Raw genomic sequence first — 72089 nt, 5'->3', positions numbered from 1 at the left:
TGAAGAATCGACATTGCTTTGGAGTTCTTTTCGGCAATTTAAAGTCATTCTCATTGTAATTTCTTTCCTCTTTCGTTTTGGTGAAACCGTTTAAGATATCGGTTTCCTCAATAACAAGAGGTCCATTTTGGATGATGTTCCAACATTGATAGTCTATGCTTTTAATGTAATGTTCCATTTTGAGTTTCCACCATCCAAAATTCGAACCGGTAAAGACCGGGATCTTGGAGTGTTTCTCGGAATCCATTACCCACGAATCAAACTCTAAGGCGATTAGCCTCGATCAAGAACACGAGGCTCTGATACCAATTGAAGAGTTTATGGATTCAAGTACCTAAGAGGGGGAGGGGGTGAATTAGGTACTATTTTTAAAAAAAATATAACTTCAACTTTATAGATTTAAAGTGAGTTATATGAACAAAAGAGATGAGAGAATACTTCGAATAATATTGCGAGATTAAACGAGTATTAAAATGAATGTTTGCTTAAGTATTAAAGTAACAATCGTTCTGACTGTAGCTATTTGTCTCAGTTTAAGGAGTACAGACTGCAGACCAAATGTGACAGTATATGGATGTGTTACTTCGAAAGTTAAGCAAAACAAAGCAAACAAAAGTAAAGAGCAGCGGAATAAAGTAAAGAGGATCAAACACGAGATTTTTGAATTGGTTCGGAAAGAAACTCAAGTGCCTACGTCCAATCTACTTTTTATTGATTTATTTTAGTGATCTACTCCGACTACTAAAAACCCGTACAATAAAAAGACAACAACCTACTCTGGTTGTGACACAAGTTCAAGAACTACTCCGTTCTAGAACAAGCCAACTCGCAACCTACTCCAGTTGCCAAAGAGTTAAAGACTACTCCGTCCTAAACTCTACACACACACACACTAAGAATGTTATAAGGATCAAGTTTCCACTAACTTATTCTTAAAAAGAATTGAGGTGGACAACTTTACAAGATCAACAATTCATAATTGAGAGAGTTTAGTATGTTAAAGTAACAGTAGCCTGATTGTAACAACTTGAAGACTTTTAAAAGTTTTGCAAAATAAACACTCGGTTTTTAAGCTTTGAAAAAACGATTTGCAAACTTAAGATAAATCTCAGAAAAGCCTTAGGATTTTTGAGAGGAAATGGCACGCCTTTTATAGAGTGGATGAGTAAGGGAGTTGCTAGGGTTTTGAGGGTCAAACACCTCACATGTGGTGAGTCTCAACAACTTCCCAAACTTACACCAAAGAAGGTTCTTATTCAAAGGCAAAAGAGAGAAAGAGTGTTTGAAAATTATCCATAAGAGCTCATGCAAATTCAGAAAACAAAGAAGGAAAAACAAGTCACATGATGACAAGTTTACACAAAAATGGCAAAAAGCATTTTTTGTTTTATGAAAGACCAAAGGGTCAAATTTGCACAAAGAGGAAACATTTTGAAAATGATAATTATTCAAACCACTTTTTCTAGAGAGCCAAATCCTTATAAAAAACATAAGGTTTATCTTTCAAAAATAAGAGACTAAAAAGGCTTTTGAAAGATAAGAAAGAATTCAAGTTGTTACGAATTGAGGCAACAGTCCAGGCTGCTGTTACTTGTGAAAGTAACAGTCGTCTTGACTGTTTCTATTACTCTAAAATACTTTACTTTCTAACTTGTACATTAGATGACACCTAAGACTCAATACAATGGGATGATCAACAACTCAACACTTCTTAATCCAAGCTTGATTTAGCCATAAATCTTGAAAAGGTAAACTAAGATAACACACATAAAATGGGCATGTTATCATCAATCAAAGGAACCCAATATTTACCCTGACTGATGTACCCAAGTTCAAAGGAGTGGAAGACCCGCTCAATCATATCCGTGCCTTCAAAGACTACATGGCCATAAAAGGGGTCGAACATGAACTTTTCATCCGGATCTTTCCATCATCCTTGGAATCGATCCCTCGCCAATGGTACTACTCCCTTGATCCGAAGAACCTTACTACTTGGGATGAGGTCGCATTTGAATTTGCCAAGCAATATGCCGACAATGTTGAAATCCAAGCAAATACCCGTACTCTTGAGGTCCTAACCCAGAACGACAAGGAGGGATTCACCGAGTTCTTAACCCGTTGGAGGAGGGTAAGTACTCAGCTGGTCAGCAAGCCGAGCGAGTCGACCTTGGTGGAAAAGTTTGTCAACAATCTCCGCCTAGTGTATGCCAATCTACTGAGGTACCAGAACATTAAGGCCTTCCAGGATCTAAAAATCCTGGGGACACGCATTGATGACCTCCGAAAGGGTGTCCTAGCCAAGACCACAGGTAGAGGCTACTAGGGATCCACCTCAACCGGTTCTCGCCCTTTTGGCCAGACGAACAAGATCGATGAGGTCAACCTCGTTGACCAATCCCTAAGAGAGTTGAGCGCCCCTAGAGAGTGTCACCAATATAGGGTCAACTTATGCAAGCGCCCTGAAGAGGCTCATGGATCAAGAGAAGTTACAACCAATCGAACCCACCCCGGATCCGGCCGGTGCTAAGAAATCCCGCTTCTGGAACCCTAATACCTACTGTCAGTACCACCAAGGGAAAGGGCATGACACAGAAACCTGCTTCAAACTCAAACACATCATCCAAGACATGATTGAGAAAAGGGAATTGCCTTTACCCCCGCCAACTAAGCCGAACAACAAAACCAACCCTTTGGGAATCCACGCCATCTCTGACGATGAGCCAACTCTAGACTGCTCACACCTCATCCTGCCAGTTGATGACGAGGTGAATGCCTTGGAAAAAGATCCCTCGGACGAAGTATTTGTTTTCAGTGCCGCCACTATGCTCACCATGTTCCAACAGGTTGAGGAAGCCATAGTCAGTCTCTCCGAAAGGATCACCCGACTTGACGATGCCTACCGTCGACTTATCTTCAATCCTCCACCACCACGCTTGAGGGAGAGTCCCCCAAGCGCCCAAAATTACCCTCACCAGGATGGATTGCTCCTGCGACCATTCTGGCATGCACCTCACAATAACTACCCTCACAAGAATCACCCTCACAAAAATATCCCTCACAAAAACTGTCCACCGAGGAATACCCCTCCAAGGTACCCTCGAAATTCAGAAATTAATGGCATCTGGAGAGATGATGTTGAGGATGTCTATATCGTCCCAGGGAAGCAGGCGAAAGAGATCGGCCACCTTACCCGATCCGGACACCCCTATCAGAACCCGAACAATCCAACGGTCGCTCCAACAACGAATGACCAAATTGTCCCGGACATGGACACTCAACCAAGGGCCCCCGAGAATTCAATCCTCAAACAGCTTCAGAAGGCAAAAGCCGAATTCTCAATTTGGCAACTGATCGCGACATCCTTTGAGCATCGGCAGGCTTTGTTACAAGCCTTGGGAAAACTAACTGTGCCATCTACATCCTCCCCGGAAGAAATAGTGGCACATATGACAAGGGACGCCCCTGACTTGAACAACCCGGTCGTCTTCTCTGACGAAGATATCCCTCCCTTCAGAGTCGATCATAATCTTGCCTTGTACATTACCGTACAATGTCTCAAGAAGAATGTGCCCATGGTCCTTGTGGATGACGGATCCGCAGTGAATGTCATTCCCCTCAAGACGGCTCACAAACTGGGCATTAAGGAAGCCGATTTGGTCCCGAAAAATCAAGGTGTAGGCGCCTACGACGACACTTGTCGCAAGGTCGCAGGGCTTATCACTCTAACCGTCGCAACCGGACCACTGGAAAGGCAAACCATTTTTCAGGTGGTCGACATCGACAACTCCTTCAACATGATCCTGGGACGTCTCTGGATTCACGCCGTCAAGGCAGTTACCTCAACTCTCCACCAGAAGATCATGGTCCCCTTCAACGGGAAAACAGTCACAATTCCTGCTTCCCCGATCAAAGCTATCATGAGAAAGGGAATAGCCTCCCAAGCCATTGAGGAGGACAATAATGAAATGTGGGGATTTCAAGCCGTGAACGCCATAACTGACGAGTCAACACCCTCTGATTGTGATCCGTTTACTAACCTCACAGTCAACCGCATTCTGATGCGCCAGGGTTACTTCCTGGGTTTACCCCTCAATCCACTGAAAAGCACCGTGCCTCCTTTGAAACAGGCTAAGGTCCCCAACATCCCCTTCGGACTAGGATATGAGCCTACCGATGAAGATATCCAGGAAATGAACCTCCTAGTTCGAAAGCGCAAGAAGCACGGGGTTATCCTCCGTCCCTATCATCTGACCCTCAATGGATACTTTGTCCCCGAGGGAGAGTCCGAGCTCTACCGTGGCTTTCCGGAGATGATCTATGACTCTATGACCAAGGTCAAGTACCCGGGTGTGGAAGTCTTCCAGGACTGCTACTTTATCCCTAACAATACCGAAGCTACATCAACTGAGTCTAAGCCGTCCTCATGCCTCGACGGACAAGCTGTCACTCTCCTCTTTGGAGAGGACAACATCAAGCGTCTCGACTATAAGGACATTATCAACATCGCTGTGAAGGACAATCAATTTGACCCAACCGCCTTGATCTCCGACACTGACCCGGAGAAAGCTACACAGGGCTGGAGGAAGACCGTCAAGTGGACCGATCGCCAAGGCCACGTTCTCAAGATCACAACTGGAGAAGGCCAAATGTTCAAAGAGGGAAGTGAAGAAAAATCTGAATCTGAGCCTGAGTCGGAGTAAGAGTCTGTCATAGCTCCTAACACTCCTTGTGTCCCAGTCAAGGTCCCCTTCCCACTGTTTTATAACAAACTCGTGGCTGATTTAGAGGCTGAGTCTACTAGGGTCATCCCCACTCCCGTGAAAGGTGACAACTTGGAGCCTGTTCCAGGGGCCACCTCCTCTGCTGTGTCACCTCTGACTGACCATGAGATGTCTGTCCTCTCCGAGCTTTTCGCTTGTGTTAACTTAATAAACGCTAAGTTTGCTTATGACTCGTCTCAATTTAACTGCAATGCAATTCTGAATGACTATGAGGAATTTGACTTGAGTGACTACCCACCTCACTAGCCAAAGAACTTGACAAACGGGAAACCAGAACCCCCGTCATTGAGGAGACTTAACCTATTAACGTAGGAACCGACAACACACCTCAAGAACTTAGGATAGGGACAACCCTTGATCCCTCGGAAAGACAACAATTCATTGACCTCCTCCATGAATACAAGGACGTGTTCGCATGGTCCTACAAAGATATGACTAGGATTGACAGGGAAATTGCTGAGCATCGGATACCCATTAAGCCCGGAGCTAAACCCGTGAAGCAAAAGCTGCGCCGGATGCGTCCTGAATGGGCCCTGAAAATCAAGTAAGAAGTAGACAAACAGTTCAAGGCTGGTTTCATCAAGGTGTCTGAGTACTCTGACTGGGTAGCCAACATTGTTCCTGTACCGAAGAAACACGGGAGAATTTGGGTTTGCGTCGACTACAGGGATCTGAACAAGGCGAGTCCAAAGGACGACTTGCCTTTGTCACATAGTGACATTCTGGTGGACAATACTGCCGAACACGCCCTCCTATCATTCATGGACGGTTATGCTGGGTACAACCAGATTAAAATGGCTGAGGAAGACATGCATAAGACCACGTTCACTACACAGTGGGGTACATATTGCTACACGGTCATGCCTTTCGGCCTCATCAATGCCGGAGCAACTTATCAAAGAACCGCTACCACTCTTCTACATGATATGATGCACAAGGAGGTAGAGGTATATGTCGATGACATTATTGTCAAATCAAGAGAACGGGACGGCCAAATCAACTCCCTCCGGAAATTCTTTGCTCGTCTGCGGAAATATAACATGAGACTAAATCCTCAGAAGCGTGCATTCGAGGTTACCTCCGGAAAACTCTTGGGACATGTCGTCAGCAAAAGAGGCATTGAGATTGATCCAACCAAAATCAAAGCCCTCCAACAAGTGCCACGGCCTAAGAACGAGAAGGAGATTCGAGGATTTCTCGGTCACGTTCAATACATCAGCCGCTTCATTGCCAAGCTCACCATGATTTGTGAACCAATATTCAAGAAACTTCGCGCCTCTGATCACACCGATTGGGACGACGACTGCCAAAAGGCCTTCGATAGGATAATGGAAATCCTATCCAAACCTCCTGTCCTCATCGCACCTCAACCGGGGATCCCTTTATCCCTATACCTGACTGTTACCGACACAGCCATGGGAGCAATGCTAGCACAAACGGTCGACGACGAAGAACGAGCCATCTACTACATCAGCAAAAAGTTCATTGAGTACGAGCCAAGGTACACCCAACTGGAGAAGACGTGCCTTGCCCTAGTATGGTCAATAAAGAAGCTGCAGCATTACATGCTCAGCTACATGGTCCACATCTACTCACAGATGGACCCAGTCAAATATATCTTCGAAAAACCCGTACTAAACGGAAGGCTGTCTAGGTGGACACTCATGCTGTCCGAGTTCGACCTCAAGTTTGTACCCCTCAAGGTTATCAAGGGAAGAGCAGTCGCCGATTTCCTAGCAGAGAATCTCATCAACGAGGATCCAACGACCGACACATGGTCACTTCCTGACGAGGACATCCTTTGTGCTGACTCTGATGCATGGGACCTATACTTCGATGGTGCATCTAACCGGAGAGGCTTCGAGGTAGGAATCCTTTTAATATCACCAGAGGGAGAACATGTTCCGATCTCGGTCAAACTAGACTGCGCCGTCACCAACAATGCCGTTGAATATGAAGCGTGCCTCATCGGCCTACAAGCAGCCATCACACCTGGCATCAAGAGACTGAGGGTCCACGGCGATTCCTCACTCATCATCAATCAGGTGTCCGGATCATCGAAAATCCGAAGTGACAGCTTTGCTCCCTATCGAGCGAAGATCAATCAAGAGGCCGAGTTCTTCGACCAAATTGACTACTTCCACTTTCCATGAGAGGAAAATCAATTTGCTGATGCCCTGGCAAAACTTGCCGCACTCGTCAATATACCTGACGACATGACATCGATGCCCCTATGTGTCGAGAGAAGGAGCGAGCCAGCTCACATTTGTGCCATCAACGACGACGAGGAAAGCCATGATGAACCTTGGTACCAATCCATCCTCAACTACAAAACCAAAATCGAATTCCCTCCCAACTCTGATCAAAGAGGACAAAGAGCCATCTGTTTGCTTGCATCATAATTCGTGATAAACCAAGACCAATTATACAAAAGAACACCCCAAGGAATTCTTCTCCTTTGCATTGACCATCACAAAGCCAAAAAAGTCATGGGAGAGGTCCACGACGGAGAATGTGGCCTCACCTGAGCGCCATGATGCTTACCCGGAAGATCATGCGGCTAGGTTACCACTGGACCACCATGGAAGCCGATTGCCGTAACTACGTCAAACATTGCCACAATTGCCAAATCTTCGCCAACATACAACACGTACCACTATCCCTTTTATACACCATGACGTCACCCTGGCCTTTCTCAACCTGGGGCATCGGCATCATCGGGAAAGTCAACCCGATAGGCACTAAGGGGCGTTGCTTCGTCCTCGTCGCCATCGACTACTTCACCAAATGGGTGGAAGCACAGTCATATACAATCTTGACCGCCAAACAAGTGGCCAAGTTCATCCAAAACAACATCATCTGCCGGTATGGGGTACCTCATGAAATCTTCAGCGATCAAGGCTCTCACTTCCGGGCGGAAACTCAAGCCTTGCTGGGCAAATACAAGATCAAATGACATCGATCATCCCCCTACCGTCCCCAAACCAACGGAGCGGTGGATGCAGCCAACAAAACTCTTTTCACCATTATCAAGAAAATGCAAGACAACTACCGCGATTGGTCGGGCAAACTCCCATTCGCACTTTGGGGATACCGAACCTCCATTCGAACACAGACACGCGCCACACCCTTCTACATAGCATACGGTATGGAGGCGGTTCAACCGGTAGAGTTAGAGGTCCCTTCTCTACGCATCCTACTGGAGAGTCAAGTCCCTGAGGTGGAATGGACCCGTCGAAGGTACGAGCAACTCACTTTTCTAGACGAGCGGCGACTCAACGCCTTGCACAACGTCCATCTATACCAACGACGTATACAACGGGCATTCAACAAGAAAGTCAAACCCAGGAACATCAAGGAGGGCAACTTGGTCCTCAAGTCGGTCCGAGCACCATTACCCGTCGATCCGAGGGGAAAATTCAAACCCAACTGGGCCAGGCCATACCTGGTCAAGAAAATACTTTCGGGGGGCACAGTGAGACTGAGTGACCTAGATGGGAAGGATTTTACAAACCCGACCAACCTAGACCAACTCAAGAAATACTACCCTTGAATCATAGCAACCAACGACCTGAGCCTAGTTCTACAACTAGCAACCACCTCAACCCTTCTCAAGTCAAGTTCCTCAACGCGTTCTGATTTGAAAGTGCATGTTTTATCGAGTCTAAGTTGCGGAACCTTGCCCGTTTCGAATGTCCTTTGATCTATCAAAAGCAACATCCATTTGCACTAAAACAAAAAAAACCCCTGAACTACGAGCATGGTTTGATTTCACCTCTTCAGGTGGATACGTACGCAGTCCTTCTTATACATGAGGGATACAACCACAAAACCCAATCAAATTCACGAAACCCCTGAACTACGAGCATGGTTTGATTTCACCTCTTCAGGTGGATACATAGGCAGTCCCTCTTATACCTGAGGGATACAACCAAAAAACCCAAATTTATAAAACATTTCGAACTACGATCATGGTTTGATTTCACCTCTTCAGGTGGATACGTAGGTAGTCCTTTCTTACGCAAGAAGGATACAACCATCCCCATAATCAAAACAAAAAACCCACATAAAAATAAACATCACCATCATAAAAAGGGAAAAACATTTCCTTTTCCACAAAATACAAAAGAAGCCTTTCTCCCTTCCCACAAAAATCCCACTTTCCCAAGTGCAAATGTTTAGGACGATGCAAACCGAGTTGCCTTTACAAAATGGATGGAAGAAATAAGCGTTCACAATTTTCGACACGAGCAATCCTCTTATTTAATTAATAATGGGAGGGATTACAATTTCAACAACAATTAAAGCTCGACGAGTCTACAACTTGTCCAAGCTAAGGTGTCGACTAAAACACCACACATAATAAAACTAGCACAAAACACACAAAACATAGCTAGTACAACATAATAAAAACTCACAACACTAATACAACATAATAATAAAGTGGGTAATGGAGGTCTTCAATCTTCCATTCTACCCTTGCCTTTTCCTTCGGGGTACATCTTCCCCTTGTTCTTCTTGTTGGCCCGCCTAGCATGGATTTCCACCTCGGAAAGGATACTCAACGGATCTACAACGGCAACGGCCTCCGGTCTAGTACAAGACCCCAATGTTCGGCCCAAAACGATCCAATGCACGGCCCACCATAATCTTGGGATTCGAGTTTCTCCTCTTTGGTGGCCTCATCACATCGGGGCTAACCCCATCAACGTAATCCTCAAAGAAGGCACGATTGGCCTTGCCAACCTCTCGATACTTCAACTCGACAACCTCGTCCGTACGGAATTTGGACCTCTCTTCCAAAGACGGAGCTCTTGACCACTTGACATAAGCGGGAGTCGCCCATGTCGTGGCAACGGGGTCTGGTACTTCCCAAAGCAGCCAAGTGACCCACCATATTTCAAAGACCTCCACAAGCTCGGAGTTCCGGAAAACATTCTCTTGGACAAGGGTATCTCAAGCGGGCACCTTTTGTTGACGCCCCATTTGCCTCATGAACCTTTTGGGATAAATGAAGGAAGCAACCTTCAAACCCACCACCATCAAAGAACAAGGACTAGAACCCGAAGCGGACAACCCCGTGAAGGACATCAAGTGCCACCACTGCACCACCCAACGGATGTGAGGACCGCCCTCCTCCGATAATCTCACGACCCAATAAGCCTCTGTGGAAGCAAAGCTATCCGAGTATAATTTCTTCCTCATGGTAAGGCGACGGAAGGAATAAGAAGAAGAATCAACCGGAGGCTATACATACCTTAGCCTCTCCAATAGCCACACTTGGAGGATCCTTGGGGATCCGAATAAAGGAGCTTCTCCACAAGAGCCTTCCTTGTCCAAAGCTTGGATGATCTCGCCAAGCACCAACCATGATGGGTCTCTACCATGCTCCATTTGCTCAACCACATGTACAAAGGTCATGCTACCATAGCATTTCGATCCCTCCTTATTCAAAGCATCAACAAAGAGGTATACATGGACAACGCAAAAGGCAAGAGCCCTTCTCCTAGCCACCTCCGAAATATTGGCATCTAATCGGTTTGAAAAGATGTTGATAAAAGCCACCATATCCACACCATGTGGAGCAAGAAGGAAGTTGACTTGACTTGTCGACAAACTCAACATTGAAAGGAATTTCTCCTTGTAGCATAACCGAGTCGGAGGAAGCACCGGAACACAACCCGGCCACCCACCAATGGCTCCAACTTATTCGGCTAGTGGACAAATTTCACCTTTCGGGAAAACGAAAACATGGTGTTTCGAATCCCAAAACCGAGAGCATGCTTCGAGGAATGAAGATTGCAGCTTGACTTGACGAAGCATCAACAATTGGCCAACTCCCATGCAAATGAGTTGATACTTTTCGGGAGGCGACAAATCCCGGCACCATTGTCGCAACGCATTCTCAAAAGCATCCATGAAATATTTTTATGGAAGAAGAAGAGGTTTTGTAGAGATGTTTTTGTGTTTCGGAGGATGAAACAATGAAGCACAAACATCACTATTTATACAAAACAATCAGCGCGTTTTTCAGAAAAAAGGGAGAGTCGGCTTCTATCTCCCATTAGCTCGCGCCTCTTTATGCCCCTTCCCAGGATTCTCGCCTTGAACTGTACCTTTCAAGTTGTGTTTTCTCCTGACACCTCAAATCTCCCGCCGGAAAGCCCGCGCCTCTTCGAGATGGTCCAAGACCCTTTGTGTTTCCTCACACTCACATTTCCTTGCTTTCGCATTTTACGAAATCCGACACGGTTTCCATGACGCAGCTTTAAACATACGGATTTTTCTTTCTTTTTTAAAAGGGGGAAGGGCTAGTCGCCCCGATCCGCGATGGATCGTTTTCATGTCAACCGAAATTACGAATTTTTTTCGCTTTTTCGCAGTTTTCCCAGCAAAAATAAAAATCGAAAATTGATAACACGACATCTGTTTTCCTCAAAAATTCAAGCACTCACAAATTCGAGTCTTGACCCCACAAAAATCGAATCAAATATACTCGTAAAATTGTTTTCTAAAAATTCATCCCTGACGGTTTGAGTTTGAATTTTTTTATCTAGTCACAAATCAATTTCAATAATTTCGATGCAATTTAATTCAAGATACGAGTTAATTGCTCAATTTTCAAATCAATTCCTTTTGAGAAGTCCAAACGTGACGACTTGTCGCGGAATTTTCAAAATTTCAAATTCCAAAATTCAATTTTAACTTCAAGTCATCTTGGTTAATTTTGTTTTCGATCAAATGCTTTTACGTGTTTACGTTTATGCATACGTGCTACCTGTTGCCCGTTTTCTACACTAACGATGCAGGAACTATTGCGAAGCAAAAAGGAGAATTGACAACCGACAGCGCTTCTCCGAAACACAACACAAAAAAGCCAAAATCATAAAATGAACCACAATCCAAAAACACATATATACAAACCGCTTCACGCAAAATACATCGACACACGTTTGATACAAACGACTGACCATACAAACAGGATCCAGTACAGACATTTATCATACAGACATTGACCTAAGACAACAAACTGGGGGCTACCCGCCACCTACCGAACTAAGCACTCCCTATCCTTTCGCTCGGAAAAGAAAAGGAGCAACACGGAAAACAGAGGAGCTACAACGGAAGCAGAGGTGGTTACCATGACGCTAATACCTCGTTCCTGCTCCATGACAAAAAAGAAGACAATGTCTGGCAGACTTTGGATGATAAGGAGGCCAAGGACCATGATGCGACGCACCACCCTGGTGTTGACCTCCAATCATCAACTGCCCTGTCTATGAGCCACAACGAAAAGGACAAGCCGGCTGCGACAACCGCCTCCCCTCCTCTACGGAAGCATCCTCTACCACCACCTCGGCTCTAGCAGCCTCCCCGGTCACTTCTGCTCCTCCTGGATCATCCTCCTCTTCCAAGGCCTCAACAACGGACCCCACAGGTCGCAAATGGTACCCTGCAATCAAAAGAACAAACAAAGAACGTCAGCCGAAATTTCGGCATTACGACGGCGTAAATTGGACAAATCCAAAAAAGAAACCTGCAAAGCAGAACAAGGGCAATCCCGCCCAAACCCAACCAAACAAAATATTTACAAAAACGCCCAAAAAAAACGACTCGCCCTTCTTTTCAAGCAAAAGACGAGTCAATAAAACCACAAATTAAACGGCACCTCAAAACTCACACAAGGTCCGCCAACAAATCAAAATACGTTCCCGATACAATGGGGTATTTTTCTACGGCTCGAAAAGGCAATTCCTACGCCAACTTGAGCGCAAACCGGTCAAAAATTCAAAAACGACCACAACAAGGCAACATGATTTTATCACGCCTCAAAACGACCTAAACTACCAATGGGGTCCATTTCAAAGCAAACTGACTCAATTCAAGCTCAAACAGACGCTTATTTTGTCGGACATAAGACCGCCACAAAAGGCAAAAATTCCAATATTGCCCACAATACCCAACAAAGGTACACAATGGCAAATACAGTCTTTCTCAACTACAATGCAACCTAGTGGGACCCACTACCCAAGCAAATAAACTTGGCTTTGTGAGATGAGATGGTTCCTCCACCTCACTCACGTTTTTCGAGCATAGGGAGCGGGAACGGGGACCAAAATGCAAACTAAAAGCACCCCTATACTCCTAAACAGGTTTCTAACCTAATGCAATCATCAATTTCACTCGAAATGGGCTCGATCAAAAATGCCCAAATCAATTTTTCTAGGGTAAAAATTTCGCCCTAATTCAATCCATACAAAAAGACCAACAAATTGAAATGGATTCAAAAGGAAATACATACCTTGAGATGACATTGCTGATGATTGCACGAATGGAAGCAAGCTAGAGACCAACAATGGCGGTTTTTTGGTTTGTTTTGTCGAAATGTTGAAGACGAAGTGAGAATGGTATGCAAAACATTCTCGCGTCAATTACAGAAAAATAAGGAAGCTCCCTTAACTCGCCAGGTTGCTCGCGCCTCAATAGGGTGCCCCCTGCTCTTTCAGCGAAATTTTGGGCTTTGGCTCAATTTCCCATAACAAACTTCAAATTTTCAACGACAGCAATTAAAACCGTCATTTTCAAAATAATAGTGAAAATTCAAAATTCACTATTTCTTCAAATTTCAACGACGGCAATTAAAACCGTCAATTTCAGGAATAATAGTGAAAATTCAAAATTCACTATATCTTCAAATTTCAACGACGGCGATTAAAACCGTCATTTTCAAAATAATAGTGAAAACTCAAAATTCACTATTTCTTCGAATTTCAAACGACGGCAATTGAAACCGTCATTTTCAAAATAATAGTTGAAATTAAATTTCACTATTTTCACCACACATGTCAATGGCGGCAACATAAACCGTCACTTCAAAAAGTAATAGTGAAGATTCGAAATTCACTATTTCCTTCACACGTCAACGGCGGCACATAAACCGTCACTTCAGACGTAATAACGAAATTTAAAACTCACTATTTCCTTCAAAATTCAAACAAACGGCGACTAAAACCGCCACTTTAAATTCAAAAACGAGTAGTGGAAATACAAAATTCACCATCCCTTCAAAATATCAACAGGGGGCTTCCTTGCGGAACCCGCTTATTTAAAAAACAACAGTAGTGAAAATTCAAATTCACTATTTCCACGGCGGCATCATGAGTCCGCTACTTTCAAAACAAGCCCGTCCGACGCGGCTATTCTCACGGTCGATCAACCGACCGCACCATGGCTGGCGAGCCTTACTACACATCGCGGCTGGCGAGCCCTCCTCATATACGCACCATGACTGGCAAGCCTTACTATGCATCACGGCTGGCGAGCCCTCCTCATATAGGCCCCATGGCTGGCGAGCCTTACTACGCATCGCGGCTGGGAAGCCCTCCTCATATACGCACCATGGCTGGCGAGCCTTACAATGCATCGCGGCTGGCGAGCCCTCCTCATATACGCACCATGGCTGGCGAGCCTTACTACGCATCGCGGCTGGCAAGCCCTTCTGATATACGCACCATGGCTGGCGAGCCTTACTATACATCGCGGCTGGCGAGCCCTCCTCAAGTACACCCCATGGCTGGAGAGCCTTACGATGAATCGCGGCTGGCGAGCCCTCCTCATATACGCACCGCAACTGGCGAGCCTTTGTCCGCAAACGTGCGAGGACATATCCGAAGATGCCTCAGCTATGACTCTTTCTTATGGCTGGTGAGCCTTTGTATGTAGTCTAACGGACTTTAAACGACCTGCACGGATAGTCGAAAGACTCTAAACTGTTCCCGACGACAGGTCCTTGGCTCGTACCCTCGAGTCGCCTTGGCGTCGCCTTTCCCGACGGCAGGTGCTTGGCCTGAATCCTGATTATCAGACTATAACATGCTTTGGAATCGCGGCGTTTGATCGACAGTTCGTGTACAACTTTACGTCGGAAAACTTAAAATGATTTCAAAAATAAAACATTTCAAAACTTTTCAAAAGTACCTGGAATGTTTAATGCATGACGACGGGGTCACAATGACACTAACTAGAGTCAAAACCCACACCGGACCCAAAACCGACTCAAAAACTCAAATCCCGACTCCAACAACGAGTCAAACCGAGTCAACCACCAAAAACAAATCATTCAAAGCCTTCTATACTAAGATTTCCCGGATTCATGAATGGTCATGTACCAAACATGTGACTATAAATCCTAGGATAGAACAAATCATGATTGCATTTGTGTGAAAGTGACAGGACAACTCGAAGACCCGCGACGTGGCTCGCGCCTCTTTGAGCAGCTGATACGTGCATTTTATATAGTCTTTTTAGCCTATTTTATGCACGTATTTCTGTGTTTTTATCGTAGTTTTATGCTACGAAATGCCCCGAATATGCTACTTTGGTGTATTTTGTCTTAATTGCAGGAATGAGCCATAAAGTAGCGAAATCAAGTCATTTACCGTCCGTTTTGCATGCATTTGGAGGAAGAGATAATTTGGAGCGGGAAATATTGCTGTCTTGGGATGCGTGAAGCTATTTCGGGAGCTAAAAGGCCAAGTCAAAGACCAAATTACAAGACCAACACGAGCTGGAACCAGGAACCACTCGATCGAGCAGTCTCTTTTGGTCGATCGAGTAAACAGACGAAGGAACTATTCGATCGAGTGGCCAACTGTTCGATCGAGCAGTCTCTTTTGGTCGATCGAGTAAACAGACGCAGGAACTGTTCGATCGAGTGACTTAACTGTTCGATCGAGCAGTTACAAGCTATTGGGCCTCTATTCACGTGAAGTTTAGATTAGGTTTTATGTTTTGAGGCTATAAAAGAAATCTAACAAGAGGACTACGGGGCTCTCTCCTCCTTCTCCTCTTTTATCATTTTCACATACATTGTTACTGACTGCCGCTTTTGTTCTTAATTTCGGGACTTAATTCAGTAATTCTTTCCCTTCCTTTTCTTCTTTAATTATTGTTTACTTATGTTTATTGTTCTTCCCTTATTTCTCGTTTCCCCTTTAATCATGCGTAGCTAATTCCCCTAGTATGTTAGGATTAGGGAAGCCGTGGTAGCATGTTTTAACTGACTTGAATAGGTTAGACTTGCGATAGGAATTTTATTAGGCAATTTAACTGTTATCCGGTCGAATGAATGCATGCAGGAGACCATAAATTTAGTTAACCCCGACCTAGATCGAAAGATTGGAAGGAAAGGCTTGCTTAATTACAATAGGGTATTGCAGTGCGGGCGAAAGTTAAGCTGTTTACGCTCTAGGGCGGTTTAAGGACCGAAAGGTGACGACCATAGCTCTTCTTATCAATAGTTTAATCATCTCAGTATTCCCGATAGTATAAGATCTGATAGCTGCCACGGTGGACCGACTCTTAGCATACTACCCTTCTCCTTTTGTTAATTTCTTTCATTCATTTCCCTCGTTTTAGTCTCTAGTTAGTTCACAATCAATTCAACCCCCATCGTGACATTAGACAGATAAATAGACAAATAGATAGTACACCGCCTCCCTGTGGAGATCGACCCTACTTACCGCTGACTTCTGTTAGTAGTACTTAGGTATTTATTTTTGGTACGAAACGACAAAGTATCAAATTTTGCTCGTTTCGGGGAGGCAATCTATTTATTTATTTGTTTAATTTTATCTGTTTTTAGCCGCAGGGGATTTTTTCCCTTGAGGCCGTTTTAATCTTTTTCCTTTAAGTGCTGTTTTGATAGGCCTCACAGGTACTACCTAGACAGTTCTAGGTGAAAGACAGTCAAAGGGAAGGCTTGAGTACCTTTGACCCATCACCGATGTCCCATTATATGGAAGCAGTAGGTGATCTCTGTGGGAGATGTGGTTCTGCGAGCACAATGCATTTTGTAGTTGTGCCGCCACATCCACCCTATCAATGGCCACCGCAACAAGATCCTCCCGATATACAAGAAGAAGAAATTGCGGAGCTGAAATACTTATCGCAGAGATACTTGCATCTCAATTGCAAGATCGTGACCGAGAGAGGCAAGATCATGATAGACACACTTCTTCGCGACTTGAAAAGCTCGAAACTTACATTGCTCAGTTAGCAGCTGAGATACAAGAAGAAGAGGTTGCAGAGCTGAGGTCTTTAATGGAGATACTTGCATCTCAAGTACAGAATTATGATCGAGTGAGGCAAGAGAGTGATAGACGTGCGGATGCTCAAATCATTGAGCTGGAGTCTAAAATTGCTCAGTTAGCAGCTGAGATGGAAGAAGAAGAGATATACCTTCCGAGAGTGGTTTCTCCCCGAGAAAACCGTGTTACCCAATGCGGAGCATGACCTCTATGACTCGGATGACGAGTTTCTATCATATTTCACTGCCCCACACGAGGATTTCACACAGACAGAGAGGAATCACTCGATCGAGTGACAATTATTGGTCGATCGAGAGATTTTCCAGGAGAAAGTGCTCGATCGAGTGAACATTCTACTCGATCGAGTGGAAATCGTGGAGGAAACCGCTCGATCGAATGAAGATTCTACTCGATCGAGTAGTTTGGCCATTGGGAGCTTTGGTTCGTCATTTGGGTTTGATTTTGATGACGATTTCGATGACGATAATGGATACGGTGAATCTTCCCTATTCAAAGCCGAGTTGGATGCACTTGAGGCTGCGATTTACGGGACGAATTCCACTAAGAAGGGTGTCAAAGAGGCAGCTGAGTCGGTAATTGCTCCTAGCACGGAAGAGGTAATATCTTCCTTTGTCGGATATTCCGTCATTGAGAGTGACCGACACGAGGTAGTAAACGATAATTTATTTATTGTTTGTTTTAATAGTAAATTGCCTCGATTGACTTTTTCTGCGCATCCCAATGCTTTACCCCTTCCCGAGGGTCGTATAATTTGACGATTTTTCACCGTCCTTATCATTTTAATTTCGTTAATCTGAAATGGAGCCCTACTTTATTGACAATTGCTCCTGCGCTCTTATATTTTGTGGATAAATTTAGGAGCGCCCATAGGAAATTTGTTAGACTTAAATGTTTACACATTTTTATTTCCTACTTTGCTATTCCACTTTGGTGCTACTTACTTTTTTGTGTAGCACATGCGCAGCCTATTTGACAAAGTTGTTGCGCGCTTTGAAAGCTGTTTTGATTGTATTTGATTAGAGAGGCTTGAAGAAAAAGAAGGTCGAGCTGGGACTGATGAAGCTAGCGCTACCCGGGAGGCAACCCGGAGATTTTATTTGTTTTTATTTAATTTCAGTTGTAATAAATGGTTTTATACCATAAACTTTCTCAAATATGCTTGTCTTGTTAGTCTCATGGGCTGTTTTTATTGCGTTTTGCAGGTACTAGCTGAGAATCACTCGATCGAGTAGTCATTCTACTCGATCGAGCACTTTTGCCGGCAATTCCCTTCGATCGAGCAGACCTTCCTCTCGATCGACCACCTGCAGGATGAGAAACCACTCGATCGACCTATATTCCATTCGATCGAGCAGTTTTAGACGCCCATGCTACTCGATCAGCTACTGTTCGACTGATATCGAGTATTCTTGACTTGGATTAGCTTCCTGAGACGGTTTTCCGGGCCTTAGCAACCTCCCATTTCATGGTCGGTTTGGGGAGGTCCCTTTATTCGCGCTATCTTGTGAGTTTTCCGCATTTTACTCTCTCTTTCTCTTTCAGTTTGCATTCCCTTTCCATGTTTTGGTACAATGGGGGCATTGTACGGTTTGGTTTGGGGAGGTTATGCATCCATATCTGTGTCTTCATATTGTTTTTACTGCATTTCAGTTATCACATTTAATTTATGTTTGCATTGTTGTTTATTTTCGTTAAAATTCAAAAAAATTCAATAAAAATTGAAAAATTGTTAAAATTCAAAAAAATTTCACGTTTATATTAGCATGTAGGTTGAGTCAGAACGGTAGATTTCCGTGATGAAATTGCACTTTAACTTGTCTTTCTTACTTGAGCCTTGCACTTTATTGTGATTATTATTGAGTCTTGCGCATATCTACGAGTTTTTGTTCAAATATAGTTGACCGTGTAGACTTGACCTGATAAATTGGCAAACTACTTAAAAAATTCTGAGATTTAGAGCCCATAACTGGTGACATTCATGACCAGTTCATTAGGAATTTTGAGTAGTACTCCTTGCATAGCATGTTCGTCTCTTTTGCACATTTATGACATTCAATTTCTCGTCAAAATGCACATATTCGGGTTCGTGGTTGGTGTCACATGCAGGGAGGGCCTTGCAAATTTCCCTCTCCTTATATTTTCGCCCATTTAGCTCCAAAATTAGCCAAATTTGCCTTTTTGACCCATTAGCTACATTCCAAATTAAGCCTGCCTAGTCAAGCTAGTTAGTATGTTCTTTTGTGGTATGAGTTTTTGTCTCAGTTTGGCGTATCTCTTTTGTATGGAGTTGTTGGAAAATAAAGGAAGGAGGAAAGAAAAAAAGTATTGAGAAAAAAAAAGGGAAACGTGAAAGAAGAAAAAAAAATGAAAAATTGAAAAAATAGAAAAAGAAAAGAAAAATCACGTGAAAAGCCAGGAAGAAGAAAGAAAGTAGTAAAAATTTTAAGCTGGTTGATTTTGAGTCCGTCTGTTTTCATTTCTATCTTGTGACGGTCTCACTCCTCCGTTTTATCCCATATTTTTGAGGAGATTGTGTATTGGGTAGTGAGTTTTGTGCCAAATGAAGGGCACTTATACTTTATTTTTCAGTCGGTTGAGAATTGAATGGTCTTATATGGTCCTGTTAGGAACTAGCTTGACGCTTTTACCTCCACATTACCATAACTTGTTTTGCCTTTTCTCACCTGACCCTCACTATTCCCATATCATTTGTAAGCCCTCGGCTGTGACGGACATTATTGGTTGGAGTGTGTGCATTAGTACTTGAATTGTCTTTCATTTTTGTTGCATGCATGCTATGTAGGTCGCAGTTAGGTGAGTGACTGTCCTTTCTTCTCTCTTTTACATATAAACATTCACCCTTTGCTTCATGAGAGAAGAGTGACCACGAGAGAGTCTGATTTTGTTGGTCTTGCAAGGTCGATAGGTTGGCTATATTTTCAATGACTTATAATTCGTTTGCGTATTGACCGCTTAGCTTAAACTGTTAATCTTTGTTGCATTAAATTGGTTCAAGTAGACAAGTTAAGCTAGCTCTGAGTTAATTTTCCGTTCCATTAGCGTATAGTTTTGAGTTTACTCGAGGACGAGTAAAGGTTTGGTTTGGGGAGATTTGATACGTGCATTTTATATAGTCTTTTTAGCCTATTTTATGCACGTATTTCTGTGTTTTTATCGTAGTTTTATGCTACGAAATGCCCCGAATATGCTACTTTGGTGTATTTTGTCTTAATTGCAGGAATGAGCCATAAAGTAGCGAAATCAAGTCATTTACCGTCCGTTTTGCATGCATTTGGAGGAAGAGATAATTTGGAGCGGGAAATATTGCTGTCTTGGGATGCGTGAAGCTATTTCGGGAGCTAAAAGGCCAAGTCAAAGACCAAATTACAAGACCAACACGAGCTGGAACCAGGAACCACTCGATCGAGCAGTCTCTTTTGGTCGATCGAGTAAACAGACGAAGGAACTGTTCGATCGAGTGGCCAACTGTTCGATCGAGCAGTCTCTTTTGGTCGATCGAGTAAACAGACGCAGGAACTGTTCGATCGAGTGACTTAACTGTTCGATCGAGCAGTTACAAGCTATTGGGCCTCTATTCACGTGAAGTTTAGATTAGGTTTTATGTTTTGAGGCTATAAAAGAAATCTAACAAGAGGACTACGGGGCTCTCTCCTCCTTCTCCTCTTTTATCATTTTCACATACATTGTTACTGACTGCCGCTTTTATTCTTAATTTCGGGACTTAATTCAGTAATTCTTTCCCTTCCTTTTCTTCTTTAATTATTGTTTACTTATGTTTATTGTTCTTCCCTTATTTCTCGTTTCCCCTTTAATCATGCGTAGCTAATTCCCCTAGTATGTTAGGATTAGGGAAGCCGTGGTAGCATGTTTTAACTGACTTGAATAGGTTAGACTTGCGATAGGAATTGTATTAGGCAATTTAACTGTTATCCGGTCGAATGAATGCATGCAGGAGACCATAAATTTAGTTAACCCCGACCTAGATCGAAAGATTGGAAGGGAAGGCTTGCTTAATTACAATAGGGTATTGCAGTGAGGGCGAAAGTTAAGCTGTTTACGCTCTAGGGCGGTTTAAGGACCGAAAGGTGACGACCATAGCTCTTCTTATCAATAGTTTAATCATCTCAGTATTCCCGATAGTAAAAGATCTGATAGCTGCCACGGTGGACCGACTCTTAGCATACTACCCTTCTCCTTTTGTTAATTTCTTTCATTCATTTCCCTCGTTTTAGTCTCTAGTTAGTTCACAATCAATTCAACCCCCATCGTGACATTAGACAGATAAATAGACAAATAGATAGTACACCGCCTCCCTGTGGAGATCGACCCTACTTACCGCTGACTTCTGTTAGTAGTACTTAGGTATTTATTTTTGGTACGAAACGACAGTATCAGCAGCTAAGATGGCCGTGTCGCTCAAAACTCACACAACCTCTCATTTTCCTATAAATACCCCTCAAATGCCCTCATTTGAGAACTTACGCGAGTGTCCGCCCCCTCTTTTATCCCTTAAAATTCTCGACTCGACTTCCTAAGTCACAATCCGACGCGTATTTACGACCTACCGATCGTAAATACAAGCCTTAGACATTGTTTGGTACCGTCATCGTGCATTAAATCACTTGACCGACCACTTCGACCACTACACCATCACTAATCTTAATAAAACACTCTTTTTACTTACTAAAACGGTTTTAAACCGAGTCTTTTCCGACCAAACGAGTTGTTACACTTACGTCGGTTTCTCGCCATAACCAAGCATGTAAGTATAAGGGTGTAAAAATCCTTCTTTTATCATGTCTTTACTTATTTCATGACTATAACATGCTAAATCATGCATAACACGATCCAAAACATAGGGTAGACGAGCCAAAACTGAGATTGGCCTAAGACAAAAGCCCCTTGTTCTGCACAGAGGCTCGCGCCTCAACGGGGTGTCCAGGACAGACTCAACCGTGTTTGTTCTCGTCTTTCCTTTTTAATCTATTTTCATATTTGTAATCGGTTTTTACCATTTCAAATATTTTCAAACCTCTTTTATTTTATTTATTTTTACATGTTTTTAACCATAAAACATTTTTCACCTTTGGTTCTTAATACCATGACGGTTTAATCCGTGTTTCTGCGATAATATTTGGTTAATTACATTTAAAAGGTATTTTAAAGCCTTTCCTCATTTCTGTGCATTTTCAGAATAAATGTATTAGTCACCAACGCAAAGTCATCCTTGGTTCTACACACGATGTCGGATTTTAACCCGAATACGATGATAAGTATTGACTAATTATATTCAAATGAACTTAAAACAATTAGTTCATAATTATTTTCAAAACTATTCATGTCAAGCTTGCGAAGTCAAACCCGACACCGAATATCATCAAAATAATGATGATTATTCGAGTCTCGTTCCTCAAATCAACAAATACGGTCTAAACGACCCTTTCAAACCAAAATGGGTTCAAATACCCATTTTTCAACACGTTTTATAAATGTTTTTCAAATGGTCAGAACGCGTCTTAAACCGTTGACTGACCCGCACCTAAACATGCCATTTGTTTCCTATTTTCAAAACCAGGGGAGACCCCCTTGCATCGCCAACATGCTCGCGCCTCATATGGCTGCCTGGTGCAGGGTCTGTTCCCCTTCCAGCATTAGTCTAGGACAATCCCGACTCCGGTTAACCTGGATATAGGACGGATCAAACGACTAATCATATTTGCAAAACGCCTTACTAAGACAAATGGATCACATTATGCACCCTAAACCTAATACGGTAAATGGATGTTTAATTTCTGTCTTGCATGCAAATCAACCATTAATCCAACTCGACATCTTATACTTGATACTTGGACTAAATCAACCGACTTAGAAAGCTCTCACATGTTAGGTTTAAATTATTGGATGCGCATTCATTCATTTAAACCGTTTTATCAACTTTTGCATTCAACTAACCAAGATCGATCAGTAGAGGCCGCTACCGCGGGCAGGATTGGGTGTCTGATTAAAGGGCTTCCCAATACGTACCTTCACCTCTTACTCAGAAACTTTGGATAGTGGACGACCTTCTCCAGGGTATACAAGAGTAATTCTAGAGATAGGATGCTAAAGAGGGACGATTCCTTATCTTTAGTACCTATGTCAAACACTGCTTTGTGCTTCGTTTGACCGAGGTATAAAGTAGATTTGAACGGGTTCCATGCATCCCACAAATGCTTGGTGGCGACTCCTAACATATCTAATCGTTTCGGGACCCTTATCGAGACGAAACCGACCGATCTAAAACGAACCGGTCGAAAGCATCTTTACGCCGCCGAGCGTGGCTTTCAAAAGACCGCTATACGTCCACAGATTGGCTTGGAGTGTAGGTGGCTATGTCCACATTGAGACAATAATCTTCAGAAGTTCACCAATGTTTTCCAACATAGGGATGATTATGACAGTTATGTGATTCCGCATAGTTCTCACCTCTACAAAGGGCTCTCCAGGGGTACGCAAGAAAAAAGTAACATGCCCAACAACTCTCAACGCTAGCCTACAACCGATTACATGATTCATAATATATTTTAAAATGATGGCCTGAACGCAACACATGTCTTGGCTTAGTAAACATAAGATTATGAAAGATATACTATAAATAGAGTAAGATAAAAGACTACAATGATTCTAATGAAGGGAGTAAGATAAAAGAAAATAAGAAAGAGACCTGAATTTGAGCAGCAAGTATGACAGCAACTGCAGGAACTGAAGGGTCCTTAATAATGTCATTAAGTCCAGCATCACCCCACTTCCCTTCCACTTTTGAGAAACTCTTCTTAGCTGCTTCCACCGCACCTCTCGCTGACTCCTATTCAATTTAGGTTACTTTTAACAACAGTAACATTAAATCGCGGTAATTTCAACACATTTACTATCAAAACCTCGTCACAATATAACATCGACCATTTTCTAGTAAACAAATGATTGCAACAAAGGGAATAAAAAAATATGTAAACAAACAATTGAGTTGGGCTAGTAATCCTTAAAAATGGCAAGACATAAACAAGAAAATTTTAACAAGTGATTAATGATGTAACCTCTGAACGGCTCCAAATATATTTGATAGTAACAAGATCAGGGAAACATAAGATTATGAAACATATACTTTAAAGAGAGTAAGATGAACATGGGTTGATGAAGTAACTTAGTATAGTCTTCTATGTTCTAAGAAACCCGCACAACAACAAAGGTCACCAATAAGAATCACTAATCGACAGAAAATAGGCATAAAAAACAGCCAAAGTTTACAACTTCCAAACGGGCCAATAAAAGTAGACCAAAATCCACTTCAGAAAACCAATTAAAAATCAGAAATAATACAAAAAAAAGATCCAAAGTGTAAATAATAGTTCATATTACACTATCATACTATTACAAGTAAATGGAATTTGAATCAATGAATCTAAAACCCCTAAATTCGTTAACCCTAATTATAAAGTTTAGTCCTCTTACTTCAAACACAATAACTATTATGCTATATTTATTATTAAACAACAGAAGATTGCAACTAATTCTGAAGAAATCGAATTAACAATGAACCCTAATTGATGAAAATGAAAGAAGTGAAAAGGTATTAGGAGGAAGAACATACTGGAAGAAGGTACAACTGACAGGAGGTGGTGGTAGTAGTGGCGATGTGCGGTGGTAGCTGAGGTGCGGCGAGGTGAGCGGTGGAATACAGTAATCCACGAGGGAGAAGAGAGGGGAAAGAGACGCAAAATAACTTAATAGCGGGGTTGACAGATTGTGTTGGTCTATATGAGGGCGGAGGAGTGATTTCTATTTGCGGCGTTTAATATAAAAATGCCTCAAATGATTATATTTGCAGCGTTTGTCCTAAAAACCGCCTCAAATATGATTCTCTATTTAAAAAAAAAAACAAATTATGATTTCTTATTTACGGCGATTGGACAAAAACGCCTCAAGTAAGGAGCCGCAAATAAATGTTTTTCTACTAGTGACTGTTCTACCCACTACAGAGACGGTGGTCCCTGCTGCTACCACTGTCACCACCGCCACTGTTACAACCCCCGTCACTGCTACTGTTACCACTGCTACCACTGCCGTCCCTATCCCTGTGTCGACACAGGCCGTCACGGTCACGTCCTTTGTCTTGGTACCGAGACCACCCTCTGTCCGTGCCCCTGGTCTCGCTGCTGCCGCTACTTCAGGTTCGCGACGACGGGAAAGGGGAGCGGGTCCTAGAGCATCTGCATGTACTGCCGCTAGGTTCACAGCTGACACTTCCTTGGATCCTGTACCGGAGTTTACCGAGGTAAGATTCATTAACCCGCTTTATCGTATTCGTTTTACACATTTGATGGACTGTGACGTTACCTCTACCCGTTTTTTGTGTCATTCTTCATTACAAAAGTTGGAAATTTATAAACCCGTGGCTGAGTTGTTAAACGGGAGTGAGATGACGGGTTTGAACACGATGATAGAGCTAACATATAAACCCTCGAATTATTTAGCTCTTTCACATTTTCACCTGCTGCTTATAAGACTGACCCAGGGAGTTCTTGTATTTCATTTAGACTGTTTAATCGGACCTTCACCTGGACCTTAACTGAGTTTGTGAGGCGGTTGGGTTTGACTAGTGACGGTCCCTCGGAGCCTCCTAGGAAGCTCCTTGCTTTACTTTGGGCCACTCTTGCACAAACTCTCTTCGACCAGTAAAAGGTGGCTCACGTCCATCTTCCCCGAGCCCGTTACTACCTCCGTCTCCTAGGAGAGACGGTGTTTGGACACCGCGAGCCTAATAATGTTAACAACGTTAAGCTGTCTATTTTAGCGGGCTACTTAAACATTGATAGTGCTGGCCCTTTTGTTCTTAACATTGCTTACTTGACGGCTCAACATTTTAATGTTGTCGGGCAGAAAGTGGCCCTTTTATTTTAGCACGTATTTCCATGTACTTTTGTACTGTTTATATAGTATTATGCCCCGAATTAGCTACTTTGGTTCATTTTGTCCATTTTGTAGAAATAAATGTGGAAGTAGTAGAATAATACCATTTTCGTCTCTTTTTGCATGCATTTTGAGGAGACGGGATTGTTCAGAGTGAGATCTTGCAGTGGGATACGTGAAGGAACGGTCTACGGAGCAGTCGGTCACGATTTTGAGCTGTTTTGGAGGAAGAACACTCGATCGAGCCCTTTTGTTACTCGATCGAGTGGTTTCTGTGGCTGAGCTGGTCGATCGAGTGCTTTGTCTTACTCGATCGACAAGGCGGTAATTAGGAGTTACTCGATCGAGCAACAATTCTACTCGATCGAGTAGATTACTTGGAGAGTTACTCGATCAAGCTATTTCAGACTGCTTGATCGAGTGGTTATGTCTTTCATGGGCTTTAATTCGTCTGTGAACTTGTTTTTAGCTTATGGACTTAGTAATTTTTCTATTTAAACGCATAATAACTAGGTCATTAGCATTCAGTTTATCTTATCATTCATCTTTCACTGTAAACATTACGTTGCTTTCTCTCTTTCACTGTAACTTTTGCTTTCGGATTTTCTTGCTCGGATTTATTTGTTCTTTACGCCGGATTCTTGCGATTGTAATCCCTTACTCTCTTTTATTCTTAATCTTTCATTTTTTTCATCTTAATTACTCGTTTTGTTCCTTTAATTTTCTGCCCTAATATCTTTTATGTAATTAAATTATTATTTCATCATGCTTAATGTTAGTTTATTCTTTATTATTAGTTTTGACAATATTAATAGCATGAGTAGCTAATCTATTTCATGTTAGGATTAGGGGATCTACAGTAGAAATGTGACGATATAGTAAATAGGTTAGATGAATTAATTGTGAGACTCTGTCCCCATAGCAATATAACTGTATTTACCGACTTAATTGAGTGTACGCTTCTGAGTCACCCTTTTAATCTGGTTAAATTTAATCCTGGATCGGAAGATTGGACTAAATAGGCCTGCTATGAACAGTAGACTACCTGACGAGGACAGAAGTTAAGTTAGTAGAAATTTAGGATAGAAAGTGGACTGGAAGGACCTTTCCATATCCGTGTCGCAATAATTTATCTAAGTTGTTTACAGTTGAGTCACTGGACTACCGTAGTGAACCGAAATCCTGACATATCCCCTCTCTATTGATAGTTTATTCTCATTTTCTGTCTTTATTGCTCTTTCCTTGCTTCTCTTCCTTTAAATCTTTTAGTTTAGGAAATCAATTACAAACCCCCCATTTGGACCAAATAGACGGACTCTTACAGATATCTTGCCTCTCTGAGGAGATCGACCTGACTTCCCTAGCTATATAGTTAGTTTAGGTAGTTACTTTTGATAGGTATACGACAACCCTGTCAAATTTTGGCGCCGTTGCCGGGGAGGCAATTGCCCTATCTGTCTTTGTTTCGTTTATTTTATCCGTCTCAGGGAATTTTTTATTCCTTGAGGCAGTTCTTATTCATTTTCTTTCAGTATTGTGTATGCCCAAGTCACATAGGTTGTAGTTAGTTCCAGCTGATTCTGAGCCAGAGAGACTGTTTAGGCATAAACTCCGTCTGCAAAGAGAATTACGAAAGGAAGCCTTGAGTACTTTCGAGCCCGAACTTCATCATTTCCTATTTACAGAAAACCCGTCTTTTGAAGAAGACACTTTCAGTTCTGTAAACCAACCAGTAAAGATGTCGAATATTGCAAGCCATTCAGAGCCTAAAGCATCATCTATTCCTAAAGGTTTCAATCTCCAGACTGAGGATGGGAATACTTTTGATATCCGTCCGTCCTATATCAATCTGGTGGAGAGAAACCTCTTTAGAGGTGTGGCAGGTGAAGACCCGAGGAAGCATATGGAGGTCTTTACGGACTACTGTTCTACTATCCCCGCCACAAAGGGGGTAACTCAAGACATGATTAAGGAGGTGTTGTTTCTTTTTTCTTTGACTGACTCAGCCAGGGGGTGGCTGACTGACTTGGACCATATGGCCGCAGGGGTCATAGACTGGGAGACCCTTGCTCTTGATTTTTATAAGAGATATTTCCCTCCGCAGCGCACTAATCAACTGAGGGCAAAACTCACTAGTTTCAAGCAGGCAATTGATGAAACTTTCTATGAAGCGTGGTGCCGTTTCAAGAGGTTAGTGAGGTCACTTCCTCACCATGGTTTTGATACATGGTTTTTGTCCAATCAGTTCTACAATGGGCTGTACGATGATCACAAAGCCATACTTGATGCATCATCCAACGGAAGATTCCAAAAAAACACTGACGATGATAAGGGATGAGCGCTTATTGAAGAGATGGCGACCCACTGTACTTAGTATGGAAACCCGAGGGATGGTATTAGAACAGTTCATGCAGTGGATAAGCAATTTGTGGCTCAGCTGGAAGCCATGAATGCTAGGTTTGATAAGTTGGAGCTGCATTCTGCTGGGGATGTCCATTTTCTTACTAGAGGGGAAAATGTCACATGTGAGAGGTGTGGGAGCAACGACGGTCACACTGCTGTTGGCTATCTTACAGAGAAGGAACAGGTACTTGCTTTTCAACAATACAGGCAAGGAGGGGGTTCCTATTATAATAACCAAGGGGCAGTCCATCCCAATTTGAGGTGGACAAGTCAAAATGTGCTCAATCCTACCCCTCCTCTACAGCAGCAGCAGCAGCAGCAGCCATATGGCCCTCCTCATAAGGCTCAACAAGGCTTTTAGAAGCCTCCTTTCTTTCCTACACCTAATCAAGGTGCATCATCTTCTGGTGGGGTAAGTGAGATAGGTGAGTAGAAGACGATGTTGTAGTCTTTGACAAAGCAGTGGCAGCTAAGTGACCAAAAAAAAAGATGCATCTATCAAGGCACTTGAAACTCAAGTTGCCCAGTTAGCCGCGAACCAGTCCACAAGGAAACCGGGACATTTACCATCACAAGCCGATAAGAATCCACATGAGACGGTGAATTTAATTAATTTGAGGAGCGGTTATTCATATGAAGGACCGAAATCATACTCAAGAAAGGTAATTACTACTGATGAACAGTCACTACAAGAAAAACGCGCCATCGACGGCCCTACCGACGGAAAAAGAGGAGGTCGAAAACACGGGTTATCGACGGATGTGTGACGGAAATTCCGTCGAAAGTTTCCTCGACGGATATCCCGTCAAGTATCTATTGGCGCGTTGACCAAGTCAAAGGCGCCAAAAGAATTGTGACGGAAATTCCGTCAGGAATCTTTTAATACCGACGGAAAATCCGTCAATGCTCTTTGCGCGTTAAAGTGGATTACAATTTTGAAATCACTTTACCCTTCTGACGGAATATCCGTCAGTTTTTTCAAAAAACTGACGGAATATCCGTCACTTGGTCAATTATTAGTTGGTGGTAGTGTGTGACAGGGTGTCACAATAATTAACCTAGTGACGGAAATTCCGTCAGTTTTATGAAAAAACTGACGGATATTCCGTCAAGGCGTTTTACTTTAATCGACGTGTACAAATCCTTGCATTATTTTTTCGATAAAGTGAGCAAAGTGACGGATTTTCCGTCGTTTAATAAGAATATCGACGGAACAGTCAAGAAATGGCGACAATGAGAAAGGCTTGGGCTGATTTGCAAGCATCTCAACCCCCAAACACGTGTTCACAATTTACTCCACATAGACGGGATGACTTTGGGGGTGGTGATGACGGGTTTGGAGGTATTGGTGGTAGTTTTATTGACCCTATAAACACTTAGAGCCTTTAAGTTAGAGCCTTTAGGTTAGAGCCTTTAGGTTAGAACTTTAGTTTAGTTAGTATTGTCGTCTAGTAAGTATGAAAGACATGGTAAAACAATTCTCTGTTTAATTTGTAAGACAATGTACAAATTTGACTATGTTTTTATGTAAAACAATTTGCGTCCCCTTCTCTTTTGTTGTGTATTGATTCCCGCATTAGCGGTCGACGTGAAAATGGATTCCCGCTTGGCGGTCGACGATTGGATGTGTTTTGCAGGTTTTGTTTATATTGGAAACGATGCAAATAGGCATCGTGGTGGCAAAGCAGTTGTATTTGAAACGATGCAAAAACGATCGTGGTGGGGCAAAGCAGTCGCTTTGTTTCGGATCGTTATTTAATACATCTGACGGAAATTCCGTCAGTAATATTATAATACCGACGGAATTTCCGTCACTGCGTTTTCCTCCCCATTTTCCAGATTTAACTAGAAACTAATCAACTGAGGGCAAAAATCACTAGTTTCAAGCAGGCAATTGATGAAACTTTCTATGAAGCGTGGTGCCGTTTCAAGAGGTTAGTGAGGTCACTTCCTCACCATGGTTTTGATACATGGTTTTTGTCCAATCAGTTCTACAATGGGCTGTACGATGATCACAAAGCCATACTTGATGCATCATCCAACGGAAGATTCCAAAAAAACACTGACGATGATAAGGGATGAGCGCTTATTGAAGAGATGGCGACCCACTGTGCTGAGTATGGAAACCCGAGGGATGGTATTAGAACAGTTCATGCAGTGGATAAGCAATTTGTGGCTCAGCTGGAAGCCATGAATGCTAGGTTTGATAAGTTGGAGCTGCATTCTGCTGGGGATCCTCAGACGGTCCATTTTCTTACTAGAGGGGAAAATGTCACATGTGAGAGGTGTGGGAGCAACGACGGTCACACTGCTGTTGGCTATCTTACAGAGAAGGAACAGGTACTTGCTTTTCAACAATACAGCAAGGAGGGGGTTCCTATTATAATAACAAGGGGCATCCATCCCAATTTGAGGTGGACAAGTCAAAATGTGCTCAATCCTACCCCTCCTCTACAAAGAAAAGAAAGCAGCAGCAGCCATATGGCCCTCCTCATAAGGCTCAACAAGGCTTTTAGAAGCCTCCTTTCTTTCCTACACCTAATCAAGGTGCATCATCTTCTGGTGGGGTAAGTGAGATAGGTGAGTAGAAGACGATGTTGTAGTCTTTGACAAAGCAGTGGCAGCTAAGTGACCAAAAAAAAAGATGCATCTATCAAGGCACTTGAAACTCAAGTTGCCCAGTTAGCCGCGAACCAGTCCACAAGGAAACCGGGACATTTACCATCACAAGCCGATAAGAATCCACATGAGACGGTGAATTTAATTAATTTGAGGAGCGGTTATTCATATGAAGGACCGAAATCATACTCAAGAAAGGTAATTACTACTGATGAACAGTCACTACAAGAAAAACGCGGCTTACTGACGGCCCTACCGACGGAAAAAAGAGGCCGTCAGAAAACACGGGTTACTGACGGATGTGTGACGGAAATTCCGTCAGTAAAGTTTCCTGACGGATATCCCGTCAGTATCTATTGGCGCGTTGACCAAGTCAAAGGCGCCAAAAGAACTGTGACGGAAATTCCGTCAGGAATCTTTTAATACTGACGGAAAATCCGTCAATGCTCTTTGCGCGTTAAAGTGGATTACAGCTGGAAATCACTTTACCCTTCTGACGGAATATCCGTCAGTTTTTTCAAAAAACTGACGGAATATCCGTCACTTGGTCAATTATTAGTTGGTGGTAGTGTGTGACAGGGTGTCACAATAATTAACCTAGTGACGGAAATTCCGTCAGTTTTATGAAAAAACTGACGGATATTCCGTCAGGCGTTTTACTTTAACTGACGTGTACAGTCCTTGCATTATTTTTCTGATAAAGTGAGCAGTGACGGATTTTCCGTCAGTTTAATAAGAATACTGACGGAACAGGCTGAAGAAATGGCGACAATGAGAAAGGCTTGGGCTGATTTGCAAGCATCTCAACCCCCAAACACGTGTTCACAATTTACTCCACATAGACGGGATGACTTTGGGGGTGGTGATGACGGGTTTGGAGGTATTGGTGGTAGTTTTATTGACCCTATAAACACTTAGAGCCTTTAAGTTAGAGCCTTTAGGTTAGAGCCTTAAGGTTAGAACTTTAGTTTAGTTAGTATTGTCGTCTAGTAAGTATGAAAGACATGGTAAAACAATTCTCTGTTTAATTTGTAAGACAATGTACAAATTTGACTATGTTTTTATGTAAAACAATTTGCGTCCCCTTCTCTTTTGTTGTGTATTGATTCCCGCATTAGCGGTCGACGTGAAAATGGATTCCTGCTTGGCGGTCGACGATTGGATGTGTTTTGCAGGTTTTGTTTATATTGGAAACGATGCAAATAGGCATCGTGGTGGCAAAGCAGTCAGTATTTGAAACGATGCAAAAACGATCGTGGGGGCAAAGCAGTCGCTGTTTCCGGATCGTTATTTAATACATCTGACGGAAATTCCGTCAGTAATATTAAAATACCGACGGAATTTCCGTCACTGCGTTTTCCTCCCCATTTTCCAGATTTAACTAGAAACTAATCAACTGAGGGCAAAAATCACTAGTTTCAAGGTGCAATTGATGAAACTTTCTATGAAGCGTGGTGCCGTTTCAAGAGGTTAGTGAGGTCACTTCCTCACCATGGTTTTGATACATGGTTTTTGTCCAATCAGTTCTACAATGGGCTGTACGATGATCACAAAGCCATACTTGATGCATCATCCAACGGAAGATTCCAAAAAAACACTGACGATGATAAGGGATGAGCGCTTATTGAAGAGATGGCGACCCACTGTGCTGAGTATGGAAACCCGAGGGATGGTATTAGAACAGTTCATGCAGTGGATAAGCAATTTGTGGCTCAGCTGGAAGCCATGAATGCTAGGTTTGATAAGTTGAGCCGCATTCACTGGGATCTCGACGGTCCATTTTCTTACTAGAGGGGAAAATGTCACATGTGAGAGGTGTGGGAGCAACGACGGTCACACTGCTGTTGGCTATCTTACAGAGAAGGAACAGGTACTTGCTTTTCAACAATACAGGCAAGGAGGGGGTTCCTATTATAATAACCAAGGGGCAGTCCATCCCAATTTGAGGTGGACAAGTCAAAATGTGCTCAATCCTACCCCTCCTCTACAGCAGCAGCAGCAGCAGCAGCCATATGGCCCTCCTCATAAGGCTCAACAAGGCTTTTAGAAGCCTCCTTTCTTTCCTACACCTAATCAAGGTGCATCATCTTCTGGTGGGGTAAGTGAGATAGGTGAGTAGAAGACGATGTTGTAGTCTTTGACAAAGCAGTGGCAGCTAAGTGACCAAAAAAAAAGATGCATCTATCAAGGCACTTGAAACTCAAGTTGCCCAGTTAGCCGCGAACCAGTCCACAAGGAAACCGGGACATTTACCATCACAAGCCGATAAGAATCCACATGAGACGGTGAATTTAATTAATTTGAGGAGCGGTTATTCATATGAAGGACCGAAATCATACTCAAGAAAGGTAATTACTACTGATGAACAGTCACTACAAGAAAAACGCGGCTTACTGACGGCCCTACCGACGGAAAAAAGAGGCCGTCGAAAACACGGTTATCGACGGATGTGTGACGGAAATTCCGTCAAGTAAAGTTTCTCGACGGATATCCCGTCAGATCTATTGGCGCGTTGACCAAGTCAAAGGCGCCAAAAGAATCGACGGAAATTCCGTCAGGAATCTTTTAATCGACGGAAAATCCGTCAATGCTCTTTGCGCGTTAAAGTGGATTACAGCTGGAAATCACTTTACCCTTCTGACGGAATATCCGTCAGTTTTTTCAAAAAACTGACGGAATATCCGTCACTTGGTCAATTATTAGTTGGTGGTAGTGTGTGACAGGGTGTCACAATAATTAACCTAGTGACGGAAATTCCGTCAGTTTTATGAAAAAACTGACGGATATTCCGTCATGCGTTTTACTTTAACTGACGTGTACAGTCCTTGCATTATTTTTCTGATAAAGTGAGCAGTGACGGATTTTCCGTCAGTTTAATAAGAATACTGACGGAACAGGCTGAAGAAATGGCGACAATGAGAAAGGCTTGGGCTGATTTGCAAGCATCTCAACCCCCAAACACGTGTTCACAATTTACTCCACATAGACGGGATGACTTTGGGGGTGGTGATGACGGGTTTGGAGGTATTGGTGGTAGTTTTATTGACCTTATAAACACTTAGAGCCTTTAAGTTAGAGCCTTTAGGTTAGAGCCTTTAGGTTAGAACTTTAGTTTAGTTAGTATTGTCGTCTAGTAAGTATGAAAGACATGGTAAAACAATTCTCTGTTTAATTTGTAAGACAATGTACAAATTTGACTATGTTTTTATGTAAAACAATTTGCGTCCCCTTCTCTTTTGTTGTGTATTGATTCCCGCATTAGCGGTCGACGTGAAAATGGATTCCCGCTTGGCGGTCGACGATTGGATGTGTTTTGCAGGTTTTGTTTATATTGGAAACGATGCAAATAGGCATCGTGGCTTAAAAGCAGTCGTATTTGAAACGATGCAAAAACGATCGTGGCCGGGCAGCAGTCTTTGTTTTCGGTCCGTTATTTAATACATCGACGGAAATTCCGTCGTAATATTAAAATACCGACGGAATTTCCGTCACGCGTTTTCCTCCCCATTTTCCGATTTAACTAGAAACTAATCAATCGAGGGCAAAAATCACTAGTTTCAAGCAGGCAATTGATGAAACTTTCTATGAAGCGTGGTGCCGTTTCAAGAGGTTAGTGAGGTCACTTCCTCACCATGGTTTTGATACATGGTTTTTGTCCAATCAGTTCTACAATGGGCTGTACGATGATCACAAAGCCATACTTGATGCATCATCCAACGGAAGATTCCAAAAAAACACCGACGATGATAAGGGATGAGCGCTTATTGAAGAGATGGCGACCCTTTGTCTTTGAGTATGGAAACCCGAGGAATGGTATTAGAACAGTTCATGCAAAGTGGATAAGCAATTTGTGGCTCAGCTGGAAGCCATGAATACTAGGTTTGATAAGTTGGAGCTGCATTCTGCTGGGGATCCTCAGACGGTCCATTTTCTTACTAGAGGGGAAAATGTCACATGTGAGAGGTGTGGGAGCAACGACGGTCACACTGCTGTTGGCTATCTTACAGAGAAGGAACAGGTACTTGCTTTTCAACAATACAGGCAAGGAGGGGGTTCCTATTATAATAACCAAGGGGCAGTCCATCCCAATTTGAGGTGGACAAGTCAAAATGTGCTCAATCCTACCCCTCCTCTACAAAGAAGAAGCAAAAGCAAAGCAGCAGCCATATGGCCCTCCTCATAAGGCTCAACAAGGCTTTCAGAAGCCTCCTTTCTTTCCTACACCTAATCAAGGTGCATCATCTTTTGGTGGGGTAAGTGAGATAGGTGAGTTGAAGACGATGTTGTAGTCTTTGACAAAGCGTGTGGCAGCTAAGTGACCAAAAAAAAAGATGCATCTATCAAGGCACTTGAAACTCAAGTTGCCCAATTAGCCGCGAACCAGTCCACAAGGAAACCGGGACATTTACCATCACAAGCCGATAAGAATCCACATGAGACGGTGAATTTAATTAATTTGAGGAGCGGTTATTCATATGAAGGACCGAAATCATACTCAAGAAAGGTAATTACTACTGATGAACAGTCACTACAAGAAAAACGCGCCATCGACGGCCCTACCGAGCGGAAAAAGAGGCCGTCGAAAACACGGTTATCGACGGATGTGTGACGGAAATTCCGTCATAAAGTTTCTCGACGGATATCCCGTCAAGTATCTATTGGCGCGTTGACCAAGTCAAAGGCGCCAAAAAAGAATCGGACGGAAATTCCGTCAGGAATCTTTTAATACCGACGGAAAATCCGTCAATGCTCTTTGCGCGTTAAAGTGGATTACAATTTGAAATCACTTTACCCTTTCGACGGAATATCCGTCGGCTTTTTTTCAAAAATCTGACGGAATATCCGTCACTTGGTCAATTATTAGTTGGTGGTAGTGTGTGACAGGGTGTCACAATAATTAACCTAGTGACGGAAATTCCGTCAGTTTTATGAAAAAACTGACGGATATTCCGTCATGCGTTTTACTTTAACTGACGTGTACAGTCCTTGCATTATTTTTTCGATAAAGTGAGGTGACGGATTTTCCGTCAGTTTAATAAGAATACTGACGGAACAGGCTGAAGAAATGGCGACAATGAGAAAGGCTTGGGCTGATTTGCAAGCATCTCAACCCCCAAACACGTGTTCACAATTTACTCCACATAGACGGGATGACTTTGGGGGTGGTGATGACGGGTTTGGAGGTATTGGTGGTAGTTTTATTGACCCTATAAACACTTAGAGCCTTTAAGTTAGAGCCTTTAGGTTAGAGCCTTTAGGTTAGAACTTTAGTTTAGTTAGTATTGTCGTCTAGTAAGTATGAAAGACATGGTAAAACAATTCTCTGTTTAATTTGTAAGACAATGTACAAATTTGACTATGTTTTTATGTAAAACAATTTGCGTCCCCTTCTCTTTTGTTGTGTATTGATTCCCGCATTAGCGGTCGACGTGAAAATGGATTCCTGCTTGGCGGTCGACGATTGGATGTGTTTTGCAGGTTTTGTTTATATTGGAAACGATGCAAATAGGCATCGTGGCGTGGCAAAGCAGTCAGATTTGAAACGATGCAAAAAACGCATCGTGGCTGGGCAGCAGGCTGCTGTTTCCTGGTCTGTTATTTAATACATCTGACGGAAATTCCGTCAGTAATATTAAAATACCGACGGAATTTCCGTCACTGCGTTTTCCTCCCCATTTTCCAGATTTAACTAGAAACTAATCAACTGAGGGCAAAAATCACTAGTTTCAAGCAGGCAATTGATGAAACTTTCTATGAAGCGTGGTGCCGTTTCAAGAGGTTAGTGAGGTCACTTCCTCACCATGGTTTTGATACATGGTTTTTGTCCAATCAGTTCTACAATGGGCTGTACGATGATCACAAAGCCATACTTGATGCATCATCCAACGGAAGATTCCAAAAAAACACTGACGATGATAAGGGATGAGCGCTTATTGAAGAGATGGCGACCCTTTGTCTTTGAGTATGGAAACCCGAGGGATGGTATTAGAACAGTTCATGCGGTGGATAAGCAATTTATGGCTCAATTTGGAAGCCATGAATGCTAGGTTTGATAAGTTGAGCCGCATTCTGCTGGGATCTCGACGGTCCATTTTCTTACTAGAGGGGAAAATGTCACATGTGAGAGGTGTGGGAGCAACGACGGTCACACTGCTGTTGGCTATCTTACAGAGAAGGAACAGGTACTTGCTTTTCAACAATACAGGCAAGGAGGGGTTCCTATTATAATAACCAAGGGGCAGTCCATCCCAATTTGAGGTGGACAAGTCAAAATGTGCTCAATCCTACCCCTCCTCTACAGCAGCAGCAGCAGCAGCAGCCATATGGCCCTCCTCATAAGGCTCAACAAGGCTTTCAGAAGCCTCCTTTCTTTCCTACACCTAATCAAGGTGCATCATCTTCTGGTGGGGTAAGTGAGATAGGTGAGTAGAAGACGATGTTGTAGTCTTTGACAAAGCAAATGGCACTAAGTGACAAAAAAAAAAAGATGCATCTATCAAGGCACTTGAAACTCAAGTTGCCCAGTTAGCCGCGAACCAGTCCACAAGGAAACCGGGATATTTACCATCACAAGCCGATAAGAATCCACATGAGACGGTGAATTTAATTAATTTGAGGAGCGGTTATTCATATGAAGGACCGAAATCATACTCAAGAAAGGTAATTACTACTGATGAACAGTCACTACAAGAAAAACGCGCCATCGACGGCCCTACCGGAAAAAGAGGCCGTCGAAAACACGGTTCTCGACGGATGTGTGACGGAAATTCCGTCGTAAAGTTTCTCGACGGATATCCCGTCAGTATCTATTGGCGCGTTGACCAAGTCAAAGGCGCCAAAAGAACTGTGACGGAAATTCCGTCAGGAATCTTTTAATACTGACGGAAAATCCGTCAATGCTCTTTGCGCGTTAAAGTGGATTACAGCTGGAAATCACTTTACCCTTCTGACGGAATATCCGTCAGTTTTTTCAAAAAACTGACGGAATATCCGTCACTTGGTCAATTATTAGTTGGTGGTAGTGTGTGACAGGGTGTCACAATAATTAACCTAGTGACGGAAATTCCGTCAGTTTTATGAAAAAACTGACGGATATTCCGTCAGGCGTTTTACTTTAACTGACGTGTACAGTCCTTGCATTATTTTTCTGATAAAGTGAGCAGTGACGGATTTTCCGTCAGTTTAATAAGAATACTGACGGAACAGGCTGAAGAAATGGCGACAATGAGAAAGGCTTGGGCTGATTTGCAAGCATCTCAACCCCCAAACACGTGTTCACAATTTACTCCACATAGACGGGATGACTTTGGGGGTGGTGATGACGCGTTTGGAGGTATTGGTGGTAGTTTTATTGACCTTATAAACACTTAGAGCCTTTAAGTTAGAGCCTTTAGGTTAGAGCCTTTAGGTTAGAGCCTTTAGGTTAGAACTTTAGTTTAGTTAGTATTGTCGTCTAGTAAGTATGAAAGACATGGTAAAACAATTCTCTGTTTAATTTGTAAGACAATGTACAAATTTGACTATGTTTTTATGTAAAACAATTTGCGTCCCCTTCTCTTTTGTTGTGTATTGATTCCCGCATTAGCGGTCGACGTGAAAATGGATTCCCGCTTGGCGGTCGACGATTGGATGTGTTTTGCAGGTTTTGTTTATATTGGAAACGATGCAAATAGGCATCGTGGCTGGCAGCAGGCTGTATTTGAAACGATGCAAAAAACGCATCGTGGCTGGGCAGCAGGCTGCTGTTTCCTGGTCTGTTATTTAATACATCTGACGGAAATTCCGTCAGTAATATTAAAATACCGACGGAATTTCCGTCACTGCGTTTTCCTCCCCATTTTCCAGATTTAACTAGAAACTAATCAACTGAGGGCAAAAATCACTAGTTTCAAGCAGGCAATTGATGAAACTTTCTATGAAGCGTGGTGCCGTTTCAAGAGGTTAGTGAGGTCACTTCCTCACCATGGTTTTGATACATGGTTTTTGTCCAATCAGTTCTACAATGGGCTGTACGATGATCACAAAGCCATACTTGATGCATCATCCAACGGAAGATTCCAAAAAAACACTGACGATGATAAGGGATGAGCGCTTATTGAAGAGATGGCGACCCACTGTGCTGAGTATGGAAACCCGAGGGATGGTATTAGAACAGTTCATGCAGTGGATAAGCAATTTGTGGCTCAGCTGGAAGCCATGAATGCTAGGTTTGATAAGTTGGAGCTGCATTCTGCTGGGGATCCTCAGACGGTCCATTTTCTTACTAGAGGGGAAAATGTCACATGTGAGAGGTGTGGGAGCAACGACGGTCACACTGCTGTTGGCTATCTTACAGAGAAGGAACAGGTACTTGCTTTTCAACAATACAGGCAAGGAGGGGGTTCCTATTATAATAACCAAGGGGCAGTCCATCCCAATTTGAGGTGGACAAGTCAAAATGTGCTCAATCCTACCCCTCCTCTACAGCAGCAGCAGCAGCAGCAGCCATATGGCCCTCCTAATAAGGCTCAACAAGGCTTTCAGAAGCCTCCTTTCTTTCCTACACCTAATCAAGGTGCATCATCTTCTGGTGGGGTAAGTGAGATAGGTGAGTAGAAGACGATGTTGCAGTCTTTGACAAAGCAGTGGCAGCTAAGTGACCAAAAAAAAAGATGCATCTATCAAGGCACTTGAAACTCAAGTTGCCCGATTAGCGAACCAGTCCACAAGGAAATCGGGACATTTACCATCACAAGCCGATAAGAATCCACATGAGACGGTGAATTTAATTAATTTGAGGAGCGGTTATTCATATGAAGGACCGAAATCATACTCAAGAAAGGTAATTACTACTGATGAACAGTCACTACAAGAAAAACGCGGCTTACTGACGGCCCTACCGACGGAAAAAAGAGGCCGTCAGAAAACACGGGTTACTGACGGATGTGTGACGGAAATTCCGTCAGTAAAGTTTCCTGACGGATATCCCATCAGTATCTATTGGCGCGTTGACCAAGTCAAAGGCGCCAAAAGAACTGTGACGGAAATTCCGTCAGGAATCTTTTAATACTGACGGAAAATCCGTCAATGCTCTTTGCGCGTTAAAGTGGATTACAGCTGGAAATCACTTTACCCTTCTGACGGAATATCCGTCAGTTTTTTCAAAAAACTGACGGAATATCCGTCACTTGGTCAATTATTAGTTGGTGGTAGTGTGTGATAGGGTGTCACAATAATTAACCTAGTGACGGAAATTCCGTCAGTTTTATGAAAAAACTGACGGATATTCCGTCAGGCATTTTACTTTAACTGACGTGTACAGTCCTTGCATTATTTTTCTGATAAAGTGAGCAGTGACGGATTTTCCGTCAGTTTAATAAGAATACTGACGGAACAGGCTGAAGAAATGGCGACAATGAGAAAGGCTTGGGCTGATTTGCAAGCATCTCAACCCCCAAACACGTGTTCACAATTTACTCCACATAGACGGGATGACTTTGGGGGTGGTGATGACGGGTTTGGAGGTATTGGTGGTAGTTTTATTGACCCTATAAACACTTAGAGCCTTTAAGTTAGAGCCTTTAGGTTAGAGCCTTTAGGTTAGAACTTTAGTTTAGTTAGTATTGTCGTCTAGTAAGTATGAAAGACATGGTAAAACAATTCTCTGTTTAATTTGTAAGACAGTGTACAAATTTGACTATGTTTTTATGTAAAACAATTTGCATCCCCTTCTCTTTTGTTGTGTATTGATTCCCGCATTAGCGGTCGACGTGAAAATGGATTCCCGCTTGGCGGTCGACGATTGGATGTGTTTTGCAGGTTTTGTTTATATTGGAAACGATGCAAATAGGCATCGTGGCTGGCAAAGCAGCTGTATTTGAAACGATGCAAAAACGATCGTGGGTGGGCAAAGCAGTCTTTGTTTTGGTCTCGTTATTTAATACATCGACGGAAATTCCGTCGATAATATTAAAATACCGACGGAATTTCCATCGCTGCGTTTTCCTCCCCATTTTCAGATTTAACTAGAAACTAATCAATCGAGGGCAAAAATCACTAGTTTCAAGCAGTGCAATTGATGAAACTTTCTATGAAGCGTGGTGCCGTTTCAAGAGGTTAGTGAGGTCACTTCCTCACCATGGTTTTGATACATGGTTTTTGTCCAATCAGTTCTACAATGGGTTGTACGATGATCACAAAGCCATACTTGATGCATCATCCAACGGAAGATTCCAAAAAAACACTGACGATGATAAGGGATGAGCGCTTATTGAAGAGATGGCGACCCACTGTGCTGAGTATGGAAACCCGAGGGATGGTATTAGAACAGTTCATGCAGTGGATAAGCAATTTGTGGCTCAGCTGGAAGCCATGAATGCTAGGTTTGATAAGTTGAGCCGCATTCTCATTGGGATCCTCGACGGTCCATTTTCTTACTAGAGGGGAAAATGTCACATGTGAGAGGTGTGGGAGCAACGACGGTCACATCATTGCTGTTGGCTATCTTACGAGAGAAGGAACAGTACTTGCTTTTCAACAATACAGGCAAGGAGGGGGTTCCTATTATAATAACCAAGGGGCAATCCATCCCAATTTGAGGTGGACAAGTCAAAATGTGCTCAATCCTACCCCTCCTCTACAAAGAAGAAAAGCAGCAGCAGCAGCCCATATGGCCCTCCTCATAAGGCTCAACAAGGCTTTCGAAGCCTCCTTTCTTTCCTACACCTAATCAAGGTGCATCATCTTCTGGTGGGGTAAGTGAGATAGGTGAGTAGAAGACGATGTTGCAGTCTTTGACAAAGCAACGTGGCAGACTAAGTGACCAAAAAAAAGATGCATCTATCAAGGCACTTGAAACTCAAGTTGCCCGGTTAGCCGCGAACCAGTCCACAAGGAAACCGGGACATTTACCATCACAAGCCGATAAGAATCCACATGAGACGGTGAATTTAATTAATTTGAGGAGCGGTTATTCATATGAAGGACCGAAATCATACTCAAGAAAGGTAATTACTATCGATGAACAGTCACTACAAGAAAAACGCGCCATCGACGGCCCTACCGACGGAAAAAGAGGCCGTCGAAAACACGGTTCTTCGACGGATGTGTGACGGAAATTCCGTCAAGATAAAGTTTCTCGACGGATATCCCGTCGATATCTATTGGCGCGTTGACCAAGTCAAAGGCGCCAAAAGAATTGTGACGGAAATTCCGTCAGGAATCTTTTAATACCGACGGAAAATCCGTCAATGCTCTTTTGCGCGTTAAAGTGGATTTAAACTGAAATCACTTTACCCTTCTCGACGGAATATCCGTCGCTTTTTTCAAAAATCGACGGAATATCCGTCACTTGGTCAATTATTAGTTGGTGGTAGTGTGTGACAGGGTGTCACAATAATTAACCTAGTGACGGAAATTCGTCGTCGTTTTATGAAAAAATCGACGGATATTCCGTCAGCGTTTTACTTTAATCGACGTGTACAAATCCTTGCATTATTTTTCCGATAAAGTGAGCGATGACGGATTTTCCGTCGGTTTAATAAGAATCGACGGAACAGTGAAGAAATGGCGACAATGAGAAAGGCTTGGGCTGATTTGCAAGCATCTCAACCCCCAAACACGTGTTCACAATTTACTCCACATAGACGGGATGACTTTGGGGGTGGTGATGACGGGTTTGGAGGTATTGGTGGTAGTTTTATTGACCCTATAAACACTTAGAGCCTTTAAGTTAGAGCCTTTAGGTTAGAGCCTTTAGGTTAGAACTTTAGTTTAGTTAGTATTGTCGTCTAGTAAGTATGAAAGACATGGTAAAACAATTCTCTGTTTAATTTGTAAGACAATGTACAAATTTGACTATGTTTTTATGTAAAACAATTTGCGTCCCCTTCTCTTTTGTTGTGTATTGATTCCCGCATTAGCGGTCGACGTGAAAATGGATTCCCGCTTGGCGGTCGACGATTGGATGTGTTTTGCAGGTTTTGTTTATATTGGAAACGATGCAAATAGGCATCGTGGTCGGCAAGAGTTTGTATTTGAAACGATGCAAAAACGATCGTGGCCGGGCAAAGCAGTCGCTTTGTTTCTGGTCTCGTTATTTAATACATCCGACGGAAATTTCGTCAGTAATATTAAAATACCGACGGAATTTCCGTCACTGCGTTTTCCTCCCCATTTTCCAGATTTAACTAGAAACTGCCACGTGTCCCACTAACTGACGGAATTTCCGTCAGTAAACCTAAAACACTGACGGAAATTCCGTCAGTACCCTCTGTTAATGTGATTTCAGAAACCTACGTGGAATGCCACGTGTCAGTCATAACTGACGGAAATTCCGTCAGTAATGCTAAACACTGACGGAAATTCCGTCACTATTGACCTATAAAAAAGGACGGAATTTCCGTCACATATCCGTCAGTTTTTTGGAAGACTGACGGAATTTCCACAAGACAGGTATTTTTCGACGAAATAAGTCGACGACCCGACGATTCGACGGAATTTCCGTCAGGAAAGGGAAATACCGACGGAAAAGCCGTCAGTATGGGCTTAATTTTTCCGTCAGTTTCCCGCGTTTTTCCTGTAGTGATTAAAGCTTGATACTCAGCTATATTGTTTGAGCACAATTCAGTGAGCACAAAGGAGTAAGGCAACACATGACCTTCGGGAGACAAGAATACAACACCAGCTCCGGCTCCATCACGTCTTATTGCACCATCAAAATACATTTGCCATGGCGGAAGTACATCCACATAGAATATCTCTTCACCAGGAAGATCATCCTGAAGTTCCCATTTCGCGGGGACTGGGTGATCAGCAAGGAAGTCAGCTAAAGCTTGCCCTTTGATTGCCTTTTGAGGCACATGGACCAAGTCATACTGTTTGAGTAGAACTGCCCACTTTGCTAGATGACCGGACAAGACTAGCCTTGAGAGTATATACTTGATAGGATCATCCTTTGAAATTACATGGACAGTATGTGCCTGCATGTAGTGCCTTAGTTTTTGAATTGCGAAGACCAAAGCCAAGCATATTTTCTCGATTTGAGAGTAATTCAGTTCAACTCCCACCAAAGTTCGACTTAGGTAATAGAGAGCCATATCCTTCTTATCTTCATTCTCTTGAGCACATAATGCCCCCAATGAACGTTCTTGAGCAGCGATGTAGAGGATAAGAGGCCTTCCTGGAACTGGTGCCCTCAACACAGGTGCAGATGACAAGTACTTTTTGATACTTTCAAAGGCATTATGACATTTGTCATCCTATTGGAATATAGAATCCTTTTTCATAAGATGACTGAATGGCTGACAGCGTCCCACGAGGTTAGAGATGAACCTGCGAATATAAGCCAAGCGACCTTGTAGACCACGAAGATCATTCAAATTTTTAGGCTCTGGCATTTCTTGAATGGCCTTGATCTTTGATTGATCAACTTCAATTCCTCTATGTCGTACCACGAATCCTAAGAATTTCCCCAAAGTAACTCCAAAGGCACATTTGAGCGGATTCATCTTGAGTTGACATTTTCGCAGTCTTTCAAAGACGGTACGAAGGTCGGTGATATGGTCTCCTCTTTTCTTAGACTTAACCACAACATCATCAACATAGCACTCAATTGTTTTATGCAACATGTCATCAAATATTCTTTGCATAGCACGTTGGTATGTTGCTCATGCATTCTTGAGACCAAATGGCATAACTTTGTAGCAAAAGATCCCCTTCGGAGTACGAAATGCAGTAGCCTCTTGATCCTCAGGTGCCATAAGAATTTGATTATATCCTGCCATGCAATCCATGAAGGAAAGAGCTTCATGTCCAGTTGTTGCATCAATCATGAGCCCCGTCACTGACAAACGGAAATCGTCTTTTGGGCAAGCATTATTGAGATCCCGAAAATCTACACACACGCGTAACTGGCCATTTTTCTTTCTTACTAGCATGATGTTAGCAATCCATGTTGGGTATGTTACCTCTCGAATGAAACCAGCTTCAATGAGTTTGTTGACTTCTTTCTCAATCTCAGGAATCAAGTCTGACCTGAAACGTCGTTGAGGTTGCTTCTTAGGACTTACACCTTTCTTAATTGCCAAACGATGCATTGCGACTTTAGGACTTAATCCTGTCATTTCCTTGTAACTCGAAGCAAAGACATCTTTGTACTCAGTTAAAAGCTTGAAGTTTTATTCTCCTCCTTCTCTGTAAGAAGAGCACTAACATATATTGGTCGAGGGTCCTCTGAAGTACCTAAATTGAGTTCCTTTAAGTCATCGACAGTTGATTGCCCCCCATCCTCTAGCAATGCCGGAGCCTCATCAACTTCAATGTCTTCACTAGCATCAGGGACTTCCTCTACGGTGATGTGATAAGATGTCATTATTTTATCTTCCAACTCTTCTTTGTTGCTTGCACTCGGTGTTGTTGAGGCTTCACCAAGTCGCGACTTCCACTTTGCTTGGAAAGATGATGACTTCTCTTGATTTGTAAGGACCACAATGTGCCTTTTTACCTTGAGGGGTTGCGCTTGCACTATGTCCACTACTTCTATGCGCTTCATTCTGAAAGGGACAACACTTCTGAAATCATCGCTAACTTTCACCTCTTCTTTGCTTTGACTTGTTGAGGCTTGATGTGATTGCTTATAATCTTTAATCCCTTTGGGGTCTTTTAAGTGATCAAACACCGAACGAGATGGAGCTCCCAAACATTTAAGCACTGATCCTTTCTTCTTCAAATGTGATGAGGTACTTGACTGACAAGCATAAGTGTCATTATTTTGAACACCCAATATCTTGAAGAGAGAAAAGCGATTCCTTAAAGGTATTTCTTGTTGTGACAAACTATGCCCCCCTAATCTATCGAACACAGAAGGAGCCACTCTTGTTTCAGGTGGTCGAATCCGATCGAATACAGAGAGTGTTGGCGATGTTGTGTCATTTGTACTTTCATCTTCTGCCATTTCTTCAGGTGTGATGCACTGAGAGGATAATGCATCTAATTTTCGTTGAGAATCAATCTTTACAGGTGAAGGAGATTCATAGCCTAAACCAATCTTGGAAGCACTGAAGCTCCCCTCTTCCTTAAAAAGCTTCTTTTGAGTTTCGTTCAAGCCATAAGGCTCAACATTGATAACTTTGCCCAATAGAGTGGGATTTTCAAATTCATATCCAGCTTTAGCCAACAAATTATATGCATTGGAGTTGAACACCCCCTTTTCTTGACTCTGGGACGATTTGCTTGATGATGGGACGAACCCCATAGGAGCGTATCTCACAACTTGTTTTTCAACCGTGCTAGGCAGAGGGGTGACAAGTTTCACCATCCACTCTTGCTTGACTAAATTGTTGGACTTAACTTTCTCTTTGGTCATTGTCTTTGAGCTTTAATATTTTGCGAAAGGACTTTCACCTTCCTTGCGTCGTGACTTTGGAATGTACCGAAGCACCGGAGTTGCATTCTTTTGTGGATCTTCTTCCTTAGCTTCCTCTACATCTCTGACTTTTTTGTTACTTTTCGATTGGCTACTCTAACCCACATCCCTTTTAACATCATTGCCAGAAGTATTTCAAGAGTTCGCAACTTCTTTTTCTTTGCCTCTCTTCCCAGTTGATGAGATAGTGGATGGTAAGAATTTACTTGAAGTGCCATTTTCCTCGAAGAACTTTGCATCCGCGAAGATTGAATCGACCTTAGAAAAAGGCATGACATCACCATTGATCTTTCTTTCACCTCCACGATAATATTTTAGACATTGATGGAGAGTTGAAGCAACTACGCCATTTTCATGCTTCCAGGGCCGACCTAACAATAACTTGAACGAGGTCTTTGCATCAATAACATGAAATAAGGTGTCAGAAGATAAATCCTCCATGCTAAGATTCACACGAATTATGCCAACAGCACGCTCGCCATTCAGGTTAAAGCCATGAATTATTGTTCGACTACTGGATAACTCATCCATCGTAATGCCTAACTCAACCATGGTTGCCTTCGGCATGAGATTTACACCAGACCCTCCATCGATTAAGATACGGTTCACCCTCTTGCCTCCTATATAGCCTGACACATACAAAGGCCTATTATGGAGCTTTGATCCAAGCAACAAATCTTCATCAGAGAATGATAAGGCGGTGTTGCAAGATACACATTTATTTTCTCGCTCTGCAGGCTCCCCTGCGTCTTTTACCTTTTCTTCGTATAACTCTGGATTCTGAAGAGCTTGGACAACTTGTTGACGCATCTCCTTAGGAAGGTGAAAAATTTGATTCTATCCCATGCGCTTCGGAAGAGCATCAAGAACGGCCTGCACTTTGTTGTCTTTGGATTGACTTGAGTGTTCGAACGATGCGGGATCTGAAACACCATCTTTTTGTTCATCTCCTTCATTTTCATCAGTAACTGCGATAGTATTGACAGTAACTTCGTTGAGATAACCTTTTGGGAAAAACTCCTCCAGAATGACAGGAGTTGGTGGTTGTTGTTCTAGCAAATCAACTGGAAGGACATGTGATTTGATCATCTTCTTTGATTTCTTTTTACCTTTGGAACGATGTGAGCCCCTCCTCTTAGTTTGTTTTCTCTTTTGAGGTGGAGGTTGTTGATTTTGTGGCTTTACTTGCTTCCTTGGCTTCTTTCGTGTCACCAATGTCCAACCTTCATTATTATCATCGTTGATGGCCTCCATGGTTGCAGTCGCACCTTCAGTTGTCTTATGTGGTAGTGATATTGACTTTTGCACTCGAAAAGCTACGGGTTCAAGACTTCCAAATTGAAGCACACATATTTCTTCTTGCTTATGAGGGACTATCACATTCGAAACCTCCATGGTTGGCCCTTCAAGTCCTTCAATCATCACGCTGGTGTGATTTGTTGTCACAGTGTCATCAAGATCCAAGATGATTTTCCCATATTTTCCTAATTGCATAATCTTTTCTTTGAGGGTTATGCACTTCTCAAGGGGATGACTAACTAAACGATGATAATGACAATAGTTTGGATCTGCCGTCTTGTTTGCTTGGTCAGGGCGCTTTGATTCTGTCAACTGAATGACCCTCTTTTCCAATAGATCGTCGAGCATGCCTGAAAGATAGGAGTCAGGGAATGGATACTTCTTGTTCTGCAATTCCTTCAGTGTTGGTTTATCACTCTTGAAGTCCTTGGTGTATGTCTCCTTCTTTTTATCATACTTAGGCTTCACAGAGATTTTGACGGGTGTTTCACTCGTGGTAACTGTCATAGCTTCCTTGGACGAGCCCTTAGATCCCTTGTCGGTTTTCTTGAACTCTTTCTTCTCGCCAGCGGGCTTAGAGGAAGATGACTTTGTCTTATTTCGAGCATTGATCGTTATCTCCATATCATGAGCACGTGTTGCCAAGTCTTGGAAGCTCTTTGGCTTGTTCCCATTCAAGATGTATAGGAGGTCCCACTTCATTCCATTGATGCACATTTCAACTGCTGAAGTCTCGCTCAAACGGTCCTTGCACTCTAGACTTAGTGCGCGCCAACGGTTGATGTATTCCACAACAGCTTCATCTTCCCATTGGGTTGTTTTGGTTAGCTCACTCATGCTCACTATGCGCCTTGTACTGTAGAACCTATTCATGAACTCGTTCTCCATTTGGTCCCAGTTGTCGATCGACTCAGAACCTAAATCCGTATACCAATCGAAAGCTATGCCCTTGAGGGAACGAACAAACTGCTTCACTAACAAGTCTCCATCTGTCCCGGCATTATTGCATGTCTCCACAAAGTGAGCAATGTGTTGTTTGGGGTTACCCTTTCCATCGAACTGTTGGAACTTGGGGGGTTGATATCTAGCAGGCATGCGTAAGACATCGATCTTCTTTATGTAGGGCTTCACATATCGAAGACTGCTAGAGGAACCTTCACCTAACTGGCTCTTGATTGTGTTGGCTATCAAGTCTTACAGTTTCTTCTCGGTGTAGGCACTAAGATCATTTTTACGGGGCTTCTCACCATCCTTCTTATCATCTTCTTCTTCCTCCTCCTCTTCAGTGTCATGATGGCTTGAGTTGTCCTTGTTACGAAGCTCTTCCATTTCCCTTTGAAGTTCTTCAATCCTCTTATTCTTCTCTTCATTTTCTTGCATCATCTTCTCGAGGAGCTTGTTCACATTCTCCATTTGTTCTTCAAGACTAGAGCCACCAACAACCATGACTGATTCAAAAATAGGGGTTGAAGCTTCCTCCTTCTTCTTTGGCATTGCTTTCTTCACCTTGCGAGGGGATGGAACACCACTAGCTTTGGACTCCTTGCTCTCCTTTTGTGGAGATGAAGCCTTGTTGATTATAGCAGTTGCAGCAGCAGCAATGGATGCAATTGAATAATTACGAGGCCTTTTAGGAACATGAGCGGTGCGCAAGCTTTCAGCAGCAGCATTAATAGCAGCCTTCTTTGCCATTCTTCTTGTAGAAACACCAATTGAGGGCATGCTTGATGAAGGTGCAACACTAGGATATCCTTTGAGGATTGATGCGTAAGTTCTTGAAGGTGTGCTTGATGTGTTGGAAGACATCCTTGTTTTTTTTTTTTTAAGTAAACTTGGTTCGTTGTAGAGATGAGAGGTAGAGGTTTTCACGTCGGGTTCACCAAAAATTTGTAACAACAAATTTTGTATTGCAATAAAACTGTAACACAAAACAGATAGACAAATGAGTTTTTATAATATCAGAAAATTATGTATACAACCTCTATTTTATCCACTGATTCTACAACAATATTAAAGGTACGAGTCCACGATCTTCGAGGCTCGCTTAATTGACTCTAGCTTCTTGAGAGGGTCGCGTTGACTTCAATCTCTCTTCGATGCTTGAGTTTGGTTTGAGTTTGATTTGAGCTTCTTGAGAGGGTCGCGTTGACTTGAATCTCTCTTCGACGCTTCAATTTGATTGATGAGATTTGAGGAGAGAAGTTGAGAGCTTTTGATGTCTCTTTTCTCTTCACTTTGACAAATGATTTTCTCTCTTGTAAAGTGATTTTTTTTTTCCTTTTGAAATGGTGGAGAAGTCTCTTATTTATAGAGATTTCTCCCTTGACAATTGGACTTTGAAGTTTGGGCTTTGTTTGTGAGCTTGATTTCTCCTTTGGGCCCAATTGACCATTTGCTTTGCTTTAGAGCCCAAACGACCCAATTTACAATATGGACCAATCAGGATTCTATTAAGCGGGACAAAAATAATTAAATTAAGCTAAAATTTGATATTAACTCAAAATAATTTATTTCTTTTATTTTCGGCACATTAATAAAATTTACGTGCCTACATTATTATCTTGATTGACAGGGTTGACTTGTCCAGTTTTACTGATAGTTGGCTCTAATATGTGAACAATCGGTATTTTATCAAAAACTGTAGGGGTAAAATTTGACCCTAGGCTGGCAAAAGCATCAGCCTGGGTATTCAGGTCTCTTGGTATTTGATCTATGTCAAACAAAGCAAACTTAGCGGTAAGATTTTTTGCATATTCTAAATATGAAATCATCTTTACATCCTTTGCCGCATAAGTTCCCTTGATTTGATTAGCAATTAAAAGTGAATATGTTTTTACCTTTAAGTTTTGAACACCGAGGTCTAGACATACCTTTGGCGTGCTATCAGGGCTTCATATTCTACTTCATTATTGGTGGCTTTGAACTCACAGCTTACAGCCTGAGCTATCATATCCCCTTGTGGCGATTTTAGCTCTAATCCAAACCCTATCCCCCTAGCATTAGATGCTCCATCTATGAACAAAGTACACTCTTGGTCTGGGGTTTAATTTTCTAACTAGTTTACTTCTTTTTTCAGGTTAGATTCTTGGTTAGGGCTGAAATCAGCCACAAAGTCTGCTAAGGCCTGTGATTTAATTGTTGTCATGGGTTCAAAGGTGATATCATATGTACTGAGCTGGACCGAGCATTTGGCCATCCTCCCCGATAATTCAGGCTTGCTCAGGATAGATTTTATGGGTAGGTTGGTCCTGACTACGATTGGGTGACACTCGAAATAAGGACGCAGCTTAGTGCATGACATAATTAAAGCTAAAACATATCTTTCAAGTAAACCATACCTCATTTCAGCATCAAGCAGGCTTTTACTTACATAATAGAGAAGATGTTGCTGGCCTTCTTGTTCCTTTACCAGGACTGCACATACTGCTGTATCAGTGACTGATAGATATACTGACAAGGGTTCTCTTTTTTCTGGTTTGGCCATTAAAGGTGGAGATGACAGGTACGATTTTAAGTCCTGAAAGGCTGCTTCGTGCTCAGGTGTCCAATGGAAATATTTATTTTTTCTGAGCAAGTTGTAGAATGTTTTACACCTTTCAGAGGATCTTGATATGAACCGGTTCAGGGCAGCTACCCGTCCTGTCAATTTCTGAATGTCTTTGACAGACTTGGGTCACTGAAACTCCAGGATGGCTTTTATCTGTTCAGGGCTGGCTTCTATGCCTCTTTTTGTCACCACGTATCCAAGGAACTTACTTGCAGAGACTCCAAAATGACATTTTGCAGGGTTGAGTTTCATGTTGTGCTTTTCCAATATTTGAAATGCTATTTCCAAGTGCTTCACATGATCTTCTGCATTTTTGGATTTTAAGACCATGTCGTCTATATAGACTTCCATGATATCACCTATTTGATCCTTGAACATCATGTTGACCAGGCGCTGGTACGTTGCCCCTACATTTTTCTGGCCGAAAGGCATGGCTGTGTAACAGTATATGTCTCGTTCTGTAATGAATGCAGTGCTCTCCTGGTCAGCAGGGTGCATCTTTATTTGATTGATTCCACTTCTAGCATCCATGAATGTTAGCATCTCATGCCCTGCTGTGGCATCTACCATGGCATCAATATGTGGCAGGGGAAACAGATCCTTAGGGCAGGCTTTATTCAGGTCAGTGTAATCTACATAAACTCTCCATTTACCATTCTTTTTCTGCACAACAACCACGTTAGCTAGCCATTCAGGGTACATTACTTCCCTGATCATACCCAAATCCAGAAGTTTCTCCACTTCCTCATTAATTATTGCGTTTCTTTCAGGCGCAAATTTTAGTCTTTTCTGTTGCACAGGCTTAAAAGATTGATTAATGTTAAGTTTATGTGTAATTACGTCAGCACTAATCCCAGTCATATCAAAATGAGACCAAGCAAACCAAGATGATTTATTTTTAAGAAATTTTACCAGTTTAGGCCTGACATAGTCTAGGGCGTCAGATCCAACTAAGACATACCTATCAGGATACTCAGGGTCAAGGATTACCTGATCTGTTACCATCCTGGTTGATGCCACATAAGTGCTCCTGACAGGGTACGGTAATTGCTATGCAAGGGACTTACCTGCCTTGGAAGGTTTCAAGGCTGTTGTATAGCATTCTTGGGCTACCTTGTGTTCTCCTTTGATTGTTTCTATGCCCCAGTCTGCTGGTACCTTGATACATTGATGATAGGTTAACGGTACAGCCTTAACATTATGGATCCATGGCCTGCCCAGGATTGCATTGTAGGATGATAAACAATCCAAGACTCCAAATTTTTCTTAGGATGAGACACCTTCAACATAAGTAGGGAGATGGATTTCTCCCAATGTGTTTCTGGTTTCTCCACTGAATTCTACCAACACACTGGAATTCTTGGTGATTTGTTTTCACCAATATTCATGGCTTTTAGTACATAAAGCATGATTAGATATCTACCAGGATCCTCCTTACTGTAGCGGTTCCAATCTGCATTGAGATTACCAGGTCATCATGATGAACGTCAGGAATCCCTACCAGGTCGTAATCACTGAAGGTGATTGATGGAACATGATCTGGTTTGCAGGGTGATGTAGTCCTTGGCGTCCTGGCTATCTTCTTTGCTGCTGAACTGGTCAGGCCACAAATTTTCGATCCACCAGATATGAATTTTACTTCATAAATTGGGGGTGGTGTAGGAAGGTTGCGGTCCTGTTTTTGCTCCTGATTCTCCTTACTTTGATCTCCATTTTTGCCCTTTGTTCTAATCAGGTCCTTTAGGTATCCGAATTTCAACAGGTAGGCCACTTCTTTCCTCAGAGTGAAGCAATCATCCGTTGTATGTCCAATGTCCATGTGGAATTCACACCATTTGGAGTTGTCTCTCCTATGGTTGGGATTTTTCACCTTCCTAGGCCATCTGACTGCTGGTCCCATGTTGTCAAGTCCCTGGATTAGGCCTGCAATATCAACACTGAAGTTATGTTCAGAAATAGGCGGGAAAACTTTAGCCTTAATTAACTTGATACTCATATGCCAGGTTGACTTCTAAATGGTCTGGCCTGGAATATGGAGTAGGTCAGTAATTATTTCATTTGTTGTTCTTCCTATTGCTCTTTTCATAGTCCTTTGATCCACTGGATGATCCGACTTTATAGCTTTTGTCTTCTTCCAGCCTGCTATATGGAAGAGTCTTGGCCTGGACATCTTCGAAGGTATGACAGGGATACTTAGTGAGTTCATTATATAAATCACTATGAGGTAGTAGCCCCTGTCTGAATGCCTCCACTGTTATTTCAACGTCACACCTGGGAATGGACATTTTCTCATTGTTGAACCTGGCGAGGAATACCCTGAGAGTCTCCTATGGCTTCTTTGTAATCCTGTAAAGATCACTGGACCGCTTCTGAGACTCCTTGCTGCTTGTAAACTGCTAGTTGAAGTTGTTGATCAGGTTGGTAAAAGAATGGACGGTCCCAGTTGGCAGGTTGATGTACCATTGCAGAGCAGGTCCTGTTAGGGTCGTTCTAAACACTTTGCACAAGCAAACTTGCCTGAACTCACTAGGGATAGATGCTGCTAACATTTTCTGCTTATAGAGGGCTACATGATTGATACGTGCATTTTATATAGTCTTTTTAGCCTATTTTATGCACGTATTTCTATGCCTTTATCGTGGTTTATTGCTACGAAATGCCCCGAATATGCTACTTTGGGTTATTATGTCTTATTTGCAGGTATGGATCCGAAAGTAGTGAAATCAAGCTATTTACCGTCCGTTTAGCATGCATTTGGAGGAAGAGATAATTCGGAGCTTGGAAAGTGCTATTTTGAGATGCGCATTGGAGTAAGGAAGTTAGGCGAGCCAAGAGAGTGCTTTAATTTGCTAGTTCCTGCTTTTAAGAGCCATATCTCGAGTTCTACAACAGTTATTAAGGTGATTCCAGTTGGAGGTGAAAGCTTATCCTCTTAGCTTTCCAACGCCACCAACCACGCCTTATTTGTCCAAGTAACGAAGAAATGGCAGCCGTTTGAAGTTCAGTGCGCGAAGCAGGAATTACGCGCTGAGAAGTGCTCGATCGAGAACTATTTCTATTCGATCGAGAGCCCATTTGCTCGATCGAGAGCCACTTCTTCTCGATCGAGTGGTTTTAGGATGAATAAGTACTCGATCGACTATTTTTCCTTTCGATCGACCAGTTCCTTTTATGCCTTTGCTCGATCGAGTGATTTAGTTACTCGATCGAGTGGATTTTGCTGACGGGCTGGGCTTTTAAGCTCTAATTCCGTCATTAGGTTTAGCAATTCCTATTTTCCTATAAATAGGAAGCTTTGGGAGTCATTTAAACTCTCTCTTTTTCTCTACTTTTCATCTGACACACTGTCAGACATCACTTTTGCCCTATTATTGCTACTGTTCCTTTGTTCTCGATTTCCGGACTTAATTCAGTATTAATTCTTTCTTCCTTTCTCTCTTTTTATTTAATGGTTATTATTCCCTCTCCCTCTTTATTTATTGTTCTTATTAATTCCATGTCTAGCTAAATTCCCCGTAGTATGTTAGGATTAGGGAAGCCGTGGTAGCAATGTTTTAACTGACTTGAATAGGTTAGACTTGCGATAGGAATTGTATTAGGCAATTTAACTGTTATCCGGTCGAATGAATGCATGCAGGAGACCATAAATCTAGTTAACCCCGACCTAGATCGAAAGATTGGAAGGGAAGGCTTGCTTAATTACAATAGGGTATTGCAGTGAGGGCGAAAGTTAAGCTGTTTACGCTCTAGGGCGGTTTAAGGACCGAAAGGTGACGACCATAGCTCTTCTTATCAATAGTTTAATCACCTCAGTATTCCCAATAATTTAAGATCTGATAGCTGCCACGGTGGACCGACTCCTAGCATACTCCCTTTCTCTTATTGCTAATTCCCTTTATCCTTTTTCTCTTGCCTTTGGCCTTAGTAGTTTAGTTAAAATCAATTCAACCCCCATCGTGACATTAGACAGATAAATAGACAAATAGATAGTACACCGCCTCCCTGTGGAGATCGACCCTACTTACCGCTGACTTCTGTTAGTAGTACTTAGGTATTTATTTTTGGTACGAAACGACAGTATCAAATTTTGGCGCGTTGTTCGGGGAGGCAATCTATTTATTTATTTGTTTAAATTTTATCTGTTTTTAGCCTCAGGGGATTTTTCCCTTGAGGCCGTTCTGATCTTTTTCCTTGAGTGTTGTTTTGATAGGCCTTACAGGTACTACCTAGACAGTTCTAGGTGAAAGACAGTCAAAGGGAAGGCTTGAGTACCTTTGACCCATCACCGATGTCCCATTATATGGAATAGGTGATGCGCACGGAGATGTGGTTCTGCTGAGCACAATGTAGTTGTAGTTGTGCCGCCACATCCACCCTATCAATGGCCACCGCAACAAGATCCTCCTGAGATACAAGAAGAAGAGATTGCGGAGCTCAAATCCTTGATGGAGACACTTGCATTCCAAGCACAAGAATATGTCTCGCGAGTTGATAATCTCGAGTCTGTAGTTGCTCAGTTAGCAGCTGAGATGGAGAAAGAAGAAATCGCGGAGCTGACGTATTTAATGGGGACCCTTGTATCCCAAATGCAAGAGAGTGATAGATATATGGACACTCGAATCCTTGCGCTGAAGTCACAAATAGCTCGATTAGCGGTGAGATGCAAGAAGAAGAGGTTTATCTCGCCGAGAGCGGTTCTTCCCGAGGAAACCGTGTTACCCAATGATGAGGATGACTTCTATGACTCAGACGACGAGTTTCTATCACATTTCATTGCCCCACACGAGGATTTCAGCGCTGTACAGGAGGAATCACTCGATCGAGTGACTTATATTAGTCGATCGAGTGATTTTCCAGGAGAAACTGCTCGATCGAGTGAAATTGTTGCTCGATCGAGTGGAATTCAGGAGGAAGTTGGTCGATCGAGTTGCTATTCTGCTCGATCGACTGATTGGGCCATTGGGAGCTATGATTCGTCATATGGGCTTGATTTCGATGACGATTTTGATGATGAAAATGGATACGGTGAATCTCCCCTATTCAAAGCTGAGTTGGATGCGCTTGAGGCTGAGATTTACGTGACGAATTCCACTGAAGGCGACAAAAGGACAGCTGAGTCGGTAATTACTCCTAGCACGGAAGAGGTAATGAATTCTTTTATCTATGATTCCGTCATTAAGAGTGATCAACCTGAGGTATTAAACGGTAACTTCATTATTGTTTGTAAATTGCCTCGTCTTATTCATGCTTCCTTTTTCAAAGCTATACCCCCTCATATGTGGACGCATAAATTAGCAAATTCTCACCATCCTTGTCATTTTAAAATTGTTAACCTGAATTGGAGCCCTAAATTATCATCAATTGCTCCCGCGCTCCTTTATCTTGTGGATAAATTTAGGAGCGCTCATAGGAAATTTGTTAGACTTAAACGGTTGTTTAATTTTATTTCCTATTTCTGTATTCCACTTTGGTGCTACTTATGCTTTTTTGTAGCACATGCGCAGCTATTTGACAGGTTGCTGCGCGCTTTGAGCTGTTTTGATTGTATTTAATTAGAGGAGCTTGAAGAAAAGAAGGTCGAGCTGGGACCTGACTGAAGCTAGCGCTACCCGGGAGGCAACCCGGAGATTTGTTTTTAATTTCTTATTTCAATTTCAGTTGTAATAAATGGTTTTTATACCATAGACTTTATCAGTTTGCTTGTCTAGTTAGTTTACGGGCTGTTTTTCATTGTGTTTTGCAGGTACACGCTGAGGATCGCTCGATCGAGTGGTTTTTCCACTCGATCGAGTACTTTTTCTGAGAAATCCTCTCGATCGAGCCACTATTTCACTCGATCGACCACCTACAGAAAGAAAACCACTCGATCGACCACAGTACCATTCGATCGAGCAGTTTTAGATGCCCATTCACTCGTGTTGACTTGGATTAGCTTACTGAGACGGTTTTCCGGGCCCTTAGCAACCTCCCATTTCATGGTCGGTTTGGGGAGTTCCCCTTATTCGCGCTATCTTGTGAGTTTTCCGCATTTACTCTCTTTCTCCTTTAGTTTGCATTTCCTTTCCATGTTTTGGTACAATGGGGGCATTGTACGGTTTGGTTTGGGGAGGTTATGCATCCATATCTGTGTCTGCATATTGTTTTTACTGCATTTCAGTTATCACGTTTAATTTTCTGTTTGCATTGTTATTTATTTCATAAAAATTTAAAATTCCATAAAAATTCAAAAAATTGTTCAAAATTTCATAAATTTCACGTTTGTTTTAGCATATAGGTTGAGTCGGAACGGTAGATTTCCATGATGATATTGCACTGCGTTTGTCTTTTTGCTTAAGCCTTGCATTGAACTGTTATCTTTTAGCTTTGTCTTATTGCATAATCTACGAGTTTATGTTAAAATTTAGCTGAACATATAGACTTGACCTAAAATTTTGGCAACCTACTTATAATTTCTAAGGAATTAGAGCCTTATAAACTGGTGTCATTTATGACTAGTTTCATGTAGGATTGTGAGTAGTTACTCCTTGCATAACATGTATCATCAATTTGCACGTATATGAAATTCAATTGCTTTTTGCCTTCATACATTCGGGTTAGTGGTTGGTGTCACATGCAGGGAGGTGCTTACATTTTCCCTTTCTTTCATTTTTACCCACAAACTCCACATTAGCCAAATTTGCCTGTTGACCCTTAACTACATCCCAAATTTAGCCTGCCTTGTCAAGCTAGTTTAGATTGTTCTGCGGTATACTGTTTATTGTATCAAATCTTGGCTCATATCATATTGATTTGGAGTTGGTAATTTATGAAAAAAAAGGGAGGTTGATGAGAAAAAAAGACGTGAAAAAAGAAAAAAAAAAGAATTGGAAAATGAAAAAAAAAAATTCGAAAAATCAGAAAAGAAGAAACCGAAAGAAAAGAATAGAGAAAGAAAGGAAAAATTAGAAAAAGAAATGTTGTTTGGTTGACGGTTTTTGCTCCTATGTTCTATCTTACATTAATTGAGGAGTATTTCTAGTTTGGTTTGGTGAGTTTTGTGCCAAATGAAGGGCATGTGCTTAAATTCATAATTGAGTTGGAAATGGATGTTGTCATATGATTCTGTTTAGGTACTAGCTTGATCACCTATACCTCCACATTCCCATAAATGTTTTGCCTTTTCTTACCCATTGCCTCACTTTACCATATTTTTGTAAGCCTCTACCGTGACAGGACCTCGTTTGGTTGGAATGTACGTTTGGTAGCTAGAATTGTCTATCATATTAGTTGCATGCATGCTATGTAGGTCGTAGTCTAGGTGAGCGACTATTTTTCTTCCTCTCTTACATATATATGCTTGCCCTTTGCTTCATGAGAGAAAGAGTGACCCGTGAGAGTCCATTATTAAAGGTCTTGCAAGGTCGACGGTTCAGCTTTATTTATAAACATCCTATAACTCGTTTGCATTTGACTATCTGCTATAAGTGTTAGTTTGCTTGCATTAAATTGGCTTAAGTGGGCATTTGTAGCTAGCTCTGAGTTATCTTTTTCCGTTCCTTTAGTTGCATTTTAGTTTACTCGGGGACGAGTAAAGGTTTGGTTTGGGGAGATTTGATACGTGCATTTTATATAGTCTTTTTAGCCTATTTTATGCACGTATTTCTATGCCTTTATCGTGGTTTATTGCTACGAAATGCCCCGAATATGCTACTTTGGGTTATTATGTCTTATTTGCAGGTATGGATCCGAAAGTAGTGAAATCAAGCTATTTACCGTCCGTTTAGCATGCATTTGGAGGAAGAGATAATTCGGAGCTTGGAAAGTGCTATTTTGAGATGCGCATTGGAGTAAGGAAGTTAGGCGAGCCAAGAGAGTGCTTCAATTTGCTAGTTCCTGCTTGTAAGAGCCATATCTAGAGTTCTACAACAGTTATTAAGGTGATTCCAGTTGGAGGTGAAAGCTTATCCTCTTAGCTTTCCAACGCCACCAACCACGCCTTATTTGTCCAAGTAACGAAGAAATGGCAGCCGTTTGAAGTTCAGTGCGCGAAGCAGGAATTACGCGCTGAGAAGTGCTCGATCGAGAACTATTTCTATTCGATCGAGAGCCCATTTGCTCGATCGAGAGCCACTTCTTCTCGATCGAGTGGTTTTAGGATGAATAAGTACTCGATCGACTATTTTTCCTTTCGATCGACCAGTTCCTTTTATGCCTTTGCTCGATCGAGTGATTTAGTTACTCGATCGAGTGGATTTTGCTGACGGGCTGGGCTTTTAAGCTCTAATTCCGTCATTAGGTTTAGCAATTCCTATTTTCCTATAAATAAGAAGCTTTGGGAGTCATTTAAACTCTCTCTTTTTCTCTACTTTTCATCTGACACACTGTCAGACATCACTTTTGCCCTATTATTGCTACTGTTCCTTTGTTCTCGATTTCCGGACTTAATTCAGTATTAATTCTTTCTTCCTTTCTCTCTTTTTATTTAATGGTTATTATTCCCTCTCCCTCTTTATTTATTGTTCTTATTAATTCCATGTCTAGCTAAATTCCCCGTAGTATGTTAGGATTAGGGAAGCCGTGGTAGCAATGTTTTAACTGACTTGAATAGGTTAGACTTGCGATAGGAATTGTATTAGGCAATTTAACTGTTATCCGGTCGAATGAATGCATGCAGGAGACCATAAATCTAGTTAACCCCGACCTAGATCGAAAGATTGGAAGGGAAGGCTTGCTTAATTACAATAGGGTATTGCAGTGAGGGCGAAAGTTAAGCTGTTTACGCTCTAGGGCGGTTTAAGGACCGAAAGGTGACGACCATAGCTCTTCTTATCAATAGTTTAATCACCTCAGTATTCCCAATAGTTTAAGATCTGATAGCTGCCACGGTGGACCGACTCCTAGCATACTCCCTTTCTCTTATTGCTAATTCCCTTTATCCTTTTTCTCTTGCCTTTGGCCTTAGTAGTTTAGTTAAAATCAATTCAACCCCCATCGTGACATTAGACAGATAAATAGACAAATAGATAGTACACCGCCTCCCTGTGGAGATCGACCCTACTTACCGCTGACTTCTGTTAGTAGTACTTAGGTATTTATTTTTGGTACGAAACGACAGTATCAATGATTTTGTGGATCCGTGGTCCCATCATAAATTTTCACAGACGGAGTCACAAATTTTTTAGGCAGATCCAATTTTGTTATTTCGTCTATAAAAGGTGAATCAGCATAGCTGTCAGGGGCAGCCTCCTCCAAGCTGGCAGGAACTCCAGGTATCTTTTCGAATTTTTCATTTAGTTTCTTGATCTCCTGGACTACTGCCATCATGATGGCTGCTACAGATTGATCAGGTTTTTCTTTGTCATTGTTTGGCTTACCATCATCATCAACATTGACAAATTTAGAGTCACTCGGACTCCCAAAGCTGGAGAAGTCTATTTTTTTGATGATTGATGCAAATGGTGTTCCTAGCTGGAATCTAGAGCCTGCTCCTTGAGCCTTTTCTAGTTTTTGTTTCAGAGCTGACTCAGATTCTCTTAACTGAAGGATTTCAGCTTCAGTTTGGGCTACCTTGTCTTTCAAACCTTCCAACTCAGCCAGTTGCTGGAGGGCTGCATTCAATTGTTCTTCGATGGTAGGCTGGGCCATTTTTGTAGGTTATTTGGATTTTTGTGAGATAAGGAAAAAAGATTTTAAAGAGCTAGATGCCCCACGGTAGGTGCCAATTATTTTGTATGGATTTTACGCAGAGTGAAATCAGGTCATGGTAAGTCTAGGCAGGGTTAACTAGCTCGAACTTATCTGTGAATATGCAGGGTAGGGTATTAAGTAAGAAAAGTAAAGCGATATAAATAAACGAGAAACAAGACAAGGGATTTGTACGTGGAAAACCCTTAAATGGGAAAAAACCACGGGCACTAAGCCAGGAGAGGATTTCACTATATTATTGAGTAATTAGCACAAATAATTGTAAGAAATATCCTAAGAATTGTATGAGAGTATTTTATGCTTGAGTATGCGTTGTCTTCTTCAAATGATGTTCAAGTGCTCCTTATATAGCCAAGCTGAATGGCTACCAAATCGTTTACTTAATGCTGAATATTCCTCCTTAATTGCTCTTATTAATGCTTAATTACTCTCTTAATTGCATGGCTTTTATTACCAAATCTTCTCCATTAATGCTCTAATTATTGTCCGAATATTAACAATAATATTATCTTTGAATTGGTCAAATATTGTCCTTATATTTTGACCGCTGTCCTCTCCTTGGCTGGCGCCTATCTTTTGGTATCCTGATGTCCTGACACCCTGATGGTCAGGCCAGGGCGAAATGTCACCCTAAAATATCTGCGGATTTCCAGGCCTAACAGAGTGCATATGTGGATCCGCGAGAATCCGACTAATTTGTCTTGCAAGATCGATAGATATTTGGCATTTGTCTATAGTATGGTGACTTGAGACTTGAGCTACGTTTTCTATTACCCGTCCCTTTGAATTTGTTTTATTGGTAAATTTGGTCATTGCTTTGTTATAGATATGGATAGCTTGGGATTTGTATGTGCATCAACATTAGCTCTGAGTTATTTGTTTGCCAATTGTATGATTGCCTTATGTAATGTGTGATGCTTTGCATGAGGATAAGCAAAGAGATGGTTTGGGGGAGTTTGATGAGTAGTAATTATATACATTCTTATGCCTCCCCTTAATTACTTTTGATACGGTTTTCGTGCTAGTTTATATTAATTACATGCCTTTTATGTTAGAATGTTGTTACTTCTGCTATATGATGTTTAATGCACGAATGATGCATTTGAGGAGCAAAGGAATGAAATGGGCATCGCGGAGTGGGCATGAAGGAATACATGGAGCATGGCACATGAATCTAGAAGAATAAAGGAAGAGAAATAAAGAAGACAACACGAAGAAAGTGGACAGAAACAAGTGACTCGATCGAGTACAAGGAGGATTGATCGAGGAACGTTCATACTCGATCGAGTGACAGTGAGGCTCGATCGAGGAACCAACTTAATTAATTAAATTATGCAATATTGAGAGTTGGGATTTCTAAAAATTGGTGCCTCAATCAAGTGCACATCGGTGTGGACATGTCCCTCCTGCGACGCCCAGCCGATCTGTGGACGCGGCAACGGTCTTTTTGAAAGCCACGCTCGGCGGCGTAAGAAATGCTTTTGACCGGATAGTTTTAGATCGGTCGGTTTCATCTCGATAAGGGTCTCGAAATGATGCAAGAGATGTTCGGAGTCACCACCAAGCATTTGTGGGATGCTTGGAACCCGTTCGAATCCACTTTATACCTAGGTCAACCAAGGCAAAAAGCTGTGTTTGACATAGGTACTAAAGATAAGGAATCGTCCCTCTTTAGTGTCCTATCTCTAGAATGACTCTCGTACGCCCTGGATAAGGTCGTCCACTATCCAAAGTTTCTGAGTAAGAGGTGAAGGTACGTATTGGGAAGCCCTTTAATCGGACACCCAATCCCGCTGCATGTAGCGGCCTCTCGATCGATCTTGGTTGGTTAAATGCAAAAGTTGATAAAACGGGTAAATGCATGAATGTGCATCCACAAGTTTGAACCTAACATGTGAGCTTTCTATGTCGGTTGTTTAATCCAAGTATCAAGTATTTGATATCGAGTTGGATTTAAAGTTGATTTGTATGCAAGAAGGAAATTAAACATCCATTTACCGAATTAGATTTATGGTGCATAATGTGATCCATTTGTCTTAGTAAGGCGTTTTGCAAATATAATGTAAAATTGGCAGATTCGTCATCTGATCTGTCCTATATTCGGGTTAACCGAAGTCGGGATCGTCCTAGACAAGTGCTGGAAGGAAAAAGGGTCTGCATCAGGCGGCCTATACAGGCGCGAGGCATCAGGCGATGCAAACACGCCTGTCCTGATTTGAAAATTGGAAAATGAGTGTCCTGTTTAGGCGCGGGTCAACAGACAATTGAAGGACGTCTTCTGACCATTAAAAGGGTTTGTAAAATGGTTTGAAAATGAGTGGCATGTTTAGGCGTGGGTCTTCTGACCCGTCTTGATTTGCAAAGGTCGTTTAGACCGCTTTTGTGTTGATGTGAAGAGCGAGACTTGAATAATCATCATTGTATTGACAATATTCGATGTCGGGCTCGGTTGTGCAAGCTTGACATGAATAGTTTTGAAAATGATTATGAACTAATTGTTTTAAGTTCATTTGTTCGTGATTAGTCAATGTTCATCATCGTACTCGGGTTAAAATCAGACATTGTATGTAGAACCAAGGATGATTTTGTACTTATGACTAATGCATTTGTTTTGAAAATGTAAAGAAGTGAAATAAAAGGCTTTAAAATACCTTTTAAAATGTTATTAACCAAATATTATCACCGAAACACGGATTAAGCCGCCATGGTATTAGGAACCAAGGGTGAAAAATGTTTTATGGTTAAAAGTTTGTCATAAAAATGATTTGAAATATTTGAAATGGTAAAAACCGATTACAAATAAGAAATGAAAATAAAGGGGAAGAAGAGACCAAGCACGGCTGGATTAAGGCCTGAGAGGGGCTTTAGGCGCAAGACTGTCTGCTATACAAGCAGCCCATGTCTCGGCCAAAAATCCGGTTTTGGCTTATTTATCCCATGTTTGGATCATGTTATGCATGTTTTAGCATGTTATAGTCATAAAACAAATGAAAAACATGATAGAAGAGGATTTTTACGCCCTCATACTTACTTGCTAGGCTTGAGACGAGAAATCGACGAAAGTGTATCAACTTGTTTGATCGGAAAACTCGGTTTGAAAACCATTTTAGCAACGTAAAAAGAGTGTTTTAAGTTTAGTGATGGTGTAGTTGGTCGAGATGGTCGGTCAAGTGATTTAATGCACGATGACGGTACCAAACAATGTGTAAGGCTTGTGTTTTCGATCGTTAGGTCGGAAACACGTGTCGATTTGTGACTTGAGAAGTCGAGTCTAGAATTTTAAGGGAGAAATGAGGGGGCGGACACTCGCGTAAGGTGTTATGGTGTGTGAAAGTGGGTATTTATAGAGAAATGGGTGGTTGAGTGCGTTTTGAACGACGTGGCCGCATGGGATACTCGAAGAGGCGCAAGCCATTTCGCGGGTCTTCGAGCTGTCTTGTCACTATCACGCAACTGAAATCATGATTTGTTTTATCCTATATTTTGGATGACATGATTTGTACTTGACCGTGAAGCATTCCGAGAAATACTTAACATAGAAGTCTTGAAAGGTTTTTTTTTTGTATTTGAATTGTTGTTGGAGTCGGGATTTAAATTTTTGAGTCGGTTTTTGGTCCGGTGTCGGTTTTGACTCTAGTTAGTGTCATTGCGACCCCGTCGTCATGTATTAAACACTCCAGGTACTTTTGAAAAGTTTTGAAATGTTTTGTTTTCGAAATCGTTTTAAGTTTTCTGACGTATAGTTGTACACAAACTGTCGATCAAACGCTACGATTCCTAAGCATGTTGTAGTCCGATAATCATCAGGTGTTTTTTGGAACCTCGACAGATACTGAGTATCTACAGAGAACCCACTTTAACTGAGGCTTGGATAGGGCGAAAGTCAAAGTATAGCCCCCAGATCAATCGAAGATTACAACCTGGAGACCGAAGCGACGTCGAGGCGGCTCGAAAGAGTTCGGGCCAAGGACCTGCCGTTGGGAAGGGTGACGCCAAGGCGACTCAGGGATACGAGTCAAGGACCTGTTGTCGGGAACAGTTTAGAGTCTGTCGACTATCCGTGCGGGTCGTTTAAAGTCCGTTAGACTACGTACGAAGGCTCTCCAGCTATAAGAAGGAGTTATACCTGAGGCATCTTCGGGATACGTCCTTGGGTTATTTCTTGTTTACGGGCAAAGGCTCGCCAGCCGTGTTGCGGATATGAAGGGGCTCGACAGCCGCGTTACGGATATGAAGAGGCTCGCCATCCGCGTTGCGGATATGAAGGGGCTCGCCAGCCATGTTGAATGTGTTTTGTTTTAAGGCTCGCCAGCCATGTTGAATGTGTTGCGTTTTGAGGCTCGTCAGCCATTTTAGAATGTGTTGCGTTTTGAGGCTCGCCAGCCATGTTGAAGGTCGAATGATCGACTATGGGGAAATAGTCGTGTTGGACGGGCCTATTTCGAGAAGTTGTTTGAGTTGGCGGGCTCCGTGAGGAAGCCTCTGATATCCTACTGGGGAATCTCGGTGTTTGTGTCTACGGCACCGGAAAGGGATAGGCTCGTGGGCCTGGCTCCCGTGGTCTGCGGTGATTTTGAATGACGGTTTTTATTGCCATTTGTTGGAAGCTCGTCGAAAAGGGCAGATGTGTATTCTGCCATTTCATGTGTGTTTGGGGATAACAATTTTTATTTCGTCTTCCCGTGGTTTGACATTTGTGAAGGGTGGTGAATTTAACTATCCTGTTTGAAGGTGTGACAGTTTTTAATGCCGTTGTCGAAAATTTTGTGAAAATAGCGAATTTGAATTCCACTACTTTGATTTTGTTTTTGAGAGATGACGATTTTTAATTCCGTCGTTTGAATTTTTGTGAAAATAGCGAATCTGAATCTCACTATTTTGTTTTTGTAATTGAAAGATTATGGTTTTTAATTCCGTCATTGAAATTTTGTGAGAATAGCGAATTTGAATTTCGCTACTCATTTTTGTTTTTGAAAGGTGACGGTTTTCTTAATGTCGTCGTTGAAATTTGTTAAAATAGCGAGTTTGAATTTCACTATTTTGTTTTTTTTTTGTATTTGAAAAATGACGGTTTTTAATGCCGTCGTTGAAATTTTGTGAATTCGTGTGCGGAATTGGGCCAAAGCCCAAAATTTCGCTGAATGTGTAGGGGACGCCTCAATGAGGCGCGAGCAGTTGTGCGAAGGAAGGGAGCTTCCCTTCTTTCTATAAAGAAAGACGCGAGAATGGGAAGCTCCCCATTCTCATCATCTTCCTCGACACAAACACAAAAAACCCGAAAAAAAGACGCCATTTTCGACCTCATTTCTTGCTTGTTTTCGTGCCCTTATCATCATGTCATCTCAAGGAATGTAAATCCTCTTGAATCCATTTGAATTTGTTTGTCTTTTGGTTAATTGAATTAGGGCAAAACCCTAAATTTTTGAAAATTGAATTGGGCGATTTTGTTTAGCCCATTTTCGAGTGAAATTGATTATTGCATTAGGTTAGAAACATGTTTAGGAGTATAGGGGTGCTTTTAGTTTGCAATTTAGTCCCCGTTCCCGCCTCCTAGGCTCGAAAAACGTGAATGAGACGAGGAAACCGTCTTATTCCGCTATGCCAAGTTGGTTTGCTTGAATTGTGTGCCCCCACTAGGTTGCATTGTAGTCGGGGAAGGCCGTGTTTGTCATATTGAACCTTCGTTGGGTGTTATGAGCAAAATTTTGAGTTTTTGCCTTTTGCGTCTATTTGAGCTCAAATTGAGTCAGTTTATCTTGAAATGGACCTTAACGGTAGTTTACGTCACTTTGAGACGTGATTAAATCACGTTGCTTTGTTGTGGTCGTATTTTGAATTTTTGACCCGTTTGTGCCCGAATTGGCATAAAATTGCCTCTTCGAGCTGTGAAAAATACCCAGTTGTGTCGGGAATTTTTGTTGTTGTTTTGCGGGCCTTGTGTGGGCCTTGAGGTGTTGGGTGGTTTTTGAAAATTTTGTTTTGACTCGTCTTTTTCTTGAAAAGAAGGGCAAGTCGTTTTTTTTTGTGAGATTTTTGTGAAGTATTTTATTGCTTTTGTTGGTTGGATTTGGGCGGGCTTGCCCTTGTTTTTGTTTTGCGTTTGCAGGTGTGTGTTTTTTTTTTGGATTTGTCCATTTTGTGCCGTCGTAATGCCGAAATTCCGGCTGACGTTTTTGTTTTGTCCTCATTGCATGGGAGTGTTCTGGGCCTACTGGGTTCGTTGCTGAGACTCTAGAGCAGGAGGAGGAGAAATGGTTGTTGCCTTGTCCATGTCGAGTTGTGTTTCTCCCTAGTGGCCTTTGTTCGGGGTTTGATTGAGTATCGATCGTTGGCCGTTGTCTGCAGAGGTTCAGACGTCTGATGATTGGGGTCAAGACGGGTGCGTTGTTCTACATTACCGTCTTCGATCGTTGTTAATTCCGATGATTGGGGTTCAACATCGGGGTGGTGCCCTATGTCGTGGCTCCTTCTCATCGCCGAATTCCGACGATTGAGGGTTAATGTCGGAGTGATGCACTGAGTCACAATTCCTGATTATCATGTCGTCCGAAATCTGCCACGCATTGTTTCCCTTTTTGTCACGGAGTAGGAATGAGGTGTTACCGTCATGGTAACCACATCTGCTTCCGCGGTTACTCCTTTGTTTTTCATGTTGCTCCTTTTCTTTTCCGATCGGAAGGATAGGGAATGCTTAGTTCGGTAAGTGGCGGATAGCTCCCAGTTCGATGTTTTAGGCCAGTGTCTGTATGATAAATACTTGTACCGGATCCTGTTTGTATGGTCAGTCGTTTGTATCAAATGTGTGTTGATGTATTTTGCGTGAGGCGGTTTGTATATATGTGTTTTTGGTTTGTGGTTTATTTGTGCTTGGCTTTTTTGTGTTGTGTTTCGGAGAAGCACGTTCAGCTGCTAGTTCCCCTTTTGCTTTGCATTTGTTCCTGCATTGTTAGTGTAGAAAACAGGCAATAGGTAGCACGTACGTATAAACATAAACACGCCAAAGTATTTGATGAAGACAAAAATAACCACGATGACTCGAGGTTAAAATTTGAAAATTAAATTTTGAAAATTCCGCGACAGGTCGTCACGTTCGGTTCTTTCAAAAGAAAATGATTTGAAATTTTGAGAAATTAATTCGTGTTTGAATTAAATTGCATCGAATTTTGCTAAAAATTGATTTGTAACTCGAAAAACTAAAACCCAAACCATCACGGATAAATTTTAAAAGGGATTTTTGCGAGTGTATTTGATTTGATTTTTGTGAGATCAAGACTCGGATTTGCGAGATCTTGAATTTTTGAAGAAAATTGACGTCGTGTTATCAGTTCTCGAATTTATGGAAAATGTGAAAAAGCGAAATTTTTTTGGAATTTTCAACAGACATGGAAATGATCCGTCGTAGATCGGGGCGACTAGCCCTTCCCCCTAAAATAAGAGAGAAAAAAACCCGTATGTTTAAAGCTGCGTTATGGAAACCGTGTCGGATTTCGTAAAATGCGAAAACAAGGATTTGTGAGTGTGAGAAAACTCAAAAATTCCCGGATAGGCCCGAAGAGGCGCGAGCCCTGTGGCGGGAGTATTTAGGTGTCAGGAAGAAACACAACTTGATAGGGACAAATCAAGGTGTGGATCCTGAGGACCAGCCCAAAGAGGTGCGAGGCTATGGGCGATGGAAGGGAGCTTCCCCTTTTTTCGGAAAAAAAGCGCTGATTGTTTTGTATAAATAGGGATGTTTGTGCTTCATTGTTTCATCATCCGAAACACGAAAAACATCTCCACAAAACCTTTCTTCTTCTTCCACAAAATTATTCATGGATACTTTCGAAAATAGGTTGCGACATTGGTGCCGGGATTTATCGCCTCTCGAGAAATATCAACTCGTTCTAATGGGAATTGGCCAATTGTTGGTGCTTCGTCAAGTCAAGGTGCAATCCTCGTTGCTTGAAGCATGCTCTCGGTTTTGGTTTTCGAAACATCATGTTTTCGTTTTCCCGAAAGTTGAAATTTGTCCTCTTGCCGAAGAAGTAGGCGCCTTTGGTGGATGGCCGGGTCGTACTCCGGTGCTTCCCCCGACTCGCTTGTGTTACAAAGAGAAGTTTCGTTCGATGTTGGGCTTTTAAACAAGTCAAGGCAACTTTCTCCTTGCTTCCCACGGTGTGGATATGTTGGCTCTTATCAACATTTTCTCAAACCGGTTGGATGTCAATGTCTCGGAGGTGGCTAGGAGAAGGGCTCTTGCCTTTTGCCTAGTGCATGCATACCTCTTTGGCGATGCCTTGAAGAAGGAGGGGTCAGAGTGTTATGGTATTATGACCCTTGTACATGTAGTTGAGCAAATGGAACATGGTAGGGATCCATCATGGTTGGTGCTTGGCGAGATCATCCAAGCTTTGGACAAGAAGGGCTCTTGTGGAGAAGCTCCTCGTTCGGATCTCCAAGGATCCTCCAAGTGTGGCATTGGAGAGGCTAAGGTATGTAGAGCCTCCGGCCGATTCTTCTTCTTACTCCTTCCGTCACCTTAGTATGAGGAAGAAATTATACTCGGATAGTTTTGCATCCACCGAGGCTTATTGGACCACGAGGTTGGTGGAGGAGGGTGGTCCTCATATCCGTTGGGTGGTGCCATGGTGGCACTTGAGGCCCTTTACGAGTTTGCCTGCTTCGGCCGCTAGTTCTTGTTCTTTGATGGTGGTGGCTTTGAAGGTTGCTTCCTTCATCTATCCCGAAAGGCTTATGAGGAAAATGGGGCGTCAACAAAAGGTGCCCGTTCAAGATACTCTCGTCCAAGAGAGTGTTTTCCGAAACTCCGAGCTCGTCGAGATCTTCGAACGGTGGTGGGCCACTCGGCCGATTTGGGAGGTACCAAACCCCGTTGCCACGACATGGGTGACTCCCGCTTATGTCAAGTGGTTAAGAGCTCAAACCTTGGAGGAAAGGTCTAAATCTCATAAGGATGAGGTTGTCGACTTGAAGTATAGAGAGGTCGGCAAGGCCAACCGTGCCTTCTTTGACGACTTTGTTGATGGAGCTAGCCCGGATGTAATGAGGCCACCAAAGAGGAGAAGCTCGGGTCCCAAAGAGGTAGTGGGCTGTGTGTGGGCTCGGCTTGGGCCGAGTATGGGGTCATGCAAGAGACCGGAGGCCGTCGTCGTTGTAGATCCGTTGAGGATTCGTTCTGAAGAGGAAGTTCATGCTAGGCGGGCCAACAAGAAGAACAAGGGGAAGATGTACCCCGAGGGAAAAGGCAAGGGTAGTATGGAAGAATGAAGACCTCAATTACCGGCTTTATTATTATGTTGTATTAGTGTTGTGAGTTTTTATTATGTTTTACTAGCTATGTATTGTGTATTTTGTGCTAGTTTTACTATGTGCGATATCTTAGTCGACATTCTAGCTTCGACAAGTTGTAGACTTGCTTAGCTTTATTTGTTGTCAAATTGGTAATCCTTCTCATTATTAATTAAATAAGAGGATTGCTTGTGTCCAAAGAAATTATGAACGCTTGTTTCTTTCATCCATTTTGTAAAGGCAATTCAGTTTGAATTATCCTAAATATTGCACTTGGGAAATGGGATTTTTGTGGGAAGAGAGAAAGGCTTCTTTTTTGTATTTTTTTGTGGAAAAGGGAAATGTTTTTCCTCTTTTTTTTCTTTTGAAGTTGATATGGGTGATTTTTTTTTTATTTGTGGGGATGGTTGTATCCTTCTTGTGTAAGAAAGGACTGCCTACGTATCCACCTGAAATGGTGAAATCAAACCATGATCGTAGTTCGAAATATTTTGTAAATTTTATTTGGGTTTTGTGGTTGTATCCTTCTTGTGTAAGAAAGGACTGCCTACGTATCCACCTGAAAAGGTGTAATCAAACCATGCTCGTAGTTCAGGTTTGGTTAATTTTGTTAGAGTGCAAATGGATGTTGCCTTTGACAGATCAAAGGACGTTTGAAACGTGGCAAAGTGCCACAACTTAGACTCGATAAAACATGCAATTTCAAATCAGAACGCGTTGAGAAACTTGACTTGAAAGGGATATTGTGGTTGCTAGTTGTGAAACTAGGGCAAGGTTCGTTGGCTAACTAGGTCAAGGGTAGTATTTCTTGAGTTTGTCTATGTTGGTCGGGTTTTTGAAATCCTCCCCGTCTAGGTCACTCAGTCTCACTGCGCCCCCCAAAAGTATCTTCTTGACCAGGTATGGCCCGGCCCAATTGGGTTTGAATTTCCCGCTCAGATCGACGGGTAATGGTGGTCGAACCGACTTGAGGACCAAGTCGTCTTCTTTGATATTCCTGGGTTTGACCTTTTTGTTGAATGTCCGTTGTATACGTCGTTGGTATAGCTGGACGTTGTGCAAGGCATTGAGTCGTCGTTCGTCTAGAAGCGTGAGTTGTTCGAACCTTCGACTGGTCCATTCCGCCTCAGGGACTTGACTCTCCAGTTGGATGCGTAGAGATGGGACCTCCAACTCTACTGGTTGAACTGCCTTCATACCATATGCTAGGTAGAAGGGTGTGGCTCATGTGGGTGTTCGAATGGAGGTTCGGTATCCCCAGAGCGCGAATGGGAGTCTGCTCGGCCAATCACGGTAATTGTCTTACATCTTTTTGATAATGGTGACAAGAGTTTTGTTTGCTGCCTCTACCGCTTCATTGGTTTGGGGACGATATGGGGATGATCGATGTCGCTTGATTTTGTATGTCTCCAGCAAGGCTTGTGTTTCCACCCGGAAGTGAGAGCCTTGGTCGCTGATGATTTCATGGGGTACCCCATATCTGCAGATGATCATGTCCTGGATGAACTTGGCCACTTGTTTGGCAGTCAAGACGGCATAGGACTATGGTTCCACCCATTTGGCGAAGTAGACGATGGCGACGAGGACGAAGCAATGCCCTTTGGTGCCTATCGGCTTGACCTTCCCGATGATGTCGATGCCCCAGGTCGAGAAAGGCCAGGGTGATGTCATGGTGTATAAAAGGGATGGTGGTATGTTTTGTATGTTGGCGAAGATTTGGCAATTGTGGCAATGTTTGACGTAGTTCGGCAATTGGCTTTCATGGTGGTCCAGTAGTAGCCTAACCGCATGATTTTTCGGGTCAGCATCATTGCGCTCATGTCAGGGCCGCATTCTCTATCGTGGACCTCTCCCATGACTTTTTTGGCTTTGTGATGGTCAATGCAATGGAGAAGAATCCCTTAGGGTGTTCTTTTGTATAGTTGTTCTTGGTTTATCACGAATTGTGATGAAAGTAAACGGATGGCTCTTTGTCCTCTTGTATCAGA

The 72089-nt window shown here is 42.4% G+C and overlaps 7 non-coding genes across 7 annotated transcripts; all 7 read right to left on the bottom strand.

Annotated features, from left to right (window-relative positions):
* Positions 1 to 27971: 27971 nt before the first annotated feature.
* Positions 27972 to 28078, bottom strand: LOC141603412 (small nucleolar RNA R71). The gene has a single exon (XR_012525291.1). It is a non-coding gene; the product is annotated as a small nucleolar RNA R71 (small nucleolar RNA).
* Positions 28079 to 30118: 2040 nt separating this feature from the next.
* Positions 30119 to 30225, bottom strand: LOC141603320 (small nucleolar RNA R71). Its single transcript, XR_012525204.1, has one exon. It is a non-coding gene; the product is annotated as a small nucleolar RNA R71 (small nucleolar RNA).
* Positions 30226 to 32273: 2048 nt separating this feature from the next.
* Positions 32274 to 32379, bottom strand: LOC141603794 (small nucleolar RNA R71). Its single transcript, XR_012525644.1, has one exon. It is a non-coding gene; the product is annotated as a small nucleolar RNA R71 (small nucleolar RNA).
* A 2034-nt stretch (positions 32380 to 34413) lies between these two features.
* LOC141603411 (small nucleolar RNA R71) lies at positions 34414 to 34519 on the bottom strand. The gene has a single exon (XR_012525290.1). It is a non-coding gene; the product is annotated as a small nucleolar RNA R71 (small nucleolar RNA).
* A 2062-nt stretch (positions 34520 to 36581) lies between these two features.
* LOC141603319 (small nucleolar RNA R71) lies at positions 36582 to 36688 on the bottom strand. The gene has a single exon (XR_012525203.1). It is a non-coding gene; the product is annotated as a small nucleolar RNA R71 (small nucleolar RNA).
* A 2055-nt stretch (positions 36689 to 38743) lies between these two features.
* Positions 38744 to 38850, bottom strand: LOC141603318 (small nucleolar RNA R71). Its single transcript, XR_012525202.1, has one exon. It is a non-coding gene; the product is annotated as a small nucleolar RNA R71 (small nucleolar RNA).
* Positions 38851 to 40897: 2047 nt separating this feature from the next.
* On the bottom strand, positions 40898 to 41004 carry LOC141603723 (small nucleolar RNA R71). Its single transcript, XR_012525581.1, has one exon. It is a non-coding gene; the product is annotated as a small nucleolar RNA R71 (small nucleolar RNA).
* Between the last annotated feature and the right edge of the window lie 31085 nt (positions 41005 to 72089).

The sequence above is a fragment of the Silene latifolia genome, chromosome 9 (assembly GCF_048544455.1).
Source record: "Silene latifolia isolate original U9 population chromosome 9, ASM4854445v1, whole genome shotgun sequence".
NCBI lineage: Eukaryota > Viridiplantae > Streptophyta > Magnoliopsida > Caryophyllales > Caryophyllaceae > Silene > Silene latifolia.
This window is presented reverse-complemented; position numbering and strand designations above follow the sequence as displayed.